Source organism: Gracilinanus agilis, chromosome 2 (genome assembly GCF_016433145.1).
Source record: "Gracilinanus agilis isolate LMUSP501 chromosome 2, AgileGrace, whole genome shotgun sequence".
Classification (NCBI taxonomy): Eukaryota; Metazoa; Chordata; class Mammalia; order Didelphimorphia; family Didelphidae; genus Gracilinanus; species Gracilinanus agilis.
Genome location: NC_058131.1, coordinates 232,335,313 through 232,404,929, shown reverse-complemented (window position 1 = coordinate 232,404,929; position 69,617 = coordinate 232,335,313). Strand labels below are relative to the sequence as shown.

Genomic DNA, 69,617 nt, shown 5'->3' with positions numbered 1-69,617 from the left:
CAGTCCCATCTCCCTGGGTGAGAGAGTATCCCCAGCAGTGAAAACCCAGGTTCTCAACAGATAAGGGCTTAGCCAGGCAGGATGGGGTTTTGACTTGGGAAAGGCAAGAACTAGGGACAAGACTTTGCTCACCTGGAGCCCTACTTTCTGGGTCTGGCTGCTCCTCCCTGAGCTCCAGTTGTTGGTTAGGGAAGGCCTGGCTCTTTTCCTCACTGCCCCGCTTCCTCCCTCCCCGCCTCACTCTCTGGCCAACTCTGTTTCTCCCCCCACTCATTCCCTTCTCTTATTCCCTGAAGATCCCAAAGGAACCCTGGCTATCATAAAATCATGCATAGTTGAGAGTTTGGGGCTCCCCAGTCAGGAAGGGAGGGGAAAAATGACTGTCTCTTGCATGGGCTGCCTATACCCTTGCAGCTGCTACATGGGGCCACCTTATGCCAAGCTGAGTCACTGGGCACAACTGGCCTGTTCTGATCCTTCTTTCTGGGCAGTTCCCCAGAGGACGTCACCCACAGGCCCCAAAAACATACAGACTCCTGGCCGGCTGAGCAATGTGGCGCCGCCCTGCATCCTTCGAAAGAATCCTCCCTCAACACGCAATGGTGGTCATGAGGCTGATGCCCAGATACTCGAACTCAACCAGCAAGTAAGTATGGACCTGAGTGGGCTCCCAGGGCTCCGCTTTTCACAGTCTCCCTGAGCTGTAGGCTGCCAGCCCAGATCATGGTAGAGGGGGAAAGCCTGGCCTGAGGGGGCTCCAGATGTGTGAGGGCCGTGCTCTCTCTAAGCAGCTACTGGACCTGAAGCTAACGGTGGATGGGCTGGAGAAAGAACGTGACTTCTACTTTAGCAAACTTCGTGACATTGAGCTCATCTGCCAGGAACATGAAAGTGACAACAGCCCTGTCATCTCTGGCATCATTGGCATCCTCTATGCCACAGAGGTCAGCTCTTTTGCTCTGCCTATACCCCAGGGCCTCCATCCTAGAACCTTAGAGTAGTTCCAGCCTACTCAAGAGGCCTCATCCTTGTATTGCTTTTGCCCCCTATGGCCCCTGCCTCTGACTCCTCTCTTTTCTAAACCCCTTCCCCCTCAGGAAGGATTTGCTCCCCCTGAAGATGATGAGATTGAAGAGCATCAACAAGAAGACCAGGATGAGTACTGAGGAGAGCACAGCCTATGCCAGCCCTGGTTGATTGCACGGCTTTCCCCGTGCTTCCCCCCACCCCAACACATTATATCCCCCCTTCCCTCATAGCCAGTCGGCCAGGTGCTTTGTGTCAGTGCCGCAGCATTGGGGAGCCCCAGAGAGCAGGGGTGGGTGGGGGGACCGATGAGCAGGCACGGGGCCCTGTACTGAATGTGGGCAGGACCCCATGCTCACTCCTCACCTCTATTTATTTCCGTTGTCTCTTTGCCGTGTTGGTCAGCGCTTTCTAGGGTGGTACTACTACCTGCCCGTCCTCTCTGCCTGCCCTGCTCCCCCTGCAGCCCACAGCTGTATATTTGACAGACAAATTCATTGGTATATTTTTACTTACTGGATTTTCCTTGCACTTTACCTGTTCTTTTCCCAGGGCTATAAAAGGCCAGGGGCTCCGGGGCATCGAGCCTGACTTGGCTCCCCCTCTCCATTGCCAGGGGGCCAGGTTAGGGCTCACAGATCCTTATTTATTTCGTCATTTGACTTCCCAGCGGCTGAAGGGCAGGTCCAGGGTGGGGGATGGGGGAGTGCAGGATGGGTTTGCAGACTGGCAAGGGCTTGGGGAGGCCAGGGAGGAGGGGAGCACCTAAGGGGTGGAATTATCCCCACCTGACGCTGGGCCCACCCTCAATCTTCTGCTCCCAGCACTGTAGCCTGGCACTGCCCCTGTGTCCCTTCCCCCATCCCCCGCCTCCCATTCCTGCAGCTTAGTTCATACCACACGGACTCTGCCTGGATCCTGCTGTATGTCTGCCCTCCCATCGTTCCCTCCCTCTCCCTTGCCCACTTGGGCCACCCAGCCTGCATCTGTGTTCACTTTTATTTAAAATAAACTTGTGTGGTAAAAGTTGGTGCCATGTATTCCTCCATTTAGCCATGGGCTGGGTTCCCTTCACCCTCTGAAGCAATACTGTCACTCCTTTTGAGCGCCAGAAACTCCAGTCTCTCCTTGATTTCCAAATTCCAGCTCTACCAGGGGCCTAACACCAGCACTGAACAGCAGCATCTGAGCCAAAGGAAAAGAATCAAATTCAGGCCACAGAACAAAAGCAAGTGAAAGCCTGGAGGGTGGTGGTTGTGAGGAAGCGCCTCCTGCCACATCACAGTGGCTGCTCTGATTGTGAGGTGTTGGACTGGCTCACAGACACAGGGCCCAAATGTGCCGCTGAGATGGCTAGAGGGAGACTGAAACGAAGGTGGCCATGGCCAAGGCTGGGCAAAACTAGGGGATGAGAATATTTGAAAAGAATCAAAATCCGGCCCCCAAATAAAAGCAAGAGCAAACCTGACCACCAAGGTATTATTATTAAGTTATGATTATCCCTGGGCAATTGGAGGCTTAGAAGGCTGAAATGGCTTTTTGTCTGGGCCCAGCTGGGTGGTGAAAGTGCTGGACCTGTGTGACCCTGGGAAGATCACACTCAGCCTCAGCAACCTAGTCTGTAAAATGGGGATAATAACAGCACCTAATTCACAGGGTTGTTTATGAGGCTCAAGAAAAATAATTGTGTAAATTAGCACTTGGCAAAGCTTAAAGCGCTATATAAATGCTAGCTGCTATTATAATTGTTTGAGAACCAGCCTAGCAAAGCCCAAAAGGCCTGCCAAGTTGCCTGCGGGATTATTCATTTTTTCTATTGTAGCAGCCCCGAAAGATCATCTGCTAAGAGAGCAGAAAGAGAAGCAATTCTGTCATTTATACTACAGCTCACGTGGACAAAAAGAGGCCAGAGATGAGACATCTCTTTGGGAAAGATCACAAGCCTGGTACAGAGACATGATGTAGTAGTGGGACATCTGCTGGAGACCTCTGACTAAGGCAGAGGAGGTACTAATTGTTTCCTAATTTGCCTTAATGCCTTTTCATTCTTCAAAGGGTAGAATAAGCTCTGAGAGGAATTTCAAATCTGGACCTGGTGCTTTTAGACAAAGAGAAAATGATGGGAACCCTGGGAGGCAGTGACCACTGCATCTTAGAATTTCTAAAAGAAGCCAGGAGAGATGGCGGGAACAAGCCGCCAACTACCATAGATTACAGGAGAATAAGTTTCAAGGAATTAAGAGAAAGAATAGTAACAAATAAAAGGATCCCCTGGCCTAAAAATTCTCCAGGGGAAGCCAGCTTAGGAAAGACAGTTCTCAAGAATGACATTATTAAGGAGGTTAAAAGTCTATCCCAAGGGGGAGAGGAATTAGAGCTATCCAAAGAAACCAATATGGCTTCCCAGGGACCCAACAAACCACCTTGAATTTTTAAAAGTCAAGAACAGAAGAGGAAGTAAGAGTAAGAGGATGAAGACAAAAGTATGGCAGGGTCCTGTAAGAAAAGTACTGAAGTCCAGAAGTAGCTGAGGCTTTTGAGCCAATCTAGGGACAACAAATAAGAGCTTTTTTTTATTTGTTTCTTGCGGGGAAGGGGAGGATCAAAGAAAAAGGCAGAGGATGACTGCTTGGGTTGGGGTATATGGGAACAATAACAGGACAGAAAAGGAAGCTTGCTTTGCTTTCATATTCTCTGTCAAGGAAAATGATCTTTGAAATAGAATAGATTTTTTTTTTAAAGACTAATAGAGGACAGCTAGGTAGCATAGTGGATGGAATACCAAGCCTGGAGTTGAGAGGATCTGAGTTCAAATTTGAACTCAGAAACTTCCTAACTATGTGATTCTTTTCTTCTTAGAATTGCTACTAAAGGAGCAAATTGGGTGGCTCAGTGGATAAGAAAATCAGGCCTAGAAAGGGGGGAGGTCATGGTTTGAAATCTGGCCTCATATGCTTCCTAGCTGTGTGACCTGAGGCAAGTCACCGAACCCCCATCGCCTCACCCTTAACACTCTTCTGCCTTGGAACCAATAACATTGATTCTAAGACTGAAGGTAAGGGTTTAAAAAAAATAGGGGGGGGGCAGCTTAAGTGGCTCAGAGGATTTGAGAGTCAGGCCTGTAGATGGAGAGGTCCATAGATTTAAATCTGGCCTCAGATACTTCCTAGCTGTGTAGCCCTGGGCAAGTTACTTAAACCCCATTGCCTAGCCTTTACCCCCCACTCTTCTGCCTTATAATCAAGACAGAAGGTAAGAATTTAAAAAATAAAGTCTAATAGGCATTTGATACCAGAGGTAGGTTGAGACAATGAGAAACTGACTCGCTGCCGTAGATGAATTCAATCCAGATGAATTATATTCCCAAACACTAGAAGAATTCAAAGATGACAAAGCACGATGCTACCCACCTTCTGAAGATGTGATTGCTCAACCACTTTCAGACATCTTTGAAAGTTTATGGAAAACAGGGAAGGTACTGTCAGACTGGAGGGGAAGGCAAATGCCCAAATTTTTGAAAAGGAGAAACGAGAACTACAGACCAATGAGTTTGATTTTTAATTCCTGACAAAGTAATATTACCTTTAGTTAGTAAATGTGTAGAAACGAAAGTAATGCTCCTGAAGAGCCAGTGGGAACTTCATGAGTAGACCATGCAGTTTTTATTCTGGAAGCCTGATGATGAAATACCTCACTCCTCCTTAGTAGTGAAATGGAATACTGCAGGTGCAGAATTTGCAGAACACAACTTTTGCCAGAGTAACCAGACTTCAAAGGAATGCTGCAGAAATTATTTTGCTATATCTTAGTAAAGCATATTACCAAGTCATATTGTTTTTGTGGAAAAGATGATGATGTGGACTAAAAGTTAGTACAGTTAGGTGGATTTTTAATTGGTAGAATGGCCAAAGCCAAAGAGTTTATCATCAATTTGAAGGCAGTAACTTTAATGAAGTATACTCCAGAGATATGGTTCTGTGCTTTTTAACAAGAACAAAGGCAAAGAAGACATGCTTTTTCAAATATGCATAAAACACAGAGCCCAACAGGATAGCCAACAGGTTGTTTGAGAGTAAGAGTCCAAAAAGATCTTGGGCTGGGACATTGGACTAAATCACCTAAGAGGAAATCCAAAAAAGGATAAAGGTAAAATTTTATGATAGGGTTAAAAAAACTTAACTTCAGCCCAAGAGAAAAGATGAGAAAATACACCAGTGACAGTTTCAGAGAAACCTGGTAAGATTTGAATGAACTGAGCAGAATGAAGCAAAGAGAACCAGGAGAACAATTTCATAATAACAAGAACATGCAAAGACAAACGACTTTGAAAGACGTAAAAACTCGGACCAATGTAATGGCCAACCATGATTCCAGAGAACCAATGATGAAGCATGATACTGCCCACCTTCTGACAGAAAGGTGATGAATAGAAGATGCAGATTGAGACAGATTTTTGGATGTGATGAATGTGAGAATTTGTTTCACTAGATTATGTATAATTGTTAACAAGGATTGTTTTTTTTTTTCTTTTCCTCAGTGGCAGTGGCGGGGGGAGGTGAGAAGGAAAGAAAAAATGCCTTGTTAATTTTTTTTTTAATTAAAAATGGCAAAAAAAAAAATGCACCTTCCTCTAGAATGCTGGATTTGACATCAAAGGACCTGAGTTCAAATCCCAGCTCTTGCCATTTACCACAAGTTTAACCTTGGGCAAGTCACTTAAATTCTCTGGGCCTCAGGATTTCTTCATCTATAAAATAGATTAGATGAGATGTCTGCTAGGGTTGCTTCCAAAACTGAGTAGATGATCCTATTGTCCTTCTTTGTAAAAGTGGGGGTCTATGAGTATAAAATACTTGTCAGTCTTTGTTGATGGGTTAGCTGTGTTAAACTGATTTTTTTCTTTTTATTTAATGGGATGAGTTGCTGGATAGGGGATGGGAGAGAGAGAGGAAATGAAGGTGACAAAAAGCAAAAGTTATAAAACTGTTAAAAGTTATAAAAACTGTTAACTTCACAATATAAGATGGAGAGGCTTGGCTAAATAGTAGTTCTCCTGAAAATGATTTGGTGATATTAGGGAACTACAATTTCAGTGAGTCAAGAGGGAAACAGTAAGCAAGAAAGCTAATATAATCTTGAACTGAATTAAGAAAAGCACAACATCCCGGACTAGAGAGGTGATAGTCTTGATATATTCTGCCCTAGTCAGACATCAATACTCCTGTTGTCTTTCCTAGGAGCCACATTTTAGGAAGAACATTGATAGGTTGAAAGGCTTCCAGAGGAAGGCAACCAGATTTGGGAAGGACCTTGAGATTATGCCATATGAGAGTCTGCTGGAGGAAATTAAGATGTTTCTTGTGAAGGAGCAAAACTTAGAGGCAATAAGAATTAACAGCCTTGGGCAGCTGGGTAGCTCAGTGGAGTGAGAGTCAGGCCTAGAGACAGGAGGTCCTAGGTTCAAACCCGGCCTCAGCCACTTCCCAGCTGTGTGACCCTGGGCAAGACACCCCCATTGCCCACCCTTACCAATCTTCCACCTATGAGACAATACACCGAAGTACAAGGGTTTAAAAATTAAAATTTAAATTTAAAAAAAAAATTAACAGCCTTCAAGAATCTGAAGATGTATGTACAATTGGACTTCTGCCTGGTTCCCAAGAGAAGAACTAAGAAAAAAGGCCAGAAGTTGCAGAGAGAGTTCATTTTTGGGCCCAATAAAAGAAATATCCTCATAAAATTAGAAGTATCCAAAACTAGATGGGTGGCCCCTGGCTGAGCCCTTAGAGGGCTCAAGCAAAGAATTCATGACAACATGGTAGTGTGTTAAGGGATTCTTGTTTGGGTACAAGTTCAGTCCTTTAATATATGCAGGGTAGATAGTAAAATGCTCATGCTGGGTAGGCTCTTCCATAGAATAGCCCTTCTGATACAACAAAAAGCTATCATATACTCTCCCAAGTCTTCTCTTCACAAGCTTAAACACCCCCATTTCCTTTAACTTGTCTTCATGTGATAGGGACTCAGTCACTCTCCAGTCACCTTCCTCTGGATACACTCTCAATTATCAATGTGCCCTCCTTTTACTATGGTCCCCAGAACTAGACATGTTAATCAAGATTGTGGTCTGAGCAGGCAAGAGGACAGAGAGACAGACCACCACTCCTACCTGAAAGCTAGGCCTCTCCTGAGGCGGCCCAAGAGCACACAGATTTTTTTAGCAGCCACATCATATTGCTGACTCATACTGAGCTGGCACCAGCACACCAAAACCCCTGGATCTTCTATCAGACACACTGCAGTCTAACTGTGCTTCCCATGGTTTGGACTAAAGATGAATATTTATACTCAGGTATGAACTTTCACGTTCCTCTTGATTAGATTTTATCATATTAGATTCAGTCCAATGCTAGATTGTCAAAATGTTTTTGGATCCTGACATCCAGTACCTTGGTTATTTCTCCCAGCATAGTGACATCTGCAAAACTGATGAACTTCTGATCTCTCTCTTTTTATAATCAAGTCATTGATAAAAACATGAAACTGATGTAAAAGGCAACATCCCAAACAAATTACCAAAAAAAAAAAAAGGAGATAACCTTCAGAACTCTAAAAAATAGAGGAAGATTCTTGGCCAAGCAAAGCTTAAAGAAGTGAAGCTACGACTCTCTTTGGTGCAGCCAAAGGTCACAACAGTTTTTCTGGATGCTCCATCACAGGGCCTACTCAATGAACTTGCTGCCTACATGCTTTCTCCTCTGCCACTGACACACCCCATGCCTTTCTTCTCTATTCAAAGAGAACAACTAACGGTGGGACAAGACTAGAGGTATATGGATATATGGATCTAGAAAGGGAACTATCTTCAGAGGAAGACCATTTAGTACAACCTCTTAATTTTATAGATGAGGAACCTGAAGTATAGGGAGGTTAAGTGAGTTGCAGAGTTAAATTTGAACTCAAAATCTTCTGGCTCCAGAATTCATGGTCCTTCTTACTGTGCTACAATGCTTCTATAGTGTGCAAATGTGTCTCCCATTCTCTAGTGCTTTGGAATTTATAAAATCCTTTCCACAGGGCCCTTTAAGGTAACCAACACAAGCACTGCTTGACCCCATTTTAGAGATGAGGAAATAAATAGGTTCAGAGAGATGAAGGCCAAGGTCATACTTCTAACATGTGATGCCCCAGACTCACTTAAATTGAATTTACTACATGATTAAGCTAACTCTTAGCACTAAAGAGGATGAGATGACAGTGGAACCCCTCAGGGCTGCTATTCCTGATATCCCCCTACTTGAATGGGAGGAAGATGCAGCTGACATAGAGAAGGTATATTAGACAACCTATGCATCAGACCCCACCTCTGTACAGTTTTCCCGTGTTTCCCACTGCAGTAAGAAGAGGCCCCGTCCTGCCTGGTTCCATCTGCTGATAGCTAGTGGTGGGGTTTTTTTCCTCGTTTTCCGGTGTATTAGAGCAGGGCTTACAGAGTCCCTGTCCCTGTTCCCTTAATCTGGTGAGTAGGATGCCGTATATTGTGGGCCATTTTTGTTCTGAAATTAAAATCTGCAGAATAAAGAGAATACAGTAAAAAAAAAAACACACACAAATCATCTGATTCCATGTTCCCCTAGACCTGGTTAGCTCAACAAGACCCTCAAGTGGTACAACTCCAACCCTCAAATATACTACCTACCTTTAGGAATATAGGGCAGCTAAGTGGCACAGTAGATTCAGCCCTAGTCCTGGGGTCAGGAAGACCTGAATTCAAAACATACTAGTTGTGTGACTCTGCGCAAGTCATTTCACTCTACCTCAGTTTCCTCATCTGTTAAAAGAGGTGGAGAAGGAAATGGCAAACCACCACTTCAATATCTTTGCCAAGAAAACCCCAAATGGGGTCACAAAGAATTGGATGTGACTAAACAACAATAAAGGAATGGTCCATTCTTTTGGGCACCGACCCCTGAGTGAGAACACCACCTGGGTCCTATATTACCCACCTTCTTAAGAAGCAGGCTTGTTCTTGGAACATCCATGCACTGCTGAAAGAGCTGCTTCCAGTCACAAGGATCATACTGGACAAGCATTCCATGCTGCAGAGAAGGAAGTTTAAGCAACCGAAGGAAAAGGTTAGAACTGGGCAATTTGAGGTAGTGTTAAGAGCATGTAATTTGTAAGATATGGGTTCAAATCCAGACTTTGCTGCTTCCTACTGCCTGTATAACCTTCAACAGGTCATTTTCCTTCTCAGGAAAAGAAAGGGATTAGCTGGAGAGAAGTTTAGTGTAGTGGAAAGAGTTAGGATCTGGAGGCAGGATCTGGCTTTGAAATCTCTAGTCTGACCCTTATCTGGGTGACCTGAGGCATGGCAGTTAAATTCCCTGGGTCTCATTTCTCTTATCTGTAAAATGAGGAGGTTGAACCAGATGACCTCCAAAATAATGGTGCCATGGAAAGAAATCTGAAGGCCTTTAAGCTCTGTCTCTGTCCTTCCATTTCTTAACTACATGAATAGGTGGTCTCTAATGTCCCTTCCAGCCCTAAATCCTACCCTGTGCTATCTGTACTCCACTTGCCCACCTGAGAGAGGTGGAGTACAGCTGTGTGCCCTTGAGTCGGTCATGTGAGTTCTCCGAGCCCCATTGGGCAAATGGGGACCAGAGTCTGACAATTTCACCCTCTGCTGTAATGGGCATCAATCAAGAGAGAGAATGCACGTGGCAGGCAGCCTTTTACAAAGCTTTACACAAACACAGGATCCAGCTCCCCGCTTCGCTTCTGCTGAGGCTGGGGGAGGGGGGGGAGGCTGGGGAGGGTGACATCTTCCTGACCTGAAGACACGATGAGATTCAGTCCCCGAGTTTGGCAGCTGCCCCCCAAGCTGGTTCGTTGGCAGGCGGAGGTCACAGCTGCCCTCTTTTTAGGCCGATGCCACGCCCCTACTGGGGTCGATGCCAAGACTACAAGCCCCAGCATGCAGCGCGGGCGGTTATCGCTTGGGGGCGACGTGGCAGCGCGCGCTTCGCGCAGATGCGGACGTAAAGTTGGGGGCCTGGGCCGGGTTCGGTGGGGAAGTGCTTGCTTGTCAGTCAGTCTGTTGGTGGGTTTGTCTTGGGAGTGGCGGAGGGAGAAACGAGACGATGGCGGCCACGGCAGCGGGCGGCGGTCGCTGGGAGGTGGTGAGGAAGGGCCGGCGGCCTGGGGGCGGTGGCGGCGGAGGAGGAGGCGGCGGGAGCCGCCGAGCACTCGGGGAAGCGAATCGGGCGCGGAGCATCGAGTTGGTCCGTGAGTACCGATCCCGGGCCCTTGGGCCTGGCCGCGGCATTCAGGGTCCTAGACTGATCCGTCCCGCAGCCCCACCGCGAGGAGCGTTGTAGCCAACACTCCAGGCCTGGGACGCTGGACACCCGGGGATGGAGAATGTAAACTCCTGGAGGGCAGAAACTGTTACATTTTTGTCCTTAAAACCCCAGAGCCTAGCACTGTGTCCGGCATATGGGAGGGAGGCACTGAATTAAATGTTTGCGGGATTGCATTGGTAGAGAGAACGGCCGGGTCTCGATAGTGTGAGATCCCTTACCTACACACACACATATGCATGCATACACACATAAACTCACATACATGAATACAAATGGGAGTAACTCATCCCTCCTCCCCGGAGCCTGTGGCCCAACAACTGGGTGGGAAGGAGAGACAGCTGTTTGGGAAGGAACCTGGCTCCCCTCCCTCCCACCCATCCCCACTACCTCCCGGCCCCCATTGGAAGGCTGGGGCTTCAGGGAGGAAGGACTCTCTCCACCCGGCGGGGTCAGCTGGATGGGTTTTTTGGCCAAGGGAGGACCGTGGCCCACCAGCCCTGCCTGTGAGGTTGCCCTGGGTTTTCTGGACTCACTTCTACTTCTCCCCTTCTCTCTGCTTATGCCAATCCCTCCCCTAATCCCCCAGCTGCCATCCAGCCCTCAGGCACCCTTTTTGAGCTAGGCTTCCAGAAGGCCATGAAAAAGCACAACAAGGAGCAAGTTCCCCCACCAGCTCCCACGGAGCAGAAGAAAACGGCCAAAAAAAACAAGAAGGCAGCGTCAGCTCTTGCTGACCAGAGCTCCAAGCAGGGCCGCTTTCGAAGCCTGGAGGAGGCACTAAAGGCTGTGAGTGGGACACTTTTCAGGGAGCCTGGGTTGTGGAAGTGGAAGGGTCACTTTGAGGGAGAACCAAGAAATAAATGGGTCCTGGAGGGAGGAAGCCAGTTATGTGATGGGAAGGAGTGTTGTGGATAGAGGAGAGATAAGGAGAGACAACTCAGAGTGGACTCAAAGTACTCAAGTACTATCAGAAATAGAGGTATAATCCTAAGAGGACCACACTCTGGGTTCATAGGAAGAGGCTAGATAGCCTAGTGGATAAAAATTTTAAAAAAAAAAAGAGCCCAGAAACCAAGTGAAGAATGGAATAAGAAACAGGGACTAGAGAACCTGATATCCTGAAAAGTATTAGGTTTCATGCCACTAGGGTAGAAACATGAAAATAAACTATAAAGGACATGAAAAGTAGCATGGCTTTTTTGAATGGAAAAAGTTAAAAAATAAATGTTTTTTTTCTAAGAATCACTTTTCTAGGTCCTTTAAGTTTGTACTCTTCTTTCTACCAGTTTCTGACCAGGAGGCAGTCCTCCTTGCTACAGCCCAACCCTGCTAAGTGGGCCTTTGATACTGATCCCCTCTTTTCTTCTCAAAATATTGCAGTTTCAGGCATTCTTCCCCTCTCTCTGTAACCTTCTCTTTCTCTACTAATTTCTTTCTAAGTACTACCTTAGAATATTCCCAGCTCTCCACACTTTTATAAAATTTCACTAAACCCTACCATCTTACTTATTGTCCTATATATCTCTACCCTTTCTTAACCAAACTCATAGAAAAAAATATTTCCACTTCTCTCACTCGGTCCTCCACCCTTTGCAATCTAACTTCCAGCCTCATCACTCAACTGAAACTGCCCTCTCTGAAGTTATCAGTGATTTCTCAATTGCCAAATGTGATTGTCTCTTCTCAGCCCTCATCCTTCTGGATCTTCTGCATTTGACACTGTTAACCACCCCACCCTATTCTCTGTGATACTTTTTCCCCTCTGGGTTTTGGTAACACTGCTACCTCCTGATTCTCCTTCTACCTGTCTAACCACTCCTCAGGCTCCTTTGCCAGATCCTCGGCCATATCACACCCCTAACTATGGGTGTAATCCACAGTTCTATCATGGACCTTCTTCTGTCTGAGTACTCTATCTCATTGACCTCATAACTCAAGCGTGCATTTGACTCAGATGTATATATTCATCTCCTCTCACCTTCTTGAACTTGAATTCCACATCACCAATTACCTCCTAGACATTTAAAAGTGAATATTCTGGAGACATCTCCAACTCAGCATGTCTAAAACAGAACTCATTGCCTCATTGCCTTCCTTCCCTACCCCTCCACACTACCCCCCCCCAAAAAAAAACCACCTCAATCCTCTTCCTATTTAAACATTCTTCCAATTGCCCAGGAGACCTCTATCTAAGAAACTGTCTATAAAAAATTCCAATTTTCTGCTTTCCTTCTAATCGTGGCTATATTAGTTTTATATCTCACAAAGCTCTATATTTCTTCTTCATCAATAAATTATTCTTCTATCCATAGATCTGATAGATAATCCCATTCTAATTTGTTTATGATACCTCCCTTTATGCCTAGATCATGTGCCCATTTTGATCTTATCTTGGTAAATGATATAAGATATTCGTCTACATGTAGTTTCTGTCAGGCTGCTTTCCAGTTTTCCCAATAATTTTTACCAAATAGTGAGTTTTCCTATCCAAAAGCTTAGAGCTTCACTTTTGTCAAAAACCATCATCTTTTATTACTGTCGTATATCTCTTCTGTATATTTCTTAGCTAGTACCAGATAGTTTTGATAATTACTGCTTTATACTACAGTTTAAAATCTGGTACTATATAGACCTCCTTGGTTTAAACTTTTTTTTTAATTCTTGACCTTTTGTCTTTCCAAATGAATTATGAATTTTATTATTTTTTTGAGATCAATAAAAAAAATTTTTTTGGTAATTTAATTGGGACATCATTGAATAAGTAGATTAGGTAGGGTTGTCATTTTGATTATATTGACTGCCCACCATGAACAAAAAAACCTTTTACATAAAGCCTTTTCATGATTCCCTCAGCTGTTAGCATCATCCTTCCCAAACTACCCTTGTATTTAACTACTTTCTATCTATTTGTATTTATTCTCCCTATACTCATCTTGAATATACTGCTTCTTCCTTTAGGCATTTTTCTATTCCCCCATCTCCTAGCACAGAACATGGCATATGTAATAGGTGTTTAATAAATGCTTCTTGTGTAATTAATTCATAGTTATCCCATTTCACCCCCACTGAGTTATGAATTAGCAAAAGATGATAGTGTTCCACATCAATGGTATTTTTAATATTGGTGAGGCCCTTATTCTCTATAGACTCCTTACCTCATCATAGCTTACCTTTTCCTGTCTACATTTTCACAATTGACTAACCCTGGGGTTCTTGGTCCCTGGCAGCTAGATGTGGTAGCTCTGCAAAAAGAAATGGAGAAGAGCCAGAGCATGTTCTCTGGGAACCCCTCGGTTTGGGTGAAGGACCTAGCTGGATATCTCAACTACAAGCTACAAGCACCTCAGAGTGAACCTACATTAAGCCAGCATACACACGGTTAGTCTGTTATTCTGTCCCACTAAGTATATAGTGAACTCAGAGAATTCTGAAAAGCAGAGTCAAAATGGGTGCTAAACCCTGATTACCAGTTTTATGAGTCCTCTGAACTATTTTCTATCATAGCTATGACAGTTTATGGTGTTTGGGGCTCAGGAAGGCCCTAAGTGCATGATAGGCGATTCTGCTTCCCTTCCTTGTGACCAGGGAGCAGAGTAAGGGCCTTATAATTGCCATGAACCCCTAGGCCTAGAACTGATTACAGAGGTTCTGGCTGGTTCCAGATTACCCCTACAGCCTGGTGGGCCGAGACCTTCGTGGAGTCATTCGAGGACTATTGGGGAAAGCATCTAGTGTCCTGGAACTCTTCTTTGATCATTGTCTCTACACTATGCTGCAGGAATTGGACAAGACTCCAGGTAAGAAGGGGCTTTAAGAGGGCAGCTGGGTAGCTCAGTGGATTGAGAGTCAGGCCTAGAGACGGGAAGTCCTAGGTTCAAATCAGGCCTCAGACACTTCTCAGCTGTGTGACCCTGGGCAAGTCACTTGACCCTCATTGCCCACCCTTACCACTCTTCCACCGATAAGCCAATACACAGAAGTTAAGGGTTTAAAAAAAAAAAAAAAAGAAGGGCTCTAATCATTGGTTTACTATACCCTGTTCTGGAAGGTTATGAGTATATATACTTTTTTTCCTCCTTCTAGGAATGCCTAGAAACTTCAGGGATGGTTCTTTTCTAGGCCAAGAAATTTGTAGATTCCAGAAATTATTTTGGATAGAAGTGGGTAGGTGGGTAAAATCTGTCAAGAAATGATAGAGTAGACTCTTAGATTAGCAACAAAATAGAAAGATTTTCACTGGGAAAATCTAATTTTCACTGGTATGGGGTTTCATACTTTTGTAGGTGAATCACTCCACGGGTACCGAATCTGTATTCAAGCAGTTCTGCAAGATAAGCCCAAGATTGCTACCATGAACTTAGGCAAGGTGAGCTAGAAGTGGTGGGCCATGAAGTGACAGTTTTGAGAAGGGAAATGGGGTAGGGAAGGGGAACGATGTCATTTGTTCCTGCCTTTGAGGCAAGGAGGGGGTGGGGTGGTAACAAGAAGTAGCTAATATGACTCTAGAATCTAGAGTCTAGATCAAGCTATTTAATACTGTACCATTTGGAAGCCCTGCAAGGCTCAGGATTTGATTCCCCATTTCCCTCCCTTGTTTATCTCATTCATTTTGTTCTATCTCAGCCTGTTCCTACTCTGTCGCTTCTCTCACCTGTGCCAGGCACTCTATATATTTCACCTATCACTTAGATACCTAGGTCTCATGACTTCCAATCCTTATTGATAACCTTCCTCTTCCACTGGTCTCCCCAGTATCTTGAGCTACTGAGATCCCATCAGAATCGACCAGCAAAGTGTTTGACCATCATGTGGGCACTGGGACAAGCAGGCTTTGTCAACCTAACAGAGGGACTGAAAGGTAACGAGACTTGAGAGCATCTCATCTCCCCTTCACAGTATGGTGTCCTGTGCTTCCCAGGTATATCCAGAACTCTTAATGGAAATGAGTATTTCCCTACATAAAGAATTCCATCCATTTATCCAAAGACCTTCTTAGCTCTCCTTCCCAGGTTTGTGTCATCTGCAGATGCGATGAACATGCCTTTGTCCAGCCATTGATGTTAATTACAACGCCACAGAATCAAAAGTGTCAGAGGAATGGGAAGGGCTGGTGGAAATTATCTTATGAATCCCTTTATTTTACGAGTGAGGAAATAGCCCCATGAAGCTAAGTGATTTACCCAAGGTATCTCTGCTAGTTAATGGCAGAACTGGAATCAATCTCTAATGATTGTTCTTTAGTTAGGTAGCATAATAGATAGCATACTAAACTTGGAGTTAGGAAAATCTGATTGCACATCCTGCCTCAGACTAGCTGAGTGGTACTGGGCAAGTTACTGAACTACTGCTCAGCCTTGGTTTTCTCACCTGTAGAATGTGCATAGTGTATTAGTACTTACCTCACAGGGTTATTGTGAGGATCAAATGAGATAGAGTATAAAGCACTTTGCAAATGTTAAAGTGCTATAAAAATGCTAGCTCTCATTATTATACCACACTACATTCACCCATCACTCTCCCATAGTGTGGCTGGGGATCATGTTGCCTGTGCTGGGAATCAAGTCTCTATCTCCCTACTCCATTGCTTATTTGGACCGACTACTGCTGTGAGTGACTGTAGGGGTTCAGGGAGGGGACTAAGGCAAGTCTGGGGAATGTCCGTAGAGCAACTGAATCAATGGACCACAAGGTTAAGGTTCTTAAGGGAAAATAAGAACAGCCCATAGAGGGATGAGAAAGGAAAGGACCAGTGTGGGGTGGGAGCAAGAATTGGGGCAAAGATTATGGTTTTTCATGGACAGTGGACTTAAGTTTTCAGGGAGTTAAATCTGGGGTAGAAGTTTACAGGATGCCTCTTCTCACCATCTACAGGATGCATCCAAACCTCACCAAGGGCTTTGGCATGATTGGCCCCAAAGACTTCTTCCCACTTCTGGACTTTGCCTACATGCCCAACAACTCCCTGGGACCCAGGTATGGTGAACTGTATGTGTACAACAATAGCCAAAGAGTCAGCAAGACAAAGGGAGAAAACAAGAGAGTCATAAGACTGGGACCCCTCAATCCCCTACCCCACCTCCTGAATCCCTTAGGCTGGCAGTATCTTAGCAAAGGCTAATGGTAAACCCTTGAGGGACTTGTAAACCAAAAAAAATACTAGCTTTAAAGAAATATAATGGAGCACAAAATATCATAGCCAAGCAGAGCCCTGTGCATAGCTCTACCCCACTCTATCCACAGCCTACAAGAACAGCTTTGTCAGCTCTATCCCAGACTGAAAGTCCTGGCATTTGGTGCAAAGCCAGAAACGACCCTGCATACCTACTTCCCCTCCTTCTTGTCCAGAGCCACCCCTAACTGTCCCCCTGAAATGAAGAAAGAGGTAAGAAAGGAAGAGCAAGGTTTTTTTATCCTTCCCTTGAGGTGGCCCACTATCTCAGACCGGAAAGCTTGTTTTTAAGGATTCCCCACAACTGAACATCCCTTTGGTAGCTCATTCATTGATGGTCTCCCCTTTTGTCTGTGTGATACCTTCAGCAAAGTGGTTGTAACCCTCTCCACCCCCCATTCTGGCAGATGTGGCCCCCGGGGACCTCCCCCTCTCCCTGTCTTATTCTTGTTCTTCAGTGACTTGTACTCAAGCTTGTGTGCTGGTTCTAGAACTATAGTTCTATCCTTGTAGCTCTTTTGGGGCTTCCTGGTATGTAAAGACAATCCTGAGAGCCCTGGGTTCTGATGCATCCCCAGGAGGATGACTTTGCTGACTATGATGATCTGTAGCATCCATTACAAGGCCTGGCTCCACGTTGTGGAGGTAATCTCCCTGCCCCAGGACGCTGCTGTCCATGAAAATTGGGTTGTGAGACCAACATGAGACAAGTCCTGTGCTCCCAACAGTTGTTTTCTTCTCCCCCCACACAGCTCCTGAGAAGCTTGACTGAATGTCTGGCCCTGGATAGCCTCAGTTTCAATGTTTGGAGACAACTGTACACCAAGCACCTGTCACAGTCCAGGTGGGGTGGAACTAGCAAGCCAGCCAAGTGGCCCTGGGTGTTCTGCCTCAGAAAGAGAGGCCTAGGCCCCTGCCTCCAGGACCTGAGATAGGCCTATCCTCCATGGTGGGGACTAAGGGAAACATAGAGCAGACATGGCCCTAGCCTTCAAGATTCCCAATAGCTCCTTTCGAATCAGAGAAGTAGGGGACGGCAGGGTAGGGGGATTCCTAAACACAATCCATTGATGGTCCTCTCCTCTGGGTAGTTAAGTTAGGTCTCACACCTTCCCTCATGGACTTCAGGAAGATGCATTGAAATTAGAGCTTTTAAGGCAAAAGAGGCCAGGGGGGACGAGCAAGAAAATGTGAAAAGCTCAGTGGCAATCCCTGAATTAGGCAGGGTTGGGGTCTGCAGAGAATAGACTGAGAGGTGACTGCTTTTTCCACAGCCTGCTGCTGGGACATATGCTGGAGACTTGGGACCAAACACCTAAGAAGGTGAGGCGCCAGGCTGGATGGAGCCAACTTGCCTTGGGGGATGGGCAGCTCAGGAGAAGTTCTAAGATGGTACCTTCTCTGAGCAACTGTCAATAGCTTTCCTGTAAGAGTGTGGCTAAACTAGTTGAGCTGTCAGCCAGTGGGGAAGCTTAAAAAGAGGGTAAACATCCTCTTTTCCCAGCCCCTTGCTTTTTTGCTTCCCACCAGATGAGGAAGTCTTTGCAAGAAATAATTCGGTCCTTCAAAATTACAAATGAGGAGCTCCTGAGGAAAGGGGGAAATAACACTCAGGACATCACAGCCTGCAATACCATTTGCAAGGTACCCTGACTCAGATATATAGTATATCCCCAGCCCATTCACAGGACCCCATTCCTTCTTCCCTGATGTCCAAATACCTCCAACCCAGCCCCTCTGCCATTCAGCCCAGTCCCTGATCCAGGTATGTTTCCTAATCCCTATCTGTGCCCCATTTCCCTGGGAATCCCCAGGACTTCTTATGCCTTCTCACTGCCAACTTAAGCAATAGCCCTGCCCCTTTCGAAAGGGTGTAGCTAAAAGTTTGTTCTCAGATTAAGAAAGCAGGCCCCCCTCCCTTGACTCCCATTCTCCATGCCCCCTCTTCCTAAGGGCCTATTGCAGCAAGCATGTGGTCGTCAAATGCCGTGGACGCAGCTGCTCCTCGTGTTCCTGGTGTTTGCAGCTGGCTTCCTGTTCCATGACCTCCGGTCCCATAGCTCCTTCCAGAGTAAGAGGTGCTGGGTACCAAATGGGGGGGTGGGATTGCCAAAGAAAGGAGAGAAAAGAGACAAGGGAAACAGCTAGTTTCTCCTACCTAGCCTTAGACCCTTACCACATGGAGGCTCTGCTACTTACTTGTCTACAACTGTCTTCTAGCTTACTCCTGGCTCACCTAATCCTGCAGGCAGGACAGTCCTCTGAGCACACACCCCTGAACAAGCTTAAACTTGCTCCTTTTCCAGGCAGTGCCCCAAGCACTAGAGTGTCTGCCTACCCTTTCACGTTCCTCATCACCTCTGGCCAAACAGGCAAACTGAGTCGCTACTCCTAAGTCCTTGCTTCCCTTCCTAGCTTCCCTATCAGGCCGTGTGTTACAGTCATCCGGCTTCCTGCCTGTTGGTGAGGAAGCCTGTGCCAAGCTCTACTACTATGGTCTTCAAGGTTATAGGTGAGTCACATCCAGGGTAAAGATCGGATTGGGTCTTTTTTTTTTAACCCTTACCTTCTGCCCAAGTATCAGTTCTAAGGCAGAAGAACTATCAGGGCTATGCAGTGGGGATTAAGTGACTTGTCCAAAGTCACACAGCTAGGAAGTGTCTGAGGACAGATTTGAACCCAGGACCTCCTGGCTCCAGGCTCAGCTATCTACCGAGCCACCCAGTTGCCCTTGGACTGGGCCTTCATATAGGAAATAGCCATGGAGTAGAGGGAGACATTAAGGAAGGGCTTTATATTTCCTTCCCGCTGGCTTCATCTAAAATGGTAGAAATAGCCAAAAGAAACTCATGCTTTTTCTCCACCTCCTACAGCTGGCTAGAGGAGACATTACCTGTCTTCGGTTCTCACTTGATGGCAGTGCTAGAACCCAGCTTACAGCTGGCCTGGAGCCAGACCAACACAACAGTCACCTATATCTCTACCCATTGTGTGTCCTGTCTGTCTTGGGCCTATGAGAACCTTCCTGGCATCTTCCAGAATGTAAGCTAGAGAATTGAGATAAGTGGAATCCCTCGGGCAGGCAATCTTATCCTTTAGAATAGCAAGAGAATAATTTCATCCTCTTTCTGACTTAACTGCAGGTCCAGTTCCCAGACTCGTCGCATCTGCTCCTACAGCTAAGAGAGATGTTCCTGCTCTTTTACCAGGACTTTGTGTACCCCCTCTGGCACATGTTACTTACTGCACTAGCCCAGGTCCAGGAGTACTGCCGGGAGGCCTGCAGGTGAGACCCTTCAGCTTCAGACTTCGTACCCCGACAGTACATGTGACTGTACTTTGGTTTACATTACTGAGTGTCCTCTAAGATGTGCATAGTCCTTTCACCTGACTCCCATATGTTCTTACAGAGGTGATGTGACCTGGGACTGCATAAAGACACAGCTGAGTGAGTTCGCCCATTGGATTTGGCTCTGCCTAGAAGACACCACCTTTGCCCTAGTGGACTGGGCATTGACCATGATATCCCAGCAGTAGGCCCTGCCTGAGCAGTCACTTGTTTCCATTTCAGAAAGGCCAACAAAGACTGTTGAGGGGCAGGGGAATATGCATGGGAGTATGTGTCTGCATGAATGTCTTTTTTGCTCTTGTTAACTTGGTGCCTCTTGTTTTGGCCTTATCCCATCTCTGCAAAGTGACCTGCTGCCTCTGCCCTAGTACACCCTTTGAAGAGGCATGAGCCTAGATTCTGTCACTTCCTGCAGGCCCTCAATCTCCTATATGTGCCCCATAGAACTCTTATGCCTGACCCTGTGTCACCCAGCTCTTCGGCTCTCCAGGAAAACATCTGGCAATTTGTGCTCTTCTGGGAATTTCTTCTTTACTGTCCTGTGTCCTTAAAGGTACAAAAACAGTTCATCCACAAAGAGACTAAACTCACAGTGAGAGTTCCTTGCCTCCTCCGACAGACCTGTTGTTCCCAGGCTCCTGAGCCCCAAGGAAACATACCTGGAAAGCTGGGAAGCATGAGGAAGGGCACGAAGTGGCCAGCGGGCTTCGGTGCCTATTCTCAGTCACAACTTCAGCCATAATAGCAAGCTGCTGATAACAAGAGCAAGAGCTACAGGGACATTAGAAAGCACACACACATCTTAGCACCCTGGACAAGGCCACCAAGGTCTGTTGGTTGGCCTAAAGGTAGCACTGAAAATAGATTCCTCTTACACGCGCCTTATGCCGTCAGAGCCCTCCAGCTGGTCCACCATCACCATTCCTAGCCCAGTATAATGGAGTAGAAGAAAAAATAAGGCGGGTTGTCAGGGATGTGAGTCTCATATGGCTCAGCTGCTCCTTTCTTCTCTTATCCCCATCTACCCCTCAGGCCTAGGGCTCTACCAGAGTTCAGTGATTATGTGCCTGCTCCCCACCTTAGGCCCAGGGACCTCTTCCTCAAGCATCCCAGTGGAACGGAGGGCTCTCAGTATGTCTTCTGAGTCCTGTATATGCCTACTGAGTGGAATAAAAAACACAGATTTGATCTCTCGCTGTTGTGTTTTGGGAACTCCTCCGCCCCAAGATCTTTGGGTTGGTTGGAATAAACAAATCTACCCAGTGTATTTCAGCCTTTACTTTCTGCATAATCTAACCAAGGACTCAGCTGCTTCCTTTTTATGTCCCTTCTAACTTGCTCTAGGAATTCACGTCTTGACATGGAACCGGTGGCCATCCTGAAAATTCTGCCCTAATGGTGTGGCATCATATTTTACAAGTTTGCTTTGCAGAAGGTGGTCTAATCTTAGACAAAGGCACAAAATTTGGCAACATTGTTATGCAAAGAAGGCCATGGCTAAGCTGAAATTATCTTCCGTAGTACTGAACTAGAGCAAGGAGGTTATTGGGATGGGCACCAACATTGGCCCGAGCCTGGCTTTGGTAGCTGAGCTGCCATGCCAGGAGATCTATGGCATTGATCAGGCAGCCCCAGAACTTTAACCGGAGCCCTTAAGACTATGAGCTGCTAAAGGCATCTCCATAGGCCAGCTCTTTCCTAAGGAGCCAGGCCTGAGGTCAATGCTCTCCATTGGGTGCCTTCTTGCCTCAAGGTGCTACGGGAAGAGCCCAAGCTGGATACCTTAATGCCGGGATCTTCCAGTGTCCACACCTGGAAACAAAAGGCAAGTTTGGAATATAAGGTGCAGTGTCACCTAGGCTACTTCTTACACACCAACTTTCTCCCCAGCTGCCTTAAAAACCACCCCGAGCATGATTTTGGTGATTTGGTCCTAAACTTTAGAGCTATGGAGACATCATCTTTGAAGATGTGAACAGTGAAGTAGACTAAAGATGTTTATAGTTACACAGTAAGCTGGCTAATTTTTTTACCAAATAACCAGCATGTATAAAGAGCATAAATGAGCCCCGGTACTGAAGACCCATCTTGAGAGGCGCATAAAACATCCCCCTACTGGTCAAAACACTTTCCAATCTAGGCTCATAGACTTCTTTTCAAAGCTCCAGTAGAAGGGGCCCAAACATCTCACCTACTGGCTTCATCAGAGGTAAGTACTTTTGAGAATCACAGAGATGTGCCTTAAGCACGATGACTGGGTGAACAGCTTCTTTGCCAGAAAACAATGGGATATCCGTGAAGCAAGCTGAAGTAGACAATGGAGACTTGTGAGGAAAAGAAGGAAATCCCTTCTGTACTGTGGATATCTGTCCTACTGTCTGGCACCAATCCAGTGGTGATGGGACACGGCGACGATGAATTTGTCAAATGTTCCTGTTTATATACCTGGAAAGGCTACTGGCCACTACTAAAGTGTCCAGGGACTTTGGAATCACAGAAAACACATTTGTTTGAATCTTCACGTGAAATGAACTGTGTGAAACCATGAACATGCATAGTGCCATGTAAGATAAAATGGCTTGATTTATTAAGCTTTTAAATGAATCAGTATCATGGCCCTACAAAAGAGAACTTTACTAAGGAGCTTAGCACTGAAAGCACAAAACTAGAAAATGGAGATGGGGGTTCATCACTATTGCTTTAATTTCTATTGTATTGCTGGTCAGAGTACAGAAATAGCATCCTCTTGGTGGGCCCAGAACTCTTGAAATTTATCTTTTTTTATGTAAACCCAATTTCTCCCTACCTCTTTTTCTAATTTTAAAAATGCAAAACTGATCAATATCAAAAAATTAAAAATATGTGTCCGATGTACCATACCCCACCTCAGCAGGGAAATTGGGTGGGGTTGCCTTCCATCTCTCTTCTTTAGAACCATGCTTGTTCTTTGTAATTTTACAACATTCACTTTTGATTGTCTTGTTTTTTACATTATTGTAGTCATTGTGTATATTGTCTCTTCACTCTGCTTACTTCACATCAATTCATGCAAGTCTTTCTACATTTCTCCATATTCTTCATAGTTATTTTTTTTTACAGCACAGTAATATTCTGTCATATTCATATGCTGCAATTTGTTTAGCCATTCCTCAGGCAATTGGAATGTACTTCAAGTTCTTAGCTACCACAAAAATTGCTGCTCTGATATTTTGGTGTATATATGAGGATTTTCTTATCAATAACCTCCTTAGGATATAAGCCTAGTAGTGGAATCTCTGGGTCAAAGGATTTGGACATATTTGTCAGTTTATTTGCATAATTTCAATTTGCTTTCCACAATGGTTGTCCTGGTTCACAGCACCACCAACAATGCAGTAGCATGCTAGGATTCCCCAAGACCCCTCCACTGTGGGCACAGAATTTTATTAGGAATAACAGCAAAAAAGAAAATTCCTCTCATGATTTCCTGGTAAACTATTAGGGTAATGTTTGCTTGCTCTGAGACTTCAGACATAGGAATGTAAAGAAAATGAATGCTATTTGAGATGTCCTATAGAATAAACATCACTTTTGTCCATGGTTTCTGCATTGCCAAAAGTACAGACAAAAAACAGCCCAGAGGGACTTATAGATTCAGTGGGAAATGTTTTGAGAGGCTGCTTATATTTCTAACACTATAAGATTTGCCAGGGGAGGAGAAAACCAACCAAAGACCTCTCTTCAAGAGTACAGAAAGAATAAAAAATTAAAATGATGGCAAAGACATCTTAAGTGAATTTGAGTGCTGTACAGCAGGAAGAAACCATAAAACTAAGAACTAGAAGAGTGTATTTGTTTGGCCTTGGTTCTTGGTGAACATGTTTTTTCAATAAAATCATTTTCTGGAATGAATGAGGTAGCAAAGGGGAAGACATTGGAACTGGAAAAGAAAAATCACTAGTGAAATGAAAGGAGGTCCAATGGAAGAACCTTCTCATGGAAGGAGAGTTATGTTCTTTTTTTATATTTTTTTCCTTTTCATTTTTTAAATTCAATTTTATTTTCAGTTCTGAATTTTCTCTCTCTTCCATATCCCCCTCCCCCATGCATTGAGAAGGCAAGCAAATCAAAATCCATTACAAATATGGACAGTCAAGCAAAACCCCACATTGGCCATGTCCAAAAAAAAGAAAATGGGCTTCAGCCTGCACTCTCACATCTGGCAGCCCTCTACCTGGAGGAGGTGGATAGTATATCTCATCATGAATCAGTCTCCTTGGATTGGTGGTTGGTCATTGTGTTGGTCACAATTCCTAAATCTTTAGCTGTTTAACTTTACAAAATTGTTACTGTATATTTGGTTCTGCTCACTTTACTTTGCATTAGTTCATACAAGTCAGGTTTTGTTTTGTTTTGTTTTGTTTAAATCATCCCCTTAGTTCTTACAGCACAATGATATTCCATTTGCCATAGCTTGTTTTGTTTAATCATTCCCCAAGTGATGAGCATGCCCTCAGTTTTTGATCCTTTTTCCCTGATCTCCTTGGGGTATAGACCCAGTAGTGATATCATTGAGTCAAAAAGTACACACAGTTTAATAGTTTTTAGTCATAGTTCCAAACCTTTGAAATGCTTTCCAGACTGGTAAACAAATTCAAAGCTCCATCAACGGTGCATTAAGGTACCTGTTTTCCCACAGCCCCTCTAACATTTGTCATTTTGCTTTTTTTACAAAAACTGAGCATATATTAGGTTATAGATATATTGTAAATAAATGTAAAAGAGCAAAAATAGTAAACATCCTTTAAAGATCATAATACCAAAAAAAGTAATCATCTGTTCAGGGAGCTCAAACAAAAGAAACAAACTCGAAGATTTAATCATGAAATTCTAGATTCTAAACCAGAGGGCTAAAGAAACAATTATGTGAAAGGAAACGATGAAGCCATATACTAAAATTTCTGAGACGCAGCTAGATCAATCCTCAAAATATGTAGTATACCCAAAAGGGACAGATTTATGAAATAATTAAGCTTTTAAAAATTAGGAACTAGGAGGCAGCTGGATGGCTCAGTGGATTGATAGCCAGGCCCAGAGACGGGAGGTCCTGGGTTCAAATATGGCCTCAGACACTTTCTAGCTGTGTGACCCTGGGTAAATCACTTAACCCCCATTGCCTAGCCTTTACCACTCTTCTGCCTTTGAACCAATAATCTAAGACAGAAGGTAAGGGTTTAAAAAAAATTAGAAACCAACAAGTAACTAAAATAAGCACAAAACAGGACATGTTGAAAATTGGAGGAGAAATAAAATGGAACAAGTGTGAAAAAGGAATCCTTTGTTCTCTTTGCCTAGTTGAAATTAATACTTTGACAATAATTTAAGTACCCCTACTTAGTACCTCACTAGATTGTGAGGACAAGATTAGCTCTCTTTTGTCTACCTTTTGACTGAATCAACACAAGCTTGAACTAGGTAGAAGAGCTCACAAACCACTTAGTGAGTTCACACCTTACTTGATGCTATGTGAAAAAACAGCAAGATACTTGGAGAGTCCCATCTTTTTCCCCAAACTGAAACATCCAGAAACTCAAGAGTTTACACACTCAGAAAGGCTTGAATCCAAAGGTGACAACTCGGACAATTTGGAAACTGATTGGCTCCCACGAAAAGGGGCAGGGACAGGAAACCACCATAAAAGCCATGAAAATCCCTGAGCAGTCAGTCTGGTGAAGGTGACTCTAGTGAAGAGTGTCTCCTGGAGATAGTCTTTGAGGGAACTTCACTGGAGACTGTGGCTTAGGCTGGGGCTTGGATCATGGCATCAACCTTGGATTCTGACTTCTGGACTACCTAGTTGGGTGAGTGAAAAGGGCTGACTCCTTTCCTAGTTTCCTAAGAGACTAGTTTCCATCTTGGAGGAGGCCGGTAGTTACTCACTACTGGCCCTCCTGGCTGAGGACTAGTATAGATATTTTTTCTAACCTCTCTCACATTTCTCTACCTTATTGTTTTCCACTCTATTTTTCTAAATAAACTTCTGACTTGAGATATAATAACTCCAGCCAACCACATTATTTCACATAATTTAAGTCCAACCACTAAATTTAAATCTTACACAAGAAAGAATATAGAAATGTTCAAACTAAAAGCTGGTTCTTTTGCTAGTTGATTGTCAAACTTAATAAACTTTTAGCCAATCTGATTAAAAAGAAGGGAGCTCACCAAAAGGCAAATAAACAAAGATTAAAATACAACAAACTAGAAATAATTAGAAGGACTTTATTTAGAAATAGAAGTACCAACTGTGCACAAGTATATGCTAACAAAACTAAGAACACAAAAGACATAGAACTACCTTCAAAAATATAAAATATTCAAACTAATAGAAGGCCAAATGGAGATCTTCAGAAAAAGGAGAGCTAGCTTTAAAAGTAACCTGTTGTTATATATGTCCAACTCTTCATGATTCTATTTGGTTCTCCTTCCCCAGTTCATTTTACAAGTAAGGAAACTGAAGCAAACAATGTTAAGCAACTTTGCCCAGTCACACAGCTAGTTAAGTGTCTGAGGGCAGATTTGAACTCAGAGTCTTTTCTTGACTCCAGGTCTAGCACTTTATCCACTGCCTCACCTGGGTCCCCCTCTAGAGGAACCACCAAAGGAAAAAACCTCATTGTCCTGTTAGATTTACTTTTAAAGAGCAATTCATGCCAATAAGATAAAATTCTCAAAAATTGAGATCTCTATCATATTCCTTTTATGAGACAATTTAGATCTAAAATGTAGTTAAACCAGGAGAGAATAAAGGCAAAGAACTATAAATGTATGTTCTTTTTTATATATGAGGTTAGAAGTTAGACTTTATTTATTTTGAGATTTTTACCTAATTAATTTAGAATATTTTCCATTGTTACATGATTCGTGTTCTTTCTCTCTCCTTCTCCCACCCCCCTTCCATAGCCAAGGCTCAATTCCAATTTTACATGTGTTGATCAAGACATATTTCCATATTATTAACATTTGCACTAGGGTGATAACTTAGAGTCTACATCCCCAATCATATATCCCCATTGACCCATGTGATCAAGCAGTTGTTTTTCTTCTGTGTTTCTGCTCCCACAGTTCTTTCTCTGGATGTGGATAGTGTTCTTTCTCCTAAGTCCCTCATAGTTGTCCTGGATCCTTGCATTGCTGCTAGTAGAGAAGTCCATTATATTAGATTGTGCCACAGTGTAGCCGGCAAATCAGATGATTATAAAAGGCAGTACTTTACATTGCTGCTAGTAGAGGAGTCCATTACATTTCATTGTGCCACAGTGTATCAGTCTCTGTGTACAATGTTCTCCTTGTTCTGTTCCTTTCAGGCTGCATCAGTTCCAGGAGTTTGTTCCAGTTCACATGGAATTCCTCCAGTTCATTATTCCTTTGAGCACAATAGTATTCCATCACCAACAGATACCACAATTTGTTCAGCCATTCCCCAATTGAAGGGCATACCCTCATTTTCCATTTTTTTGCCACCACAAAGAGTGCAGCTATAAATATTTTTATACAATTCTTTTTCCTTATTATCTCTTTGGGATACAAACCCAGCAGTGGTATGGGTAGATCAAAAGGCAGACAGTCTTTTAAAGCCCTTTGGGCATAGTTCCAAATTGCCATCCAGAATGGTTGGATCAAATTCACAACTCCAACAGCAATGCATTAATGTCCCAATTTTGCCACATCCCCTCCAATGTTCACCACTTTGCTGTCATTTTAGCCAACCTGCTAGGTGTGAGGTGATACCTCAGAGTTGTTTTGATTTGCATTTATCTAATTATAAGAGATTTAGAACACTTTTTCATATGCTTATTGATAGTTTTGTAAATTTATGTTCTTAATGAATATAAATTCAAAATAAAACCCTACCAAACAGACTGTAGCAATTTATCCAAAAAAAACCCATCCCTTGTGACCAAATTGGATTTGTACCTGGGATGCAACATCCAAGAAACAATCAGCACAATTAATCGAATTTTTAAAAAACACGTAAAAAAAACCACAAAGTACCTTAACTCATGTATGCTAAAGATCCTACAAAATGCAAGCATGAAGGGATCGTTTTTAATATTATCAAAATTAGCTATCTACATACAGCCAAAAGCAAGCAATATATGCAATAAGGACGCACTAGCCTTCCCAATAAATATAGGGGTAAAGCAAGGATTCACACTCTTTATGCTATTATTTGATGTAGTTCTAGAAATGCTAGTTATAAGGCAAGAGATAGAAATTAAAGGCATAAAGATAGTCAAAGAAAAGATAAAACTATCCCTGTTTGTTGGTAAAATAATGGCTTGCTTAGAAAATTCTGGGGAATCAGAATAGATATATTAATTGGGGCAATTAATAGCATTAGCAAAACTGCAGTCCACAAATTTAATCCATAAACATCAACAGCATTTCTGCAAAATGATAACAAAATCCAAGTGGGAATAATTGACAGGGAAATCTCATCCAAAATAACTTCAAAATGCATGCAATATTTGGGGCTTAATTTACTGAAGCATACAATATACTAGAAGCATGTATTCAAACTACAAATACACAACTACAAAACGTTCCTTAAAGAAATGAAGAACAACTTAAATACCTGGAACAATATTCAGTGCTCCTGAGTTTTGCCAAGATTATAAAAATGGCGATAAGCCCAAAGTTAATTTACAGTTTTAATGCTATTACCAGTTAAACTACCAAAGTGATACTTTACAAAAGTCAATAAAATGAAACAATAATAAAACAAAAGTCAATAAAATGAAACAAAAAAAATTGTAGCATTCACTGAGAGGAGCAAAAGATGCATTCTTACCAGCCTTTGTTAAGGTCACTTCATTCCTGACCAGGAACCTATCATTCCTATGTTTTAAATTATGATTGAGAAGTACAAGTCCCTTTCTCAGATTCTATCTTTTAAACCAGTTGTTCATCTTCAAAACAAGCTATTACCTTTTTGTATGCCTTGCCTGCAGTGTGAAGTGACAATAAAAACATCACTCATGCCCCCGTATTCTTTTTCTTGCCCAAAACTCAATAATTTTTGGCAATGTTCTTGTAAGTTCTTTCTGCCAGTTTCATTTGTGCCCTTTACCAGAAAGGAAAAACCACTATGGATTGAGGCACTGAGCCAAATTATAAGAGAGACATATGGGTAAATAAGATTCATTCTGCACCCTTGAGACTTATAATCAAAAGGGAGAGAAAGGCATAAACAAATACAAAGCTCATACTATACTCATACAAAAATAAGTATCATAGGACTTCTTCCATCTTCCAAAGGGGACAGTAGTATGGAATAACTCAGAGAAACCTGAAATGAAGGAGGGAATTGGGTGGGGAATTTGGAGGGCTTGGGGCTTGTGAAGAAGGCCAGATGCTGAACCTGAGGAGAAATCTGGGAGAACTTGGGGAAAAATCAAAACTTGAGAATGATGGAGGCTAAAAAAGTAAAGATTGAGGGAAAGGGCTGAGAAGAGGAAGAGGGGAAAAAGTCAAGATAAGAATATAGTGAGAGTCCGGATTAGTCTCCCTCCCAGAAGAGAGGAGGAGGTTTAAAGAATGCCTCTCCACACGCCAAGTTTTCAAGGATACATTAGAAGACCAGAAGAAAGTCTTGCCTTCAGAATGAAGAGAAAGTAGATGGAGGTTCTGACACATCACAGGGAAACCCTGACTCAAGCCCAGACTGGGTTGTAGGGTGGAAGAAAGTCACCTAGAAAATGAAGGGAAAAACATTTGGAGCTAAGAAACAAGCCTGAGGATTTCTGTAGAGGGAATTGGGACTTCTGAAAGGGATATTGTTGTTTGTACTCAAAGGAATAAGAATGTGGATCCAAAAATGCCATCTGGTGGGAGATGATCCAATCAGGGTTAGAGAACAAAAGTAGCTGTTTGTCAACCTGTTCACAATGGAAAGGTCCATTGTTTTCCTTGAGTGCACAAGAACAACAGAGAACCTCCCAAGACTAGTCAAAATGAATGATGACTCCAGGCCTGGCACTTTCTCCACTGTGCCACCTAGCTGCCCTTTTCTCTGAGGGGAAAAAAGGCGAGATGTTGAAGCAAAAGATTAATAATGTACTAGCATGCTAGAAATTTTATTTCATTTTAAAATATTTCAATAACAATTTTCCACATCAGTTTTCTGAAGTCTCCCTTCCTTCATCCCTCTCCTCTCCAGGAGCTGGCAAGCAATTCAGTCTGGGTTATACATGTATTATCTCACAAAACATGCTGCAATAATTTTTGAAGAGACAAAGACCTACTTGTACTAAAATATTTCTAACTGTTCTTTTTGTGGTGGCAAAGAATTGGAAATTGAGGGAATATTCATCAGTTGGGGAATGGCTGAACAAACCGTGGTGCGTGTTGGTGATGAAATACTACTGAGCTGTAAGGAATGATGAACACGATGATTTCAGAAAAAGCTGGAAAGACCTCCATGAACTGGTGCAGAGTGAAATAAGCAGAACCAGGAGAACATCGTACACAATAATAGCAATATTGGACACTGATTATCTGTGAAAACTTGGCTACTCAGCAGTGTAGGGTTTCAGTTATAATGAATCATGAAGGTATTAAAGATGTATTCAAAAGCTGACTCTAATGAGCAAAGTGCTCATGGACCAGACGTATGGATATATTTTTTAACGTTTCACATGATTGATTTCTGAATCCTTAAATTGGTTGGGTATTAAATTTTGTGTAACTTAGAAATCAATCTTAGAAATCCAGAAGGCTGGCAGACAAGTTCTAAAGGTGCTTTGATACCTGGCGAAGATCTATTGCGTTATCATCCGCTCTTTTGGTTTTGTCATTAACATGTTAACAAGGCTGATGTACTGACTATTTGATGGACAACCTGCAACCCCTTTGCTTCTTTCCTTAATAAAGACAGCTCAGATCAGTCACAATCTCTCTCTGACCATCTGAGAAGCTGACAGGCTGACACCTGACACCAGGCCTACATCTTGTCTGTGGGTTTCTTATTTCTCTGATTTTTCTATGTCTCATTCTTTCTAGATAAGCTTAACCCTTTGTTTTCCAGTGTCCAACTTCCCTCCACAGATGATTCTGACCTACGCAAGAATCTTATGTATAAGCTGGACTCTACAAGCAGTGCAGTGATCTGGGACAATCCTGAAAGACTTATGATGGGGAATGCTCTCCACCTCCAGAGAAAGAACTCCTGGGGTTGTCTTTCACGTCAGTGTATTTATGGTTTTATTTGGGGGTTTTGGTTAGGTATGAGTGTGCTCTTACAACAAAGACCAATATGGAAGTGGGTTTTGCATGACAATAAAAATAAAAAATACATAATTTTAATAAATCTATCAGTTTTCATTCAAGCTTTGTTCAGCTTGAAGAGAGAAACAGATAAAATGACAGTCCCCTCAATGCCCTTGGATACATCTCTCCCACCCAAACATTTGTAATATTCTTATAACAATTTATTATTATAACATATATAACATTTATAAGATTCTTAAATGAAGAATTTTTACAATAAAACATAATTCTACAAGCCAGCTTAAGGTAAATGTTAATAAGTGCTTCATTAATCCAGAACAATAGGAACTTAATCTTGGAAAATTGTTTTTCTATAACTATTCAATTCATCCATGACTATTCTATTCAAGTCATGGAGAAAAAGGCTACTATTCTTGGGTGTATTATTACCCAAACAGGGGGAAAGGGAATCAACCAAAGGATCCTTTCAAATGTCCTTATCCAATTACTACCTGAATTATTTCAAGGGAGGAGTTCTCCTAGGTTGATATGAGAGAAAGAGAGACCGAGACAGAGACCGAGGTAGAGGTGTGAGAGGGAGGGAGAGAGAGATAGGGAGGGGAGAGAGAGAGGAGGAAGGGAAAAAGAGGGAGAGAGGGGGGAAGGGGGAGAGAGAGAGAGAGAGAACAGAATATCTTTTTGGAACTGATGGTTAAAGATAAATAAGATTTTCTTTCAGATTAGTCTAAAGGCCTCAGACTAGGCAACTTTTAAAATGCTTTTTAAAGGACAGAGTAGGGAAATGGGAAGGTATCGGTTTTCACATGGACATTGTCTGGAATGTACTTAAGATTGGGAGAGCAAATTTCAAAAGGTTCTTAGTACTAAAGAGAAAATATTGATATTAATAGCATACTTTGTATTTTTAAGCCTGAGTCTGCCAGAAACAATTTTATTTAACATTAGTATCCAAGCCATTTCTGGCTTAGAGAGAGATGTCCAAATTGGCATAGTTCCCCCCATGCCCTCTGACATGATTATCTGCCCCCAGCATTCATGAGAATCTTGAAGAAAAATCTAGTAATTTTGGCTTAACATTAGTGACTGAGTAACAAAATCACCAAAACAGTACTTCTAGGACTGCTCCCCTCCCCCACAAGAGTCAAAGTGAAATTCTTCCTTTGATCAATATCTTCATCCTTTCTCAAAGGATTGGGCTGGGGTGTCCATCACTTTAGAAAAGTGGGAGAGGTAACAATTTAAATAAGAATTAGAATTTTCAGTTGTCCTTTCATGGACAGCTAGGTGGAGCAGAAAGAATCAAGAGCTTGGCTTGGAGTCAACTTCCTGAGTTCAAATCCTGCCTCAGACACTTATTAACTATGTGACCCAGGGCAAGGCACTTAACCCTGTTGGCCTCAGTTTCCTCATCTGGAAAATGATCTGTAGAAGGAAATGGCAAATCACTCCTGTATCTTTGCCAAGGAAACCTCAAAGAAGGATAAAATACAACTCAACAATAATTGCCCTTAATCCATAACTATGAGAGACTAAGCCACTCTCAGCAATACAACCATGAAAATAATTCTGAAAGACTTATGACAAAGAATGCTATCCACCTCCAGAGAAAAAACTATAAGAGTTGGATGCAGATCAAAGCATACCATTTTCCACATCAGTTTATTTATGGTTTTATTTTGGGTTTGGGTTTTATGAGTATTCTCTTACAACGATGACCAATATGGAAGTATGTTTTGCGTGCTAATGCATATATAAACCAGATCAAATTGCTTTCCATCTCCAAGAGGAGGGAGAGAAGGGAGGGAGACAATTTAGATCTTATAATTTTGTCAAACTTATATTGAGAATTGTTATTATCAGTAATTGGGAAGATATTTTTAAAAAAGAATATTTAAAAAGTGAAAGTTATATTGTACACTTACAGAGAAAGCTGGGAAAAAGAAAGTTCTCTAAATTTCTACATTCATCGTTTGGTTCTGTATATTTCCAACAGAAAATATCAACGAATTTTCCAGATTAAAGCATTAAAAAGGTATGAATAACAACTGTTAGGGAAAGAAGCTAAAAAAAAAAAAAAAAAAAAAAAAAAAAAAGGCTAATGCTGAATTGAAAGTCCTCCAAGGAAAAAAAGGAAACGATGGCCATGGCCAGACTACAATCTAGAGGATTATGGTCAGTTCCGGGCACTGCATCTCAGAAAGGATATTTGATAAATTGTAGACGGTCCAGAAGATTGCAACCAGAATGTTGAAGGGCCTCAAGTCTGCACTGTATGAGGATCAATTAAAGGAGATAAAGTTTAGTCTGAAGATGAGAAGCCTCGGGCTTGACTTCTTTAATAGTTTGACCCAGGATCAGAGCTGGGAGTAATGGGTGGAAGAGGCAAATGTAGGTTTTTTGTTGCATTTTCCTATTCTAAGGATTTTATGTTCCATAAAGGGAAAAGAAAAGATTTAAGGGGTAGGATTCTCCCTCGGCGGGAAAACAAATAAACAATCCCTCCACTCCCCTTCCCAGACTTAGCTGGGTAAATTGCAAGCAATACTTCAGGGCGTCCGTGACTTCACGGATGCAGACGCTCCCACCGGTGGGTCCTCTAGATCACAACCCATCCACGCCTGCCTTCTCATTCTGGGCCTCCCCGGAGTCTCCCGTCCTCTGGTCTCCTTCAGCGTGCTGGGAGCAAGTGTGGCGGCTTGCTCGCCGGGGATCGAAGCAGCCCTGGGCCCTGGAGGGGACACGCTCCTTCCACCGCTGGCCACCTCCTGCCTGACCCAGACGGATGGTCCTAAGGGACGCGAATCAGTGGGTAAAGCGTTGCTCGGTATTACTAATAACGCACTTGTATGCACGTGGCTTTAGACTGAGCCGCACTTAAATTATATTTTTAAAGGGGCAGGGGGAGAGGAGGACAGGGAGGCATGTGCAATTCAACCGAAGGTGGGGAAAATTCCTCCTCGAAGGCTGCTTGCTGGGGCTAGTGAAAACTGGGTTTTTCTCCGAGAACGCAGGCTTAAGCCTACGAGACCAGAAGCTAGCAAAACTACATCTGATATAAAAGCAGAGGAGCACACCTCCCATGTAAAGTTAAGAGGAATCTGGAGAAAGGATAAGGTAGCGAGGCCTTCGATAGCTCAGTTGGTAGAGCGGAGGACTGTAGTGGAATTACTCTGGTTATCCTTAGGTCGCTGGTTCGATTCCGGCTCGAAGGACTTCCGAAATATTTTTCTTGTTTTAGCCGCTTGAAATGTAATTAACTTAATTCAGTTTAATGGGTTAAGATTATGTATGTGTAAGCACGCACGTCCCATGTCTTTTCTCCCAAAATGACATGATTGCATTGAATTCCGAGGGCGTAGGACAAGAGGTGTGTCACAGGATCCAGCGCTACATTATCAGGTGTGTGCATGCCCGAAGGCCTATTTCGGCAGGCTTTGTAAAATTGTTTGTATCAATGATGGGTGGAGCCCTACTCTTAGCGTATGTTTCGGTTAATTCATCTGGTAGAATGTTGTGGTTTTGTCCCCCACCCCCAAAACCCCCCATTCCTAGCTTTTGAGCTTTGATACTTCTCTTTGAATAGCCAAAGGGAAAAGACAAATAGCAGACTGGCTAAATTCTCTACCCTAAGGAAAAGGGAACAAGCAACAGGGAAGGTGGGGGATTAGCTCAAATGGTAGAGCGCTCGCTTAGCATGCGAGAGGTAGCGGGATCGATGCCCGCATCCTCCAGTTGTTTGTTTTTGTTTTTGTTTTTTTTTGGCATAGACTTGGGTAACACATATCCTTATCCAATAATTCAAAGCCGATTTCAGAGGCCTATAACTAGTTTTGATCTTATTCTTTTTATCGTGGTCGTTATAGACAAGCGGTTATTTTTCCATTCAGTAGCTCCGTGCTCCTGCCTCTTTGCAGTCCAGCCCAAATGACTGTTAACCGTCCCCGGGGTAGCGGATGCGAGTGGAATTCTCTCGGGAGCTGGGTGGCTGCGAACCCCAAGACGTTACTTAGCCGGGGAACCAGACCCCGCCGACCGCGAGGGGAGAAAAAGACCCTCACGCCCCGACCAATGGCAATGAGTGTTGCTGGGTGGGTGGGCAGCTGCGCCCGCGGCCAATAGGCGGATGGCTTGTTGTTTCCTGGCAGAGCGGGGTCCCGGCGCCGCGGCGCTCCCGTTTTGTTTGGGTCCTGGGCGACAGGCCCAGGCGCTGAGCCGGGGCTGGAGGCGCAGCCACACTGACGGGAGAAGGAACGGGAGCGCCGGCCCCGAGAGAGGTGAGGGGCTTTCTGCGGCCGGGCTCCCCAAACCCCGATTCAGCCCCCGGCCCCGCCCCCCCGGCCCGGAGCCCCTTCTGGGATCCGGCCCCGCCCCTGTCTCTCCGGCTGCCGCCGCCGCTACACGCCCGGTCCCGCTCTAGTCCGGGAGCCGCCGGGATCCAGGCTCCCGGCGCCTATCCCTCTCCCCACGCCCGGGCTGGGTAGGTGGGCTGGTCCGCGTTGGGAGGTGCTGCCCTTGTCCCCTGTCCCACGCCCGGTGCCCAGACGTCGGTGCTCCACTCCTGCTTTCTCAGCCCTTTGGGGAACTGATTTGGTAGAAGCTCGGGGCTTGCAGTCCAGCTCTTCCCTCAACCACCGGACCCCTGGGGTGGGGGTAGGGTTGTGGGACCGGGGTAGCGGGGTGCAGCCCTAGCCGGGGCTCAAGCCCGATAGCCCTGCTGAAGTTGAGGTGTAGAGCTGCTCGGTGACCTGGACGACCCCTGCCCCGCTTCCTCGTGCCTGGAATAAGCCACCCGTGTTCTACCTTCTTTTCCACCATAGGTGGAAAGCAATGGGAAGCTGGGCCCGGGAGGAGGCTGCACAAGTGTCTCTCCAGGTTAAGCTGATCCACGCGGGGGAGAGGAGGGACTGGGGGGAGGGGCTCCGAGGTGAAACTTAGCTCCTCCTTCCAAGTGGCGCCGGCGGCTGGGGAGGAGGGGGGTCCTCCTCGGGAGTGCCTCCATACGTTGGGGTGTCCTTCCTAGAATTGAGGCCGATCTACTTACACAGTGAGACTTTGGGCGGGAAAGAGAAAGAGGGCTCAGAGTCTGGTGTTTTCGGCCCGTTTTAGTCCCGTGTACCCTTTCAGGGATGGAAGCCCCTGGGGTCTGGAGATTGGGCTAGCCAGTGCAGTAGCATAATGGAGTTAGGTCATAACCCTAAGCCCAGAGTTAATGGTGGTAACTTCTCCTTTTGCTGTTCTATCAAAGCTGCTCCCCAGTTTTCTTGAAGTACTGGAAAGCACCCTCAGAACCCCAGAGACTAATAAAGTCAGTTTTCACAGCTTGTCTTCTTCCCCTCTCCTTCCCCTCCTTCCTTCCTTCCCTATCCCCATCCCATCCCCTTAGCTCTCAGGGCCAGTCTGGGGCAGGAGGATGCTTACCCAGCCCCACCATGGAGCTGCGCTGTGGGGGACTGCTGTTCAGTTCCCGATTTGACTCAGGGAACTTGGCCCATGTGGAGAAGGTGGATTCTGTGGCTAGTGAAGGGGAGGGGGGCGGGAGTGGGGGATCAGCCCCCACCACCAGCGGAGTATCCTCTACCTCTGACTACGAATTCAACGTGTGGACACGGCCTGATTGTGCTGAAACAGAATATGAGAATGGGAACAGGTATGAAGCTGGGGTCAAGGGGAGGGAATATGCAGAAACCCAGAGCCATACTTCCTTTGGCCATACTCTCCTCCCTGTTTTCCCAGGGACCTACTTGACTCTCCTCACACTTTCACAGTACCAAACTTCTCATCCCCATTGAACAGACTTTTCCCATTCTTTCTACTAACCTGGCTTGCTCCAGTTCTCTTGCTATCTCATCCCACTCTCTTACAAACTTCTCTCTCTCCCTACTCTATCCTGCTAGGTCATGGTTCTACTTCAGTGTCCGGGGAGGAATTCCAGGGAAACTCATAAAGATCAACATCATGAACATGAACAAGCAAAGTAAACTCTACTCCCAGGGCATGGCACCCTTTGTGCGGACATTACCCACTCGACCCCGATGGGAACGGATCCGTGACAGGCCCACCTTTGAGGTATAGTTTCCACATAAAAGAAAGGACTATTGCTATAGAAAAAGCAAAAAGGGGGGGAGGGAGCAGAATAGGAGATGCCAGTATCCCTAGAGAAAAATCATTCTCTTGTCCTGTACAATGAACTAGGAAGAAAGGACTCTTAGGTTGACTGCTTTAAACCCAAGTTACATCTATATCCTTTAATATGTCTTTAATCCCAGTGCCTAGGGAGGCAAAGAAAGGGCTGGTAGCTAAGGCAAGTACCTGAATAGAGACAGGTGACATATTCTCAACTGTGAAGTTGAGAAACTGGTTACTGTTGCCATGATGGTGAAAACTAGACACTAATGCAGTGTTAAGAAAATAGCTGCCAGTATTGAGTTAAATATTTATGGGGGCAGTAGTTGGTTGTCCTTTCCTCTTCCTCCTCTGTCCCTTCAGATGACAGAGACACAGTTTGTGCTGTCCTTTGTGCACCGATTCGTGGAGGGTCGTGGGGCCACCACCTTCTTCGCCTTCTGCTACCCCTTCTCCTACAGTGACTGCCAGGATCTGCTGAACCAGCTAGACCAGCGCTTTCTGGAAAGCCATCCTTCGCTTACTAGGTGTGTTCTCAGATCTTTTCTCTCCACAAAGTATAGTAAGCAAAGCATGCCTTTGCTTCTCTAGTGATTTGTCCCAATAGCTCTGAATTGATACTTTTTCAATCATTTCTCTTAATAGTTGTGTACTACCATTGGCTTCCTTTGAGAAATGAGTATTAGTTGCCTTGATCTCATCATGCCATTCATACTTCATATTTTTTTGACTAGTTCAGACCTTCTACAGTCTGAGCCAAAAAGAAAGAGGATAAAATTTTTCTAAAGTTAGTCAAACAAGTATTTACTCATTGACTCCTTTGTGCTCAGAATATGCTTTAAGTATAGATCCAGAACCAATATGGGCTCTTATGCCCCCACAGAGCACAGCCTGAGAGAGAATCCCCATCTCTGAGAAGCCCCAAACCAAAGAAAAGGCCATCATTATAAGCTCTTTCCAGATTTTTGCCCCACTGATGGAGAGCTTTCTTTATGCCAGCATATGTGCCTTATTTCCTAGATTTTTGACCTGCATTCACTTTTCTATTACTTTCTGCTTCTGCTTCTGTTTTTTTTTTTTTTTTTTTTTTTTACCCTTGTACTTCGGTGTATTATCTCATAGGTGGAAGATTGGTAAGGGTGGGCAATGGGGGTCAAGTGACTTGCCCAGGGTCACACAGCTGGGAAGTGGCTGAGGCCAGGTTTGAACCTAGGACCTCCTGTCTCTAGGCCTGGCTCTCACTCCACTGAGCTACCCAGCTGCCCTCTGCTTCTGTTTTTTGATTAAATTTTTGCATTCAATTTCTAAATGACAAAGGTTTAAGGTTAAGGGACCAGGTAGTTTTTGTCTCCCTATCTCTACCCTAATTCTCTTCTGCAAATGTGGACTGTCCCTTCTTGAGACATTGGGAGATTCCCATGGCCTGATGACCTTATCCTTGCAGCCCCTTAGATTCCATCTATTACCACCGGGAACTTCTTTGCAACTCTCTGGATGGACTTCGTGTAGATCTGCTTACTGTGAGTTCCTGTCATGGGCTTCAAGATGAACGAGAACCCCGTCTGGAGCAGCTATTTCCTGATACCAGCACTCCCCGGCCATTTTGTTTCTCAGGCAAGAGGGTGAGTGGGGAGGAAAGAAAGGTAGGAAATTGGTTCTTCTCTGTCATTACAAGTGTCTCAGCTGAAGCCTTGACACTTATGAGGTGTTTGTGTATCTCTAATCAGTTTCTCCAGTCTTAGTCTAGAACAAGGGTCAGCAACCTTTTTGGCTGTGAGAGCCATAAACGCCACATTTTTTAAAATGTAATTTCATGAGAGCCGTACAGAGCTCACAGTGTGCGCTCCTGTAACAGCGCCTGAAAAAAAAATTGACTTTATGGCTCCTGCAGAAAGAGCCAGATCTGGCTCTAGAGCCATACGTTGCCGACCCCTGATCTAGGAGTTGAATGACAGCTCAGATTCCTTGCTATCTATTACAACCCCAGCTGGGACTTAGGCTGTGACCGTCCACTGATATACAGAACCAGAACTGACAGTCCTAATAATTGCTCTTCTCTTTATCTCAGATATTCTTCTTGAGTAGTAGGGTGCATCCTGGGGAGACACCATCTAGCTTTGTCTTCAATGGCTTTTTGGACTTTATCCTTCGACCTGATGATCCTCGTGCCCAGACCCTACGTCGTCTTTTTGTCTTTAAGCTGATTCCCATGTTGAACCCAGATGGTGTGGTACGAGGTCATTATCGGTAAGAGGAACACCCCCTACACCTCTCCTGATCATCAGTAGTCCCTTTGATAAATGTTATGGTGGTGTGATTAGGTACAATTTGCTCTGTCCTGCCTTCACAACTCTCCTACATCCTAAAGAGGGAATGCCCCATCCAGCCTGAGAAAGAATACATTTTCCTGGAGCTTTGGGGAGAACTAGGAAGGAAAAAAGATGTAGGGTCACCTGGCTGTGGAGAACTATTCCCAGACTCCTATGTTATATTGATTTAACCATGTACACTCTTCCAAAACACCTGGTACAATGTCAAGCCTACAGAGAAAGTTCAAGAACAATGAAGCTGATAACACTGGTTGCTGTAGAAAGTCTGATTTTGTTCACTGGTTGTCTGGAGCTCTGGGGTGAGGTGTCCTCAATCTTCCCTTTCTTTGGCTTTTCTACTTTAGGCTTAGCTTTTCAGACTATAGGATAATCAGTTCCCTGCTTACAATTATCTTATGCCACTCATGCCAGTCTGTTTTCCCACTTCAGCTTTCCAGAATCCCACTTTACCTCTTGTTTCCACACAGGACAGACTCACGAGGAGTGAACCTGAACCGTCAGTATCTAAAGCCAGATGCAATCCTGCACCCAGCTATCTATGGGGCTAAGGCAGTGCTGCTCTACCACCATGTGCACTCACGTCTGAATTCCCACACTCCCTCTGACCACCAGACAAATCCCCAACCCTCAGCCCCATCTGCTCCTGTTTCTGAACCTGAAAAAAACGACAATCTCCAAAATGAGACTCACATTGGACTCTCAGCTGATGAGGACAATCCGGAGTCCTGGACCCAAGCTGAGCCAGCCGGCCAAGACCCCAATAGCTTGTGGTTTTTGGAATCAGAAACTAGTGAGATGGAGCCAGCCCCTGAAACCATTCCCCCCAAGGAGAGCGGTGTGGCCTACTATGTAGACTTACATGGACATGCCTCTAAAAGGGGCTGTTTCATGTATGGAAATAGCTTCAGTGATGAGAGTGCACAGGTAGGGGGCCTTGAAACTATCTTAGAAATGTTGTATGCCTTAGAAATTAAGGGAGTACAGTATATGAGAACATAAGGAAGGTTAGCTACAAGCTTGTGGCTAGGAGGAAAATTAGCTCTCAGAGGGCACTGGCAATAAATCTGCAAATCTGAGATTATAGAGTACTTTTAAAATCAGCGTTTTGGTGCTAAGGACCAGGCTTGTCAAAACTGTAACAAAAAAATTGGGCCTTCTTTTTTTAAACTTTCACCTTCCATCTTAGACTCGATACTGTGTATTGATTCTGAGGAAAAAGAGTAGTAAGAGTTAGGTAATGAGGATCAAGAGCCTTGCCCAGGGTTACACTGCCAGGAAGTGTCTGAGGCCAGATTTGAATGCATGGTCTCCCATCTCCAGGCCTGGCTTTGTATCCACTATCCATATCGAGCTGCCCCCTAAAATACTGAAGTGGTTTGCCATTTCCTTCTCTAGCTTATTTTCCAGGTAAGGAAACTGAGGCAAATGGGGTTAAATGATTTTTCCAGGGTCACATAGCTAGGATCTAAGGCTTGATTTGAACTTCCTGATTCCAGGCCCAGCACTCTGTCCACTATGCCATCTACCTGTCCTTTATTAGGCCTTTTCTAATGGAAGCCAAAAGGAAAAGATTAGGGTAGGTGGATGATAGGGAAAAGGGCTGAAAGAAATTGTGTTGACTTAACCATACATACCTTCCTTAAACCGCTAGTACAATACCATGGACACAGTGAAAAATTCAAGAATTTTTAACTTGATACTACTGATAATTGTAGCATCTGTAGTTTATTGAATGGAGTGACTTGGCCCTTGCCTTCTCTAGCCTTTATTTCTTTCTCTTTACCACTGTACCTTCTGAGTTTGCTCTTCATCCCAAATAGGTGGAAAATATGCTGTACCCAAAGCTTATCTCCCTGAATTCAGCACATTTTGATTTCCAAGGCTGCAATTTCTCGGAGAAGAACATGTATGCACGGGATCGTCGAGATGGCCAGTCTAAAGAAGGCAGTGGACGAGTTGCCATCTACAAAGCCTCAGGGATCATCCACAGGTTGGGGTGGACACTGGCAAAATAGGGCTTCAGCCTCTGGATAGTTTCCCCAATGAGAACCCACACCCAGCCTTGAGAGGGGAATGGGGTTGTGAAAGCCCAATCTTTCTCAGAAGAAAAGCCTTTTGTCTGTGGGCCTGTCTTCCATTGCTTAGCTTGCAGGGTACCAGGAATGGTTGCCACCTCATTGGGAAGTAGCCCTCAATCTTTTCCCTTGACCACTTTAGAATGTTTGAACTATATGTTTCTGTGTTCCTGATATTCACATCTTTCCAGAGTAGTGATAAAAAAAGGTCTCTGTGTCTTAGCTACACACTTGAATGCAACTACAACACTGGACGCTCGGTAAACAGCATTCCTGCTGCCTGCCACGACAATGGGCGTGCCAGCCCCCCTCCCCCACCTGCCTTCAGATCCAGATATACTGTGGAGCTGTTTGAGCAGGTAATGAGCCACAGGGGCAAGTGCATAGGCATCAGGCAGGGTGGCCTCAAACCATAGGTAGCCTCCAATAGATCCACCTGACTGTCTTCTGGAGAGGGCAGTGCCACTAAGGCTCTGGTTACATCTTTCCAAAGAATGGGGAGTTGTATACTTCTGTACTGGCAGTAGGGCTCCAGTTGAATATCCCTTCCAGCTTTGGGAGTACACCTCTGTCCAACATTTTTTGGGCTCAGGTCTTTCCCCTTCTATTGCCTTTGTTGGACCTTCCTTTTCATCATACAAGAGTATGCATGTCTTTCCTGGCCCCAAAGGATGCTCCACAGAAGAGGAAAAGAGCTTAATTTCCTCCTATAATCTTCAGACCATTCTGCTTTAAACATTGAAGGTCATTAATCCCACAGCAGAGAGTGCTGCTATCTGACTTACCTCGAGATAGCAATTCATAAAAACAGTAGTATGAAAAAGAAAAAATGAAAGACAAAGATTCTCAGCTTGGATAGGAGATCAGATGAGACAGTGACTGTCCCCATAGTATATGCTACAACCAGTGTTCTCTCAGACACGGCATAAGTTTGAGATCCAAATCAGGAACTTTTCGGGTATCACTTTCTTCTCTACGAAGCAGGGGATGGTGCTCCTAAATACTGAGTTGTGTACTTGAACTCCCTTGGCAGGTAGGGCGGGCTGTAGCCATTGCAGCCTTGGACATGGCAGAATGCAATCCCTGGCCACGAATTGTCCTGTCAGAGCACAGCTGCCTCAACAACTTGCGAGCCTGGATGCTGAGACATGTTCGTAACAGCAGAGGTCTAGGTAGTGGCCTCAACATGGGCATCAACAAAAGGAGAGGCTCTCGAACTCCACCAAAAGGGCCTAAGTAAGGACAACAGATGGGGTGGGAGGAAAGAGGAAGTTACCTAATTTTGAGATAAAACATGAGGTCTTGGCTATCTCAAGGAATGTACAAAGTACTGGGGACACATTTAATTTTATAACTAATGTGTGCCATTGGCTGCTTCTAGGAGGGGGAATAGGTGTTATGAATTCAAATTCTCAAGGTGTTTTTGTTGAGAATCCTTAATCTGGGGAAACAATAGGTCATGCAGAGGGAATAAGAAAGAAACTTCCTGGAAAGGTAGAGCTATCAATTTACTATTCTACTGGCTAGGAGCATTTGTCACAGGGAGGCTACTTATAAATTCCCTAGTGGCATGACCCAGATTGGAAGTACATGAGATGGGCTCAGAGGCTAATCAAGGGTAGATTGCTTTTTCTTCTCCCTTGGTATTACCCTTAACCTAAGGGTATTTCCTTTCCATTGATTCTTCATTGGGGAAGACTTGGAATTTACCCATTACAGATTTCACCTATTCTGTTTCCTTACAGTGGTTTGCCTATATCATGCTCTGAAAATACCCTGAGCCGGACCCGAAGCTTCAGCACTGGCACCAGTGGTAGCAGCCAACAAAACTCTCCACAGATCAAAACTTCACCCAGCTTTACCTTTCATAACAGGCCCACAGGGCTACCAGGCCTGGGTCCTGGCACCCAGAAAGGCAGCCATCGGGTGCTAGGCCCTGTTAGAGGTAAGCCAATAAGGAAGTCCCTGGAGCAAATGTTCCATTCTTTTTGGTGTTGTTGGGGGGAGAATTAGCCCTGATGACTCATTCTTTGGGCTTGAACCAAGGGGTAAACCAATAAAAACCAGATTACAGCAGAATCTGTAGCTTCACCTGAGACCTTGGTTTTTCTTACAGCATGGGGGCCACACACTGGGACCTATGGCTATGAGTAGGGGTCCTACGCACCTTCTACCAAAAGTCCAAGGAACTGTTGGCTTCAACATATTCTGAGTCAGACAAGACCTTTAACAAAAGGGAATGCTAGTTAATAGATTAGTATTGAGGCATGTAATCTCTAAATCAAGGGTTATAGAGCACTGTTGAAAGTAGGCACTCTCTCCAAGTTGTAGCATAGCAAGATGAGATAATGGCTCTATCTCAAGGTCCCTGAGAACTGGAGTTACTTCTGGCTCTAGAGCCTAGGCAGAAGCATAAGTCCTCCAGAATTGAAGGGGCTGACCTCAAGTAACATCTATTCCAGTCTTGCAAGCCAGATTCTTGCTTTCCCTTCCGTGGCTATCCTCAGTGCCGAGAGATGTTGCCCAATATGGCAGGTCCAGGAAAATAATGGCACTCAGAGAGGATAGGCTTTTGGAAAGAAGAAAAAGAAGTTCAGTGGAAGCCAGTCCTGGCTCTACTACTTGCTACCAGGGAAACTTTGGACAAGTAGCTTAACCAGTCTATGCTCATTTCCTCCTCTGTAAAATGAGGTTGACCCTTATAACCTCTAAGGTGTCTTATCCCTCTCAATATATAATTTTATGATCTGAAAGTAATCTGAAGCAAGGAACAGGGAAATAATTATACCTCTAGAAAAAGGTTAGAGTAAGGGTTCTTAATGTTTGTGTCACAGACCCCTTTCACAGGATACACCCCTTATCAGAATGTTTTTAAATGCATAAATTAAAATGGGGCTTTCAAAGGAAACCAAGTGTATTGAAATTGTTATGAAAAAAATTTTAAGTTCTCAGGCCCCCAAGTAAACCCTTGAACTAGACTATTCATCAGTGTCATATGTGGCTTTTGGATTTACAGCTGATCCACAATGTGAAGGTTTCTGGGCTAGTGCTACTCTGAGCTCAGCTGAGGAAAGCTTTCTTTGCTTCTGAGATGAACACTTCCCTAGGGACTTCTTGGCTCTCATTTCTCCCATGCCAGAGATATGTCCAGGGTAATGGGAAGAGTTCCCACTACAGAGAATCTGATCTTGGTTCTAGTCCCAGCTCTGCCACTTAACTAGTTGTGTGGCCTCGGGAAAGTAAATTTTCTGACCTTCAATTTTTATCGTAACATCTTATTCTTCTGAAGAGTTCATGCATGAAATTAATACCTCTAGAATCTAGCCCCATTGCTCTACCCACCCCACTAGGAACCATAAGCTTATGTCAAGGGTCAATTGACCTGGCTTACAGTATCATAAAACACTGTTCTGCAGAGAGTGGCTACAGCCTGGGAGGAAGTAACCACGGAGCTGTCCTGGGCAAAGGAGAATTCACAAGGTAGCTATATATTCAGAACAAAAATGCAATCAGAGCTAAGGGAAGGAGCCTTCAGGGAAAGGACAGGCAGACCAACTTCTTCCACCTGTTATTGATAGGAGGATTAAAGAAGTACTGTCCCCTATCATGCTAAATTCATCCCCTGACCGTTTGGTTGGTCCCTGTCTATAAGTGAGTTTGCTGGGAGGCTCCTAATGTAATAGATAAAGACGTGGATTTGGATTCAGGAGAGACCTGGACTCAAATATCCTGACTCTTCAGAGCTCTGGGATCCTAAGCAAGTCATTTAATCTCTATGGACTTTAATTTCTATAAAATGAAGATGATGTATATTGTGAGGAAAATGCTTTTGTAAAACTTAGGCTATTTTACAGTAAAAGCTGGATAACTTAACAGAGGCCTCCTACTTCATCTCCTATCTAGGAGGACTAATAGAACCCTGATGCAGAGTCTTAATGAATTTAGCTTCTACTAAGCTAAGTAAGCTGGGGCAGGGAGGGAGGGTGTGGCAGGGGCTTTACTCTGAAAAAAACCCTGTGATCCTTAATTCAGCTGGCAGCCAAATTCAGATGAAGGGCTCTTCCGAAGTGGTGGGTAGAAGGAGCATGAGGGAGAAGCACTTAAGTCATCACTGTTTCTGTTGTGACTTCAGATTTTAGAATAGTTTTGTTCCCTCAGGACAAATTCTTTTTCATTGTCCTAAAACATCATTCTACAACTTTGGGGAACAAAGCTCTTCAAAACAGACCTTGGAGCCCTTGCCCTCAACTACTTGTTGCTAGGGTCAGAGAACTCTGGAAGTCCAGGCTTCCCTTTCTATTTTCCCACTGATGACAGAGTAGGTTTATGGCTTTTATCATAGGCCAATTTAAGATGAGAGGAGCTAGGAATTGTGGTGTCAACAGAATACTGAAGGTAGCCTATAAGTCTTTTTAGGTTTTAGCTGGAAATACTACCTTTAAGCTCTCCACAGTTTGCTGCAGCCTAGGGATCAAGCAGTATGAGCTGGTCAATCAGTAAGCACCTGGTATATGCTAAGCACTACAGAGACAAATGAGAGAGCTTACATTTTACCAGGACAGGGTTCATGCATGAAATTAATGTAGTCAGAGAGATAAAATACACTATTATTTTAAGTAATCTCAGGAGTAATAAAAATTGGGGTAATCAGTGACTGCTTCTTGCAAGAGGTGGCTCAGGAACTGGGGGGTCTAAGAGCCAGAGGTTAAAGAAGGAAAGCTGCTAGATAAGAGGCATGCCCCATTGGGACAGGCATGGCACAGATGTCATGGCACAGCAGGCCAGTTTAGACCAGAAAGTGGGTAATAGTAGCATATGATTCTGGAAACAGAAGGTTGGAGCCAGATAATGGATTCAGTACTAAGTAGAGTTCATATTTTATCCCAATGGCAACAGGAAATCAGTGGAACTCCTTTGGTAGGGAAGTGAAATAGACAAACCTTTGCTAAAAGATTTGAATCCAACTGTTTCCTGCCTCCAGGGCTCTTTCTTCTCTACCACCTGGCCTTGCCCCATTGGGACTCTTTATTTATAGAATAAAAGTCAATCTGAGGCTGATCAAAAGACCAGGGAATAGATTTTCTATTAGGGACAAACAGCTCAAACTCTCCCAGCAATTTTAAGGCCTTAGGCGGGATTCTTGGATTCTACACTCAAATGCCATTGCCATATCCTAGTTCTTTCATCTTCATCTTGATTTTAGAGAAACTCTGATCCAATCCTCCTGCTGTCCTCATTGTTTAAGTCGTTTCTTACTAGCTTTAATGATACAACTGCTCGGCGGAGAGGCCTCTTTCACCTTTATGTCCATTTTTTAGGAAAATTCATTCCTTTCAACTAACACTTGTATGTGAAAGATCAGATCATCTTCAAACCATCTCACTCTCTCCAGTTCTATATTCTTTCTAGCAACTGAACAAGTCCACTTAAATGAACATCCCAGTGATGTCCCCACTACAACCTTAAAAGACACATCAGAGAGTTGCCAGGATCCTGGCCTAATAGCATTTCTAAACCAATGGCAGTGGACCAATATTTTTAGGCTGTGGCCTCAAGAGCCCACACTTGAAAGATCACAGATTTAGATCTAGAGGAATCTTAGGGGTTATCCAGTGGAGACCTATTTCAATTTACAAATGAGGAAACTAAGGCCCAAAAAAGTTAAATGATATAATCTATGGCAAAACCAGAATTTGAACAGATCCCACCTTCAAATCTAGTGCCTTTCCTCAATACTACACTGCTCATTCAGTTCCCAAAGCTAAGAACATGATTGACTAGTCATTAGAAGGTTTGGGGGCCTTCTAACCATCATATGTACAATTAGATAGGATCTGGAACTCCTGCCACTAGGTGCTCTGAACTCTTGGCTTCACACTTAAAACTTTTATCATCTATATCTCCTACTAAATTCAGAGGGCTTGGCATCCAGCCTTCTCTTCTCACAGCCCTTAAAGTCAATTTATCCTCCAAACGCTTTTGAGGATATGAACAATTAATTCAGCACAGCTGAGGTCTTTTGGGTACCTGCTGCCCAAGTATAATAAGAGAAACTGAGACACAGCATCTCTAATCCTCTGATATAGGCAATATCTATTGCATTCACTGTCCTAAACTTTGAGCATCTTGGACAAAACTTAAGCTGCCCAGGTTGTGGCAGATATGCCTTGCCCCACTAAATTTTCCTTTTTTGACATGGTAACTAGACTGATTTATGTGTAAATGGAATTAGCTCATTCCTTTTATATCCATTTTATTTCTTACAGTTGAGGAATGCTACAGACAGAATTATCTGGACTTCACAAAACATTTGACAGTATCATGCTATTCTTATTTGCAAATCTGATATATTATCTATATTACTGGTTAAAATGCAAATAGCATGCTGTATCCCAAGAAACTCCACTAAAGGTCTCCCTCCAAGAATGGCTACTCTTCAAATCCAGTCATTCAACCATTTAAGATACCTAACTGTAGTATTATCCAACAGTATTTTTGATGAAATCATGCTGACTTAATGATCACAATTTCCTTTTCTAGATCTTCACAAACCATCCTTTTAATGTTCTAGAATATGATTAGGAAAAGAAGTAACATTCACTGACTTCTTGTTTATAGTCCATTCTCTTTCTTTTTTGAAAAAACTAGACCATATGCCCTTCACCAAACCTGAGGCACCTATCTTGGTTTCCACAGTCTTTCAAAAATTACCAAGGGAAGCTCAGCAATAACATCATCTGGGATGTAGCACATGAAAGCTGTTGAGTTGAACTCGGCACAGCTGAGATGCTCTCAGTACCTGCTTATATTGGTTTTCCAATCCCTTCTAATTATTTTTGTATTTCCAACACAAGGATTCTTGGCAGAAGGAAAAATACAAAATTGAATATCATATATTCTGCTGGCTATCATACATTATTATCCCATTTACCATAGACTGGTCCTAGCTGCTTCCCCCACCTTAATTTTTTTTTTTTCAGTTTTGTTGCCTCAGCTTACTTTTTTTTTTTTAAACCCTTACCTTCTGTCTTGGAGTCAATACTGTGCATTGGCTCCAAGGCAGAAGAGTGGTAAAGGCTAGGTAATGGGGGTTAAGTGACTTGCCCAGGGTCACATAGCTAGGAAGTGTCTGAAGTCAGATTTGAACCCAAGACCTCCCATCTCTGGGCCTGACTCTCAATCCACTGAGCCACCCAGCTGCCCACCACCTCAGCTCATTCTGAACTTGAAGGCTCCTAATGTTGCTGTTACAGGATAATGTCACCCAGTATGCATCCTTATATCCAACTTCTACGTAGAGCTTTTTTGTAATATGACCTAAGTGGGCCATCAAATTCCCTGTGCATCTCAAAAAGTCTCTACATAACTCCTTTCTTCCCAATAGTTTATTTTTGCATCTTTAGGATTTTATTCTTCAGGGTAGCCCTCCTGGGGCTGACTTACTTTGATAAATCTTAAGCTATGGGATTCTACCTAACCTTTTTCTAAACCCTTTGAAATCTGTTCTTCAAAAATTGAATATACAGACTAGCCTGGCTTTCCCCTCCTTTATTAATTTTAAGATAGCAGAGATGCTTCCCCCAAGATTGCCTCTGTTTTCTACTTCAGCCACCGGTTCTTTGTTATTGGTCAGTATCATGTCAAAACACAGCAGTGACCCATGTTGCTTTCTCAGTCTTCTGAAGGATAAAGCTAGCATTTAGGTAAGCCAAGAGTCTGTTAACTTTTGTTTTTGGTGAAGAACCCAGCAGATCTCTATGTAATTGAAGTCCCTTGTCATTACTTTTATCTTGCCTGCATTCCAGTCATGATCTATTTTCTAGGTCATCTACATGTGCCTTCTAGCTAGGCTGGGGGTTCTTAACTAGGGATCTGTGAATCTTTTAAAAAGTTATTTTTGGGGCAGCTAGATGGCTCAGTGGATAGAAAGCCAGGCCTGGAAAGGATGACTCCAGAAGTTCAAATCTGGCCTCACACATTTCCTAGCTGTGTGACCCTGGACAAGTCATTTAACAACCAAATTGCCTAGCCTTTACCATTCTTCTGCCTTAGAGCCAATACTTAATATCAATTCTAAGGCAGAAGGTAAGGGTTCTAAATATATGTTTTTTGAAAGCTGTGTTTAAGTATAATTGGTTTCCTTTATAATCCTATGTATTTTATTTTATGCATTTAAAAGCATTATTCTGAGAAATAACAAAATGCCAAAGGAGTGTATGATACAAAAAAGATTAAGAACACTTGAGCTAAGTGATCCATGAGATAACTCCAGAACGGCATCACTTCTATTTCTTTCTTGCTACATTTTTAATACATTCACTCTTTGAAGCTTAGGAGCAAATATCCTGTAAATATACAATGCAGAAAGGAGCTCCACAGTGGCAGCAGCCTCCACTCCCCTCAGCTATTGCCAAAAAGGGCAACAGTCCTTGCCACCCCCAAAACAGAAGAGACAACAATCTAGAAAAACCAGTTAGCACAGGTCATTACAGCAATGTGGCTTCCAACTTGGCCAGCTATAGTTGCTGGGTATAACTGGCCTTTCTGAGAAAGTACCCTCTTGAAAACAAAATCAGAACCACTCATAATCAAGGTCAAGAAATGCCTTCAAGCAGTACTCTCCTCCCTCCATTCTAGAAGCCCAAAAAAGTACACAAGAGCCCAGTATTGGACATTAAGTCAGAAAGATAAGGTTGAAAGAGAACAGATGGAATCTTGCTTTTCTGAGGTCTAGCTAAAAGTCCTGCCGTGCCCATACTCTGTCCTATCCCCCTCTTCTTTATTGAGGAAACTAGTCCCGAATACCCTCCTTGTGTGTGACAGATACAGGGAGCTCGACAGAGGAAAGAGAGGACTGCAACACAGCAGGGAAACAAAGACAACAGAGTCATGGGCAGAGCTGGGCTGCTCCAGACTGGAAAGTCCGAGCAGGTAAAAGAAACAGGCACTGGGTTAGCTAACGCCTTATAAGCTGGATGGGAGGTAATATTCGGTCTGATATACATAATCAGAAAAGACTGAAACTCAGTGGCAGGATATAGGGGAGTCCTCAATGGTATTTTGGGATAAAAGATAGCTTGTAATATGAAAAAAAATTATCAATAGTAATATTTAATAATCTGTTACTGGGTCACTGAATAGACTTTAAGATGTAGTTGGTAACAGTCAAGGCCATAGTCTTCCCCAAGGAAAAGACCCAGATGGAAAACACAAATCCTGGTTCACTTCCTAGCATCATAATAGTTTTCTTAACTAGAGAAAATAGTTTATTTCCCCTTGCTTTTGCATCTCTAATGTTTGTTAGAGATTCTCTCCATCTGAGGGTTACTCCAGGAAAAAAGTACACTGTTATTTATGCACAAAGCCCAGACTCCAGTAAATTATCTTGTGAGATGAGCAAGATGGGCAGAGCAACTCCCTACTGACTCCTCCTTTATCCTCTTCTGTCATCTCCACTCAGAATCCCGAGGACAGGACAGGAGACGAAGGCAGCAACCACTGACCCATCAGCAACCACTTACCCATCACCCTACCACAGGCAGCTTGGACTCACCCCCAACCCCTTCTAGTGCCGGCCCAGCCCCTTCAAGAAACATGGGCACCTGCTTACTGCCTACCTCACTTGGTATAGCAGGTCTGTACCTAATGCCATTGACTTTCTGCTCTCGCCGACTTCCCCCTATTCCTCCAATCAACAGCTACAAGTCAGTCCCATCAACAAGGCCTTAGACAAGAATCTCACCTCTGCTGCCATCTAGTCTGGCTTCCTTATCAATACCACATGGCTCTGGTCCATCCCTTCTTACAGCCTCAGTTGTACCCCTGCTCACAAGCCTGGATTATTCTGATGTCCCACATAAAACATTTATCTCTTCTGGAAGAAATTGAGAATTTTATGACTTAAAAAGATTTTGAATTATGCCTACTCAACTTAATCCCTTCAAAAGAGATTTTTTTTCCTACTTGTCCAATGATATCCACTTGTAGTTCCTAATCCCCAAATCGGTGTCATGGTAGGACACTAGAAATGAGACAAGGGCAGCCTTTTGCAGGTACTTTCTCATATCTACTTAAACTTAACTGGAACAAATATTTTCCTTCTTTGTGAGTTAATAAGCAAGGCTCATCTGTGTGAACAGAGCACCTTCTAGGAAGCTATTACCATTTCCATGATTATAATACTTATTCTTAAGGGGCTACCAGCACATACCCACTCCAATCTCAGATTCTGACTTTATCTTTTAAGGTCTGACTTATCTAATGACTAGAGGTCCTGGAAGACCTACTTGGCACATAAGATTGAGCATCTTCTCTATAACCAGAATTTTGTAGCTAAGTTCTGACCAAAGCCACATTAGGAAGGACTCTATGCCAACCCCAAGACATTAATTCATCATCCTTCAAATGCTGTGATTTGTAGTCCTTAAACCTCTTTGCTGTGGTCTCATTCCAGTTATAATTTTCTGTTAATCCCTAGGGAGTAGCTGTTCACTCCTCTCTGCAGGGGATAAACCAGAGACTGTCATGGTTATCGGGAAGGGGCTGCTGGGGAGTGGGTCTCGAACCCCCTGCATCAGGGCTCGACTGCAGGTAACACTTTGTAGCCTCTCCCCGTTCCCAGAACAGTTACCCTAACAGCCCAGATCCAGTGGACAAGACATACTTCATTCTGGTAGTGGGAGGGAGAATGTCCAACACTGATCTATTGCCACAGTAGGGAACTTATCTGGGAAATGAGAAAACCATAGCAATCTGCTTTTCCCTAACAATTAGCAACAATCCCTCAACCCATAATTCCAGTTTCCATAGCTTCATTCTTTTCTGCCAGTTATACCCCAGCCTCAGCTTCCTAGCTTTGGCTTCTCTTGTCCTTGCCTTCAGCCTCTCCTCTCTTTCTGCCCAGAACTGCCCGAGGAGAGTTTCCGCCAGGAGGGGTCCCGGATTCCCCAGGTAACACCTCTGGCTGCTGCTCCAAGGAGCAGCCATGCCACCAACCCCAGGGTTCAGACCAGGCCCCCAGGCTAGTGTTGAACCCTTTGGGTTGGCAAAAGGGGGTATAGGCAACACCCAATTGGGCAACTGAGGATAAACTCCTCTGGCAGGGGCTAAGGAGCAGAGGATCTCTGGAGGGAGGTTTGCATATAGCTACCATTTCCCCATGTAGAGCTTTCTCTGCTCATCTAGCCCCTCGCCACAGAGGAGGGGCCACAGAGACTCAAAACTGTGGAGCACCTGGACCCTTTTGCTATCCCTACCCTGGGTAAGACCCTGGAAGGCATAATCCAGCCTGAATAAAGTCCTTCTTTGCCCCAGGCCCTTATTACCTGTCCAGCTAGGGACAGTCCCCAGGAGTACTAAGTCCTAGTTCCTTTGTGTTAACCCCCTACTGTACCACACTCCCTCCATGGAGATGCCAGAATCAAGTCCAGGAAGTGAGAAGCTCAGGGGAAGAGTCTAGCCCTCAGCGCCATCCCCTATCCATACAGGCTAGGCCCGGGTTGGGCCGGGGCTCATCGCCGCCTGGCAGAGGGATGAGAGGCTCTTCGGGCCCCACATTCCCCATCCCCCGGACCAGGGACAGCACTGAGCCAGAGCCAGAATCCTGCTCTGCTGCACCAGGGTAAGCACAAGGGCCCTAATTCTTCCATAGGAATCTTGATTTCTGTGACCCTGAATTATGTCCTATAATTCTCACCTTCATTCTTGTCCTTCACCACTTTATCTCCTTTCTAAGGATTTTCCCCAACTTCCTTTATCACTCTACAGTCCAAATACACAATCCCACTGAAAAATTCAGCTTCCTAGACTTTCCTACCAAGGCATTACCGCCATCCTCACTAAGAAAACTTTTAGCTGAGATTCCCTTTCTCCATTGGAGAAAGACCCTAAAACCCAGGTGGCTGCCTATCACTGGACACTTATACAAAGAACAGATCCTCCTAGGCTGAGTATTGAAGGAGCAGAGTTTATTACCCTGACCTTCCTCTTTTCTTTTACAGGCTGTACCCGGTTGGGCCCCCAAGGCCCCACTCTGCCCCTGCCTCCTCATTTCTGTCCTGTCCCATCATTTGCCCCCAGCCCCCAACTTGTTATAGTGGGGGGGCACTGGGACAGCCTGATAGTTGTTCTATTATCAAGCCCCCCCTAATCACTCAGTCTCCCAGAGTATGATATTGCCCAACTCCATGGCAGGACATCCTCCCATGGTTTTCGGGCACAAGAAATGCCCTAATCAGTTGCTTCTCCCCCTGTAACAACCATGGCTCCCTTAAAGAGCCAGCCTCATTGTCCCGGGCCCACTTTGGAGCAGGACAAAGAAGCAGGGACCTCATAGCCCCATCCCTCCCTCCACAGCACAGGAATTTGGGACCATATATATATATTTTTTATATTGATGGGTTGGAAAAGAAATCAGCCCCTACACTGAGCCCTATTCAGTGGCAGATTTTGCCTCTGGCTTGTTTCATAGGATAGGGAAGACTTTGAGGAAATAAAAGTTGTTTGGAAAAAAAACCTCAAGAAATGTTTGATATTTTGAAAGGTGGACAGGATTGAATGTAGTGTTAAAACTCCCTCCCACACACCAACTAGCTTCAGACTTTATCAGGGGACCCTGGAAAAGAGGAAAGAATGTTGCTGCCTCCCCTTTCTGGTGGGAGGTCAGAGGGACGTCTCAGATTCTCCCTCACCCAATTCCTCGAAAGCCTTTTTCTTCGTGGCCAACCCGGAGGACCCACACGGGGCGATCTGCAGCTCCTTACCCACTGTGCATAGAAACTATTCCAGCTCTTCCCCACTCCCAACTCCCAGTAAGCAATCTCTGCCTCTTAACAAATGCCAGTTTAGCCTCAAAAGAGGAGGGGGATGTTTAATAGAGGCCCAAACCCCTCAGCCTTGGAGTAAATGCTTCCCATCCTCTTCTTGGCTTTTGGTCCTGGTAGCAGGCGCCTCCGCGTCCCTCGAGGGCCCTTCCTGGGCTCAGGCTTGTGACATCCTCGGCTCTGAGCGGGCAGGAGAGACGAGCACGAAAACGCTCCCTCTAGAGTACAGAGCCATCTGGGAGACACAAGGAGAGGGCGCAGGTGAAGCCCGGGCTGGCCCGAGCGGCCTTTCTCCGCCGCCAGCTCCAGAGGGCAGGAGGGCATTACCTGCAGCGGGGCCGCGGCGACTCACTCCTGCTTCTTGGGGTTATTGACCGCCACGTAGTGATAAAGGACCACGAGCAGGAAGAGCGACACGCCCAGCATGTTGGCGAAGATGGCCAGCTGCACGTCTGTGATCATCCTAGGGACAGAGCAGAGCCGGCGGGCCGAGCTCAACCACCGCCAGCAGACGGGCCCGCCGGGCAGCCCGCGCCTCCGCCCCGCCGCCCCGCACAGTGAACCCGCCGCCGCCCCTGCCTCGCTCACTTGTTTCTCCGCGTTCCCACAGTGCCTGCAGAAAGGCAGCAGCTTTGCGGCGCCAGACCGGAACTACGAGAAATCCGCGTAACCCAAAGGAAACGTGGCCGGCCGCGCGCGGCGAGCGAAGGAAACGGCCTCTCTAGTCCCTCTCCCCGCCGCCTCGTATGCTCCCAAGAGTTCGGCTGGGCGAGCCAGGCGCACACCGCTTCATCTAGGCATGTGCGCGTGCGCTAGCTCTCTTGAGCTGCCCCGCACCCCACCCCAACCCGTAAACTGCCACCTGCAGAGGGAGCCAGTGCTTGGTCTTCCTGGGTCATGTAGGCTGGCTGGGCGTAAGGAGTAGCTAGGCTCCCACCCACCCACGCCCCTTCCCCCCAGGCAGAGTCTAACCAGCCCCAACCCCACCCGCCAATCCCCGCACTCGTATCCCTCCAGCCCTGCCTCCTACTCAAGCGTACTGCCCCAGAGCCGGCCTCCTGCACAAGAAACGCCTCTACCCCTGCTTTCTACTAAAGGATAATTCCCCACAGCCGGACCCCTTAGCTCTCCGCCAAACCCAGCCTCCGGCACACGCACCCCCGCAGAGCTGGCCTCCTGCACCGCCCCCTTCCCCAGACCAGTTTCGTGCACAAACACACATACACACACCGTAGCCCCGCCTCTTGCACATGCACCCTCCCCCAGAGCCCAGACTCTTGCACATACACCACCCCAGGGCCCAGCTTCCTACTCAAGTACACAACCCTAGAGCCTGGCCTTCTGCCCACATCCCTTCTCCGAACCCAGGCGCCTTCAGATGCACACACAACCCCTCCAGCGCCCAACCTTCCACACACTGGAGACCCTGCCTGAATTCTGACTCCCATTCTAATTATGTCATGTCAACATGGAATGTAGAAACCCCAAAACTTGTAGCATAGACTCTAAGGTAAATGATAATCTCATTTAGGTAGAGCTAAGCAAATGCTAAATTTCCTTTTATCTTGGAAGTTTTCCCCATTGAATCAAGCCTGTTCCCAAGAAGACCTACATTTGGGCAGGGACCATCCTTTTAGTATCCATTGTAAGTAGCCCCTTCCCTTACACTCCAGCCTCTAGCTATGATTCCTTTCCCAAGCTTAGATGGTATCCTGTCCCTATAGTTTGAACACTCCCATTTTATCGATGGTAATGTCAGTCATCTTTCCCTGCCCCTGGATCCCCTAAATGATATATAGGTCCCCCAAATTCTTTTGTTCCTTGGAGTCATCTCCTCCAGTGTCACTTTTAGGAATAATGTCCCCAGAGTCCCAGGGTGTCGACCATCTAGCCTGGTGTCACTCCCAGGGATAATGTCCCCAGAGTCCCAGGCTGTAGACCCTGCAAAAGTTTTGGTGCCGGGCTCTGAGTAAAGGGACAAATATTGGACTTATCCCTTTACTGATTAAAGATTTGGTTTTCCTAACTACTTTGGTAGTTCTGTGTAATTTCCAAATTAACAGTCATAAAACATTTATTTAGCCCCTTACTGAGGTCCAGGCACAGGGTCAAGCTCTTGCAATGCCAAAAAAGGGAGACAGTCCTTGCCCTCAAGGAGCCTACATTCTTCTGAGGAGAACAAGTATAGTAGGCCCTTGTTTTACACAATTGAACATATGCAAATTCAAGTATATAGGCTTGGCAGTTAAAAAAAAAAGGCAGAAAAAATAAGATGGGATTCTTACTCTTCGGGGTGGCAAAAAATTGGAAAATGAGGGGATATCCTTCAGTTGGGGAATGGCTGAACAAATTATATCTTGGTGATGGAATACTATTGTGCTAAAAGGAATAATGAACTGGAGGAATTCCATGTGAACTGGAATGACCTCCAGGAACTGATGCAGAGTAAAAGGGCAGAACCAGGAGAATCTTAAACACAGAGACAGATACACTGTGGCACAATCGAATGTAATGAACTTCTCTACTAGCAGCAATGCAATGATCTAGGACAATTCTGAGGGACTTATGAGAAAGAACGCTGTCCACATCCAGAGAAAGAACTGTGGGAGTAGAAACACAGAAGAAAAACAACTGCTTGAACACATGGGTTGATGGGCAGATGACTGGGGATGTAGACTCTAATAGATCACCCTATTGCAAATATCAACAATATGGAAATATGTCTTGATCAATGCTACATGTAAAACCCAGTGGAATTGCATGTCTGTGGTGATGGTGGTTGGAGGTGAAAGAAAGAACATGAACCATGGAACCATGGAAAAATATTCTAAATTAATTAAATTTTAAAAAAAGATGGAAGCCTTAGTGTGACTCATTGGCATGGGACATTGTACCCCCAAATTATAGAAGTATTTCAGGCAAACTATAAGCAGAAAAATTCCTTTGCTCCCTTGCATCCTTGTGATTACTAACCTTAAACATCTGATAAGACCCTGAGAGGATTCATCCTTTAGGTTTGAGATGGACATAGAGATACACCTCCAGGCTATGCCTTAATACCATTGAGTTGTATCTCAGACATCCATCTGTCTCCTAAACTATGAGGGTCACCCCTTATGTCTTCAGGCAGACAGACCCTGGTCAGATGACCAAATTCCCACCCACTGTGCCAGAATGCATACTCATGTCTTCAGTGTTGTATAGAGTATAAAAACTCCAGAATTGATGACCTCTAGGGGACAGCTTTCCATCTATGCTGTCCTCCCAAGAAACAACTTTCTATCTAGGAGGCAGTTTTCCACCTATGCTGTCCTCCCAGCCAGATTCAACATTACCTTCTAAATCAGTGATTCCCAAAGTGGGTGCTACCGCCCCCTGGTGGGTGCTGCATCGATCCCAGAGATTCGGTGATGGCCACAGGTACATTTGGGGGCAGTGAATAACTGTAAGGGGATAGTGATAGTATATAAGTAAGCTAAGTAATATTTTTTCTGAAAAGGGGGCAGTAGGCCAAAAAAGTTTGAGAACCACTGTTCTAAATTAATAAATTTTTTTTTATTTTTAAGCTGTTTCATCCTTGCAAAAGGTAGCCTTCCCAAACCCCAGGGGTTCACCTTAAGCCCCCCCCCACAACATCATTACATTGTTTTTCATCAAACATTAACTCTCACAAATAACCTTTCTTCAGGGTTCTCCATCGGAAGTTGCATCCAAGTCAGGCAGTGCTTCTCTTTGTTTCATTAACTATAGTACTTTTTAAAAATCAGATAGGTTCACATGAAGAATAATAGCTTGTGAAATACTGAGGTCACTATTATGCAAGATTTCAACTTACTCAAAGGGTCTTGGAATGTATTGGCTACATAAACCAAGGCCCCTCCTGTACACAGATTAAATACAAACTCTGCACAGAGGTCATACAAACTATATACAAAGTAATGGCAAGGAAGAGAAAGAGCAACAACTAGTAGGATCATGGAAGGCCTTACTAGCAGGGTTGTCTTGATCAGAGCTCTGAAGGAAGCTAAGGGCTTCAAGAGGTGGAAGGAAGGAGGAAAGGGGGGGGGGCACGGTACAGGCTGTGCAGAGACCTGGAGGCAGGAGATGCCATGTGATGTGTGGCGAACAACATGTAGGCCATTTGGGCTAAATGTACCCCTGATCTGGGAGGAGGGGCAGGGAGGAGACAGGACTAGGGTTTAAAAAAGCACTCAGTGGGGCAGCTGGGTAGCTCAGTGGATTGAGAGCCAGGCCTAGAGACAGGAGGTCCTAGGTTCAAATCACACTTCCCAGCTGTGTGACCCTGGGCAAGTCACTTAACCCCCATAGCCTAGCCCTTATCACTCTTCTTCCTTGGAACCAATACACAGTAGTGATTCCAAGATGGAAGGTAATAGTTTTTTGTTGTTGTTTTTTTAAAGCACTCAGGCAATTTACATTTTGGGGGTAAAGTTATTATTTAGTAGGCACTTGAGAGCTCTAGAAGTTTTCTGAGCAGAGATTATGGATGATTTGGTCACTCCAGCATTCATATTGTCTGAGCTGGGACTCCAGTCTAGGTGCTCTTCCCCTGCTTTCCACCATGGTGGGGGAAAAGATGCAAGGTTCCCTTATTATGAACCTAACACACCATGGCCACTTAATGAAAACCTGGATTTTAGGAAACGTTGCTGATTTTCCAGGAGAGTTTATTACTCTTAAAGACAGTGAGAGGAAGTTTCAAAGAGGCAGAGACTGATGCTAGAAAAAGCTTCCCAGCTTTAAAGTTGCCCCACAGTGGTTCTACTGGGCTGTGGGAGAAGTCCTTTGAAAAAGGTCTGGATGACCACAGATTGGGATTCTTGATTAAGTACAGACTGGACTAAGTGGATCTCCGAGAACCCTTTCTGCTGCCATTCACTGACTTCACTGAAGAAAAACAGCAGCATACTCAGAGTTCTGAATTCTAAGAGTTTTTCATGACAATAGCAATGAACTTATACCGTTTTGAAGTTCAGTGTCTGTGTAGATAAGGTATAAATGCTGAAACCCAGAGAAATCAGTCCATGCCTTAACAGCTTGGTGATGCCAGGATACATTCAGGGCAAAATCTACCTTGCTGTAATTCAATTGAACAAAACTGTTTGCAACGATCACAATGACACGCTGACAAAAAAAAAAAAAAAAAGCTCCCAGAGATGAGCCTCCTATATTTAGATCCCAACACACATCTTCTGAATCCAGTATTTTACAACCACTAATGGGGGGGGGGGGGGGCTGGCAGTCCCTCCGGAGCCTGCCTGCCTCCCACAGTCATAGACATCCCCCCCAACTCCCCATGCAGCCTTCCACGCACACGGATCCACGTCCCGCACGGAGCCCGTTCCCCCTAAACCCACAGACTACCCATTCACCCGGAGCCTCCCCACCACCAGCTGCCCCGCCCCCAAACTCAACCCCACCTTCTCAGTCCACAAAGGCACACACGCCTCCAGGCCAGCCTGCTTCCCGCCTTCCGCGCGGAGACAGCTTGACTCAGCACAGCTGGCCGCAGCTGTCTAGGGCCCTAGCGGCAAAGGTCAGGAAGACTGGCAGGCCAGGGGAGGCTCTTCCCGACACCGAGGAGCCAATATTGGGGTTGGCCGCAGAGTGCGGCGCCCCGGGCCCGGGGAAGTGGTTTAGCCTGACTCCTCTGACCTCCCCATCCAGCGCCCCCACCTTTTCCTGTTCGGGGCCCCCTGGGCCGCTGCGCCCACCCCGCTTCCCGCCAGGTGTTTCCTCTTGGCCTCTGCCAAGCTGTTGCACTCCTGTAGGTTCTGGGTTCGATTCTTCCTGGGGCAGGAGAGTGTGGGTCTGGGTTCGCCAGGCCAGAGCTGGAAGTTGAAGCTTAGATTTCAATGGGGAAAAAAGGGCTTCCCTCCCACCAGCCTAAAGAGGGCTTCCCAGCCGTTTGTCCTCAGATCCTAAAAAAAGAAAAGAAAAGCTGGGAGAGGGGAGGGAATGTCTTGAGATTTACCCGAAGCCTTCCCTAGCCGAGAAAGAGTTCAAGGATAGGGTGATATGAAAATCTCTCCTCATCGTTCTCTGAGAAATAGGGTTTGGGGGTGATTGGGCCATCCTCCCGGAATCTAAACCTCAAATCTTGGCGCTTTGATTAAGTGGGAAATCACCCCCCCCCCCGGAAGTAGGGAGGCGGAGGGCCGAGCCTTGAAAGAAGAGTCCCGAGTTCCCGGTAAGAGGAGGGGCTGGGGAGAGGATGAGACCTGGACCCAGAGGAAATGAGGACCTTCTTGATAGTCTCTGAGGCTAGGGAGGTTATGAGACCGGGAAGGGGTTTCTTGAAACACACTTACCCCTTCACTGCCCACTAAGCTTCCCCCTCTTCCGGGGGCTCCCCCTCTCCTCTTTTCTCTCTTTCTCTCCATAAAAGGGAACGGCAGGGAGCTGAGGGGGGGCTGGGCTGCTGCTGCTCTTGAACTGTCAGGGGTAAGGGAAGCCCGTTCGGGGGGGGGGGGGGGGAAGGGGGAGGAGCTGGGTTTGGGGAGCCAAAGAAAACTACAGGAGCTGCTCTGAGATGGGAACCACTGGGGTGGGGCAGGGGTGGTATCGAGGGGCAGACTGGAGGTTCCTCTGTCTATCTGCACTGGCACACCTGGTGTTCTCCAACAAATGACTTCTGCCCTTCTCTTTCCCCAGACAACTCCCCAGCCTTTCCACAATCCAAAACTCCTCAGGCCCAGTCATCAAACTTTACTTCTGTAGTAGTAGTACCATTGTTATCCAAATCTTGTTCCTCCCCGCCCCCCACAATTTTTCCAGACATTTTAGTATTTAGGATCTCTTCTCCCTTCCCATTACCCTAAGCCCCACATATGCCTTAAGCATATGCCACCTTGACATCCCTCAGGGGGAAAAAAAAAGATACATTTCCAGCTAAATTTTCCTTCTAGGAGAACTGGCTCAAAAGAATTGAAAGAGCCTTCAATGTGTCATTCCTAGTTCAAATTCACTGGGGCAGTGCCAGGGTCCCGTAAAAGAGCTTGGAATCAACTTCCCAGTGAGCTGGATTTCCTTATCTATCTAGAGCTCAGTGGTCTCAGACCCGGATAGAAGCTTAGGCTTCCCAAGTATAGATGAACTAAGCCCAGACCAAGCTTCTTGAGACTGCTTCAGTTCTCCAGGTGTAGAGAGGAACACACTGACTTCCGGGAGCATTGAAGTATTTTCCCCAGGTATATTCTCATCCATTTCAGTGTTTTAAGTGTCTCCCATGTGGCAAGCAGTCCTGCAAAATCACAGAATTTCCCAGTTGGAAAGGCCCTTAGTAGCCCTCGAGTCCAACCCAAACCTTAAAAAGAATTCCCTTTACTATGGCCCCTACAAGTGATTATCCAAACTTTACCTGAAGGCCTATATGACAAGGATCCCTCTAACCCCCCAGGGAGCCTTATCAGTTTTGGACAGCTCTAGAAAGTGCCTACATTGTTTTCTGTGCACCTTTAACTCTTACTTTGCTCCCAGTTCTGTTCTCTAGGACTAAACAAAGGAAGTCTAATCATTCTTTAGCCAATATTTGATAACAAATTTCTACATAAGTTTTCCGAAGTTATATGATCCAATTTGTCTCCCTCCCTTCTCTCCCCCCTCCCCAAAGCTGGCAAGCAATTCAAACTGACTTATATCTATGATCAAGCAAAACATTTCCATATCGTTCATTTTTGTAAGTGAATAATCTTAAAGAACACCAAAACCCCAAAACACATACCCAAATAAACAAGTGATAAATCATATGTTTTCATCTGCATTTCTACTCCAACAGTTCTTTCTCTGGAGGTTGGTAGCATTCTTAAATCCTTAGAATTGTTTAGACAGCACTTGAAGACAATCCTGTCTTCCCTCTAAAGTTGGGAGAGGAAGGGTGAAGGGAACTAAGTGATACAGTGGATAGGGGACTGGAACTAGAGTCAGGAAGATCTGAGTTCAAATGCCACCTCAGACACTAGCTTTGTGACCCTGGACAAGTCACTTAACCCTGTTTACCTTAGTTTCCTCATCTGTTGGTAGTTGTCCTTCTTACTGGAAGAGGACCAACATGACTAGCATAACGAGATTTAAATGAGGCACAGCTACAGGAAGTTATCAGCCTCATTCTCTCTTCCAAAGAAGTCCAGAGGCAAAACAAAAGTCAAGATGACTGGTGATGGCTCAGGTATCTGACCAAGCTCTAAGTGCTCCACACCACCTGCTTCCTTAGCCTTCAAAGCTGTTGGAACAAATTGTTCTCATCCACCCCTTCTATCCAGGAAAGTCTTCTCATGACTCTATAGATTACATCCTTCAACAGGGAGTCTTCTGGCTACAAATCCAGCTTTTCTCCAACTGAATGCCAGTGAGGCCATTTATCTAACTGTATAACCTTGAGCAAGTTTTTTCACTTTCCTAAGCCTTAGCTTCCTCACCAGTAAAAATAGATATACTACTAAGTTAGTTGGGAGAAAGGATTAATCTGGAGACCTTTGGTCAATTGATTTTCCTATATTGCAGTTCATTTATTTATTTGTTTTTACCAATTACATGTAATGAATTTCCACACAAGTTTTCCAAAGTTAAATCATTGAACTTCTCTCCTTCCCTCTTTTCCCTCCCTCTTCCCAGTGCTGGCAGTTGATTGGATCTGGGTTATACATTTCCTATACTGTAGTTGATGGAAAATAGCTAATATTTATTAAGCATTTACTATGTACCAGGCATGATGCTAAGCACCTCACAATTATTTCAATTTGATCCTCACAACCACCCAGGGAAATAGGTGCTATTATTATCCCCATTTTACAGAAGAAGAAACTGAAGTCTTTTTGACTCTAGGCCTATTGTTCTACCCACTGAACCATCTAGCTGAATGTAAGGAGCATGTAACAGACAAGATGTTATGGTCTTAAATGAAATATAAATATTTTTATATCATCTCATTTCCCTTTCATCTGCCAAACTTGATGGATTTAGAGGGCAGCCATAAGAATAGCAAAGGTTATAAAAAGAAAATAAGTCAATAGATGCTAGATGCTAGAATGATTGTGGGGAAAATAGGCACATTAAAGAACTCTAGGTAGCTTCATAAATGAACACAACAATTCTGGAAAACAATTTGGAATTATACATAAAAAGTAACTAAACAGTGAATATCCTTTGGCCCAGCTCTAACCCTGCTAGGGCTATATCTCAAAGAGATGAAATAAAGAGGAAAAGGTCCTATATGTACAAACATTTTTAGGAGCTTTTTTTGTGGTGGTAAAAAAACTGAAAACTAAGAGGTTCCCATTAGTTAGGTAATGGCTGAACAAATTGTGGTTTATAAATGTAATGGAACACTGTTCAAAGAAACATGGAAAAAATTGTTTGAACTGATGCAACACAGTGAGCAGAACCAAAACAATTTCTACAATAACAACACTGTAAAAACAAGTAACTTTGAAAGCTATTTAGAATTCTGATCAACAAAACAACCATCTATGATTGCAGATTTATGCCTGACAGAGAGGTGATAGATTCAGGGTTTAGAAAAACTAGGGTTTGTTTTTTTTAACAGTCATTAAGAGAATTTGTTTTGCTTAAGTATGCATATTTTTAACAAGGAATTTGTTGGGACGTTCTCAAAATTGTGGAGTAGGGAGAATGGATAGGAGAGAGATAATAGATTTCTGTTAATTAAAATAATAAAATGTTAATGTAAAAATTTTTTTAAGGAATTAGAGGGCAGCCAGTCATTGCCTTGCCTGGCAAAAGGCTTAACTATGTTCCTTGGTAATCTTTGAAAAGTACTCTCATGGGGCAAAGGTGTTTGTTTGTTTCTTAAGCCTTATCTTCCATCTTAGAATCAATAAGATTTTGTTCTAAGGCAGAATTAATAAGGGCCAGGCAACTGGGGTTAAGTGATTTGCCCAGGGTCACACAGTTAGGAAACCTCTGAGGTCAGATTTGGACCCAGGATCTCCCATCTCTAAGCCCAGCTCACTATCTACTGAGCTACATCTCTCTCCAAAGTAATCTGTTGTCTAGTGGATAGATTTCAGGGGATCTATGAACTTAGAAGGGGAAAGAATTATATTTTTATTTTCACATGTCTAACTGAAATTTATCATTTCCTTCAATTATCTAAAAACATTCTAAAAAGGAGTGTGTGCCTTACAAAAAAAAAGAATAAGAATTTTTTTCTCTAGGGAATTGGTTAAGGCAGGGAGATAGCTCTGAGGATTGTGAGTTCTGGCAATAGAGAAATGAGCTTGCTATGGAAGAAGGAATTATTCCTTGGATGAGGAAAGGTGAGAACCTGCCCACCTGACTCCCTTCTCCTATCTCTATCAGCAATGATGTCCTGCAGTGAAGCTACTTGCCCAGTAAAAAGACATCTCACCTGGGCAGCTAGGTAGCATAGTGGATAGACAGCCAAGCCTAAGAGACAGGAGGTCCTGAGCTCAAATCTTAACTCAGATACTTCTGACTTGTATGACCCTGGCAAGTCACTTAACCCCAATTGCCTACCCCTTACTGCTCTTCTGCCTTAGAATCAATACTTAGTATTGAGTCAAAGACAAAAGGTAAGAGTTTAAAACATTTTTAAGGACATCTCACCCAGCAGGAAGCAAATTTCATCAATTTAAGAACCATACTGATAAAGCTTTGTAAATTGAAGAAGAGTTAGCATTGGTTGTTGGGAGTTGTGCTGCATGGAGAAATAACCCCCAAGCTAAACTAGAGTCCAGTATTCTAGTCACTATGCCATACCTTTGGGACATACAGTTTAAATAAGACAGACTTCCATTCACATGGTGTTGACAAGTCTTCTAGGGGGAGACAGGGAACATAGACTACAATAATGGATATGTCATAACTAAAAGACAGTAAAATGTAGTGGGAAAAAATATGGGATTAGAATCAAAAGACTTAGATTAGAATCCTGGTCCTACTACTTATCACCTATAATCTTGGACATTATTTGGCCTTTCTGATCCTGGTCTATAAAATGAGAGCTCTGAACCAGATGACCTGGTAGCAGTTCAGACAAGTCCAAATCCCAGTTTTGCTATTTGCTATCCATTTTGTCCCCAGCAATTAATTTATCCTGTCTGGGTCTCAATTTCTTTATCTATAAGATTAGGGGATTAGACTAGATAACCTTTAAAGACACTGACAGCTCTAACTCTATCATCCTATAAATTCCTTATAAAGTTGGAGGAAGGAGGGAAGATGCTACTATATATGAAGTACTTAGTGACCTAAAAACACATATAAATGTACTTTGTTGTTGTTTAGTTGTATCTAACTGTTCATAACCTCATTTTATATTTTCTTGGCAAAGATACTGTACTAGAGTGGTTTACTATTTCCTTCTTCAACTCATTTTACAGATGAGGAAACTGAGGCTTGCCCAGGGTCACAATGTTAGTATCTAAGGCCACATCTGAACTCGGGTCTTCCTGACTCCAGGCCCAGCTCTCTATTCACTGTGTCACCTAGCTGCTTATATAAATGTAGACAGTACTTTAAAAGAATCATGATTTTGATAGTGTACTGATTAGAATTCCTCCAAACTTGAAAGGTAGTCTTCATATGTTGCCATAATGCCCCACCAAAGATTTCTGGATAGCCAGCCTTCTGAGTTGCTCCCAGTTTAGCCCAGGTAATCCTCAGACTATTAAGATCTAATCTATAATTGGGCCTGTTAGTCAAAGCTCTTCTAGCTTGGAAGGACCTTCCAGAATTTGAGTTCTGCTGGCTTAGGCTTTGAGAACTCTATGTCACTAATATGCCTGATCTCTCTTATCACTGTCAAACTCTAAATTCTATAATCTCTGATTCATTGTCAGAAAATCTCAGATGGTTTTCCATGGAGAATACAATGATTCCTCCATTGCATTAGAGAAAAACCTGGTATAGGAAATCATATCCAGTCAGGAAGATTTTGGTCCTGATCTTGCCTTAGACATTGTCTACTGATAAAAACCCACTTTTCAAATACAGAAGAATCTTGGTTGAGTCAGAAGAAGCAAAAAGATTGTTTATTAAAAGGGAAAATGGTTTGATCTACATGCCAGGAACATCCAGAATAGAGACCACATCCCAAGAGGGGCAGGGACAATTTAAGCTTGAAAACACAAAGGGGAGAGGTGGAGTCAAGATGGCAGGGAAGGTCCAGGGACCTATTTATTGAGATTTCTACCAAATTACCCTGGAAAAATATTATACTTCAAAATGAGTTTTGGAGCAGCGAAACCGACAAAAAACCATGTTGAAGAAATTTTTCAGCCTTTAAAACAACTTAGAAGGCTAGCACAAGGGATCTAGTGCACTGGGGTGGTTATGGAGCACAGCATGCCAGGGCAAGCCCACCATGGCCACAAGCCTTGGGGACAGCTGAAGCAGCAACAAAGGTTTCCAGGGTGTGTAGTCACAGATGGAAAGGGGTTGGTGGTCAGACAACTGTTCAGAAGAGGATTATATAAGGGTCCCTTTGATGGCTGTGGGTACAAGACTCTTGTCACATTGCCCATATGCAGAATCAGATCTCAGTGCAGGGGTGTGATCTCAGGGTGAGGAGAAACACTAGCAGATGGCAATGTTTGTGAACACAGGGAAGCAGGGGAACCTGGTCCCAGTTCCAAGGCAGAAAAGAATGCTTGGGGTTACTCATAGACCAGACCACAGGCCAGGAGAGTGTTAAACACACCTCTTCTTACATCATACTACCTTGGAAGATAGATCCCCAGAGCAAGCTCTGAAGGTAGCTGCACAAAGAACCTGAAGTTTGAAACATTGTTCCCTTCACCACAGTAACAAAGCCCAACTTGAACAGTTTTTTTTAATGAAAAGAAAAAGGCAGGAAAATGAATAAACAACAACAAAAGAAACTCAACATAGAAAGTTATTTTGGTGACAGGGAAAATTCAAACTCAGAAGAAGACAACAAAGTCAATACTGCTATATACAAAGCCTCCAAGATAAACAATTGCTCTCAAGCCCCAAAAAGAATTAATGGAGGAGCTCAAAAGGATTTTAAAAATCAAATAAGAGAGGTAGAAGAAAAATTGGGAAAATAAATGAGAATGATACAGGAAAATCATGAAAAAAAGTCAACAGCTTGGTAAAGGAGGCACAAAAAATACCAAAGAAATTAATATCTTAAAAAACAGAATAGTGCAATTAGAAAAAGAGACACAAAAATCAATGAAGAGAACTTCTTAAAAAGCAAAATTGGTCAAATGGAAAAGGATATACAAAAATGGACTGAAGAGAAAAACTTCTAGAGAAAGACAGAATTGGCCATATGAGAAAAGAGGTACAAAAGTTTACTGATGAAAAGAACTCTTTATGAAGTAGAATTGGTAAAATGGAAAAGGAGGTACAAAAGCTCACACAAGAAAATCATGCCAAAAGAATGGAAAAATAGAAGAAAATGTGAAATATCTCATGAGAAAAATAACTGACCTAGAAAATAAATCTAGGAGTGATCATCTAAGAATTATTAGACTACCTGATCAAAAAACAAGCTTACACATTATCTTTCAAGACATTATCAAGGGACACTCCCTTGATATTCTTGAACCAGAAAACAAAATAGAAATTGAAAGAATCTACCAATCACCTCCTAAAAGAGATCCCCAAAGGATAAATCCCAGGAATGTTCTAGCCAAATTCCAAAACTCAGGTCAAGGAAAAATATTGTGGGCAACCAATAATACAAATGTTATAGATCCATAATCAGAATAACGCAAACTTTAGCAATTTCTACATTAAAGGATCAGAGGGGCTAGAATATAATATTCCAGAGGGCAAAGAAGCTAGGACTTCAACAAAGAATCATTTACCCTACAAACCTGAGCATAATCCTTCAGGAGAAAAAATGGGTATTCAATGAAACAGAGGAGTTTAGAACATTCCTTATAAAAAGACCAGAGCTGAATGGAAAATTTAACTCTCAAATACAAGACTCAAGAGAATCATGAAAGGTGAACAGAAAAAAAATTAAAAGACATTTAATAAGGTTAAACTGTGTGTATCCCTACATGGGAAGATGATTCTTGTAATGCCAAAAAGCATGGTCATTATTAGGGAAGTTAGAAGATGTATACATAGACATAGGTCAAGGGTATCAGTTGAATATGAAGGGATGATATAAAAATAAAATAAAATTAAGGTATGAGAAAGAGGACTGCATTGGGAGAAGGGGAAAGGGAAAAATAAAATGGGGTACATTATCTCACATAAAAGAGGCATGAAAAATCATTTACATTGGAGGGGAAGATAGGGGAGATGGGGAGAAGAGCATGTGAACCTTAGTCTCATCAGAATTGGCTCAATTAGGGAAGAACTTACACAATTAATTTGGTATAGAAAGTTATCTTACCCTACTGGATGGAAAGTAGAAGGAGAAGAGGATAAGAGAAGAAAAGGTGGGGCTGATAGAAAAGAAGGCAAATTTGGGGAGGTAAAGGTTAGAAACTGAATGGGGGAAATAGGATGGAGAGTAATACATAGCAATCATAATGGTGCAAGATTTTTTTACCATTTTAATAAAGGCCTCATTTCTCAAATACATAGAGAAATGAATTGAATATATAAGAATACAACTCATTCCCCAACTGATAAATGGTCAAAAGATATGAACAGGGAATTCTCAGAAAAAGTAATTAAAATTCCCTATAATTATGAAAAAAAAATGTTTTAAATCACTATTATTTAGAGAAACACATTAAAACTCTGAGATACCACCCCACACGTATCAGATTGGCTATTATGAGAGAAAAGAAAAATGACAAAACTTGGAGGGGATATGGGAAAGCTGAGAAGTGAATGCACTGTTAGAAGAATGATGAACTGATTCAATCATTCAGGAGAGCAATTTGGACCTATGCCCGAAGAACTATATAAAACAGTACATACCCTTTGAACCAACAATATCATTACTAGGTTTATATCCCAAAGGGAAAAAAAGCGGGGAGGGGGCAAACCTATAAGTACAAAAATATTTAAAGCTGCTGTTTTTTGTGGAGGGAGAAGATTTGGAAAGTGAAGGGATGCCCATCAATTGGAGAATGGCTAAGTAAGTTAT

The 69,617-nt window shown here is 44.0% G+C and overlaps 4 protein-coding genes and 2 non-coding genes across 11 annotated transcripts in view; 5 read left to right on the top strand and 1 right to left on the bottom strand.

Annotated features, from left to right (window-relative positions):
* The window catches only part of MAPRE3 (microtubule associated protein RP/EB family member 3), an 85,945-nt gene extending 83,893 nt beyond the window's left edge, over positions 1-2,052 (top strand). For both annotated transcript variants that reach the window (XM_044663749.1, XM_044663748.1), the window contains exons 5-7: positions 492-646; positions 792-944; positions 1,098-2,052. In XM_044663749.1, the coding sequence (XP_044519684.1) occupies positions 492-646; positions 792-944; positions 1,098-1,166 (377 nt within the window). In that variant the 3' untranslated portion in view covers positions 1,167-2,052. The remainder of the gene's footprint in view (positions 1-491; positions 647-791; positions 945-1,097) is intronic.
* Positions 2,053-10,096: 8,044 nt separating this feature from the next.
* TMEM214 (transmembrane protein 214) lies at positions 10,097-21,179 on the top strand. 3 transcript variants are annotated; one of them, XM_044663745.1, is made up of 17 exons: positions 10,097-10,317; positions 10,981-11,180; positions 13,622-13,772; positions 14,057-14,191; positions 14,678-14,760; positions 15,147-15,252; positions 15,919-16,000; positions 16,266-16,367; positions 16,635-16,776; positions 17,316-17,407; positions 17,838-17,886; positions 18,094-18,207; positions 18,517-18,634; positions 18,979-19,075; positions 19,437-19,603; positions 19,699-19,849; positions 19,974-21,179. In XM_044663745.1, exons 1-17 carry the CDS (start codon positions 10,173-10,175, stop codon positions 20,098-20,100), a joined length of 2,061 nt encoding a protein of 686 aa, XP_044519680.1. In that variant the 5' UTR covers positions 10,097-10,172; the 3' UTR covers positions 20,101-21,179. The 3 variants fall into 3 exon arrangements, with proteins under 3 accessions (XP_044519680.1, XP_044519679.1, XP_044519681.1); XM_044663744.1 differs by having other exon boundaries at positions 19,437-19,605; positions 19,707-19,849; XM_044663746.1 differs by lacking the exon at positions 14,057-14,191.
* Positions 21,180-34,306: 13,127 nt separating this feature from the next.
* Positions 34,307-34,395, top strand: TRNAY-GUA. Its single transcript is given in 2 exon segments — positions 34,307-34,343; positions 34,360-34,395. It is a non-coding gene; the product is annotated as a tRNA-Tyr (tRNA).
* A 446-nt stretch (positions 34,396-34,841) lies between these two features.
* TRNAA-AGC lies at positions 34,842-34,914 on the top strand. The gene has a single exon. It is a non-coding gene; the product is annotated as a tRNA-Ala (tRNA).
* A 1,688-nt stretch (positions 34,915-36,602) lies between these two features.
* On the top strand, positions 36,603-54,441 carry AGBL5 (AGBL carboxypeptidase 5). 3 transcript variants are annotated; one of them, XM_044663741.1, is made up of 15 exons: positions 36,603-36,830; positions 37,078-37,249; positions 37,670-37,833; positions 38,751-38,928; positions 39,375-39,553; positions 40,104-40,560; positions 41,457-41,626; positions 41,935-42,070; positions 42,745-42,947; positions 43,457-43,656; positions 50,535-50,642; positions 51,172-51,345; positions 52,189-52,301; positions 52,615-52,661; positions 53,198-53,326. In XM_044663741.1, the coding sequence occupies exons 1-15, from the start codon at positions 36,613-36,615 to the stop codon at positions 53,244-53,246; spliced, it is 2,568 nt and encodes an 855-aa protein (XP_044519676.1). In that variant the 5' UTR covers positions 36,603-36,612; the 3' UTR covers positions 53,247-53,326. The 3 variants fall into 3 exon arrangements, with proteins under 3 accessions (XP_044519676.1, XP_044519675.1, XP_044519677.1); XM_044663740.1 differs by lacking the exons at positions 50,535-50,642; positions 52,615-52,661 and adding an exon at positions 53,711-54,441 and having other exon boundaries at positions 53,198-53,331; XM_044663742.1 differs by lacking the exon at positions 50,535-50,642.
* A 105-nt stretch (positions 54,442-54,546) lies between these two features.
* OST4 (oligosaccharyltransferase complex subunit 4, non-catalytic) lies at positions 54,547-55,227 on the bottom strand. Its single transcript, XM_044663743.1, has 3 exons — positions 55,121-55,227; positions 54,860-54,995; positions 54,547-54,767 (listed from the first exon to the last, which is right to left on the bottom strand). The coding sequence occupies exon 2, from the start codon at positions 54,992-54,994 to the stop codon at positions 54,881-54,883; it is 114 nt and encodes a 37-aa protein (XP_044519678.1). The 5' UTR covers position 54,995; positions 55,121-55,227; the 3' UTR covers positions 54,547-54,767; positions 54,860-54,880.
* Between the last annotated feature and the right edge of the window lie 14,390 nt (positions 55,228-69,617).

Bases quoted from the DNA above. Each gene is read 5' to 3' on its own strand.
- TMEM214 (XM_044663745.1), top strand. From the start codon at position 10,173: ATGGCGGCCACGGCAGCGGGCGGCGGTCGCTGGGAGGTGGTGAGGAAG. The intron at 18,208-18,516 runs GTACCCTGACTC...CCTCTTCCTAAG, and splicing joins CCTGCAATACCATTTGCAAG to GGCCTATTGCAGCAAGCATG. The intron at 19,076-19,436 runs GTGAGTCACATC...CACCTCCTACAG, and splicing joins TATGGTCTTCAAGGTTATAG to CTGGCTAGAGGAGACATTAC.
- AGBL5 (XM_044663740.1), top strand. From the start codon at position 36,613: ATGGAGCTGCGCTGTGGGGGACTGCTGTTCAGTTCCCGATTTGACTCA. The intron at 43,657-51,171 runs GTAAGCCAATAA...ATCTCCACTCAG, and splicing joins GGTGCTAGGCCCTGTTAGAG to AATCCCGAGGACAGGACAGG. The intron at 51,346-52,188 runs GTCTGTACCTAA...GTTAATCCCTAG, and splicing joins TACCTCACTTGGTATAGCAG to GGAGTAGCTGTTCACTCCTC.
- OST4 (XM_044663743.1), bottom strand. From the start codon at position 54,994: ATGATCACAGACGTGCAGCTGGCCATCTTCGCCAACATGCTGGGCGTG.